At 47.0% G+C, this 72,089-nt stretch overlaps 1 protein-coding gene, 1 non-coding gene and 2 pseudogenes across 2 annotated transcripts; 3 read left to right on the top strand and 1 right to left on the bottom strand.

Annotated features, from left to right (window-relative positions):
• The first annotated feature begins 38,874 nt into the window (after nucleotides 1-38,874).
• LOC146171522 (uncharacterized) lies at nucleotides 38,875-40,783 on the top strand (annotated as a pseudogene).
• Nucleotides 40,784-42,958: 2,175 nt separating this feature from the next.
• TRNAL-CAA (transfer RNA leucine (anticodon CAA)) lies at nucleotides 42,959-43,031 on the top strand. The gene has a single exon. It is a non-coding gene; the product is annotated as a tRNA-Leu (tRNA).
• A 13,445-nt stretch (nucleotides 43,032-56,476) lies between these two features.
• LOC146171520 (uncharacterized) lies at nucleotides 56,477-59,109 on the top strand (annotated as a pseudogene).
• Nucleotides 58,991-59,933, bottom strand: LOC146171519 (uncharacterized). Its single transcript, XM_084586489.1, has 2 exons — nucleotides 59,118-59,933; nucleotides 58,991-59,020 (listed from the first exon to the last, which is right to left on the bottom strand). Exons 1-2 carry the CDS (start codon nucleotides 59,931-59,933, stop codon nucleotides 58,991-58,993), a joined length of 846 nt encoding a protein of 281 aa, XP_084442615.1.
• Nucleotides 59,934-72,089: the final 12,156 nt, after the last annotated feature.

Below are 72,089 nucleotides of genomic sequence, written 5' to 3'. Positions count from 1 at the left end.
AACACAACTTCGGTTCGCCAGAGTTCAGCAAGAGTAGGCACAGAGCGTCGAACCGACCCGGAAAGTCAACAGGCATCCACTGATATGTTTCGCTTTCTTCTCGGAAGCGACGGTGATGCGTAAAGGAACCAAACAAACTCGCGATCGTCTCTCATAGGCTTGCAAGTAAATAGTAAAGGCACGCAAACGAAATAAATTCTCCACATTTAAAACTTTAGATACTGTATCTGGATAGCGATGACGCTACGCGGATCAACGAAGCTTCCGTGTACGACTCGCAGAGCAGTTTGTAACTGCACTCAGCAGCCCGTCCGGTGGGCCCCGCCACGTCTCGGCTGTCAAAATGCGCATCGAGGCGGCGCTGACGAAAACCGCTAGGGACTGAGGAGAGGTCCCTGACCAGGTAGTGTCTTCTCTTGACATCGAAAGGTCGGTCCAAGCACAGCACATTAGATTAGAATGTGACAGCGCGAAGAGAATGGCGGGCACTGATGGGCGGACACGGAGCTGAAAGATGATGCGATCAAAATATGGCCGCCGGCGCGGGATCAGCGGGCCGCTCACGGTTGCCATACTTACTTTTGTAAACCCTCTATTGTCACGATATCGGCGCATATTGTTATTAGGCCGGCGCGGCGCGAAGGAAGCCTAGCGGCGTCCGCGTCGAACCCTTTCAAGCATCGGCATCATCCCCGCCTTCTCATTACTTGGCTGCGATGGTGACTCATCAGGCCGGAAAATGCCAGTCTTCTCAGAGAAGCTTCGGCCGCGCCTAACCAATGAAGACACGCGGCTCGGCGGGAGGAAAAGGAACCCTCAAAAGAGCGAAGTGTGTGTGGGTGCCGGCCTTAGCGCGTCGTAAGACAGACGCGGTGAGCCTGATTTATCAGGTCGCGTTGCTGTGCGAGTCAGCCGCTGTTTCAGCTAGCATTGCGGCAAGTCGCAATTGCCACTGCTCGGCTCCAGGGGCCAGCCCACTGCTCAGCAATCCCACAGATCTGCGAGGGAGTAGCACTCGTCTTGCATGGCGGCCACACCGTGACTCTCCAGACGTCGGTCGGTGACAGTGCCCGGTAAATAATTTGATGTTTGTTTCTTATACTCTCTCGTGTATTGTTCTCTGTTGTAAAGCCTCTATGCTATTAGATCCCATTTAGTTGCATTCTTATCCTGGGGTTTCGTGAACATGTCGTTTGTGCATTTTAAGGGTCAGTGTGAATATATCTGTATTGTCTCCTGCTGTGCATAAAGTTTGTTTTTGTTTGCTACTTCCGGCTCTGACCCTTACTCCGGATTGAACCGCCGAAAGCTGGCCATCAAACGCACCCCCCCCCCCTTCTACCACTACAAGGTAGTTGACTTCCGGAGTAGCTTTCCACGCCAGTCCAGGGCATCTCATTTGAGACAGGAACAGCTACCCCCACTCACTCTAAGGGTGTCGGGAGTGTGCGCACCATTAGTAGCGCATCGTTAATAACATAATTATTAACGACTGACACCAATAGAATACCGCACAGAACGCCAAGTAGCCATTTCAGAGGAGGAGCAGGCACTAAATATACTTTGGAATGGTCTTGTAGTGGAAAATACCTTGACAAATGTGCCCATATGGGCTTTAAAATCCGGCATCAAGGTTAACTACATACAGCCATGATGACCAAGGCGTTGAAAGCTTCTACAAAGATATACAATCGGCAATGCGGAAAGGAAAGACGCAGTACACTGTGTTAATGGGCGCTTTCAATGCAAAGATAAAGAAAAAGCAGGCAGGAGACTAGGCAGTGAGTGTCTATGGCGTTGGTTCTGGGAATGCCACTTGTTGAATGCGCAGAGCGCAGTAACTTAAGAATCAAGAATACTTTCTCCAGCAAACAGAAAAACCAGAATTTGACAAAGGAAAGTCCTGACGGGTAGACTAAAAATGTTATTGACTTCATACTATGTTCTCACCACGCTATTATGCAGGATATAGATGTAATCGGGAAAGTGCGATGCAGTGACAACAGGAAGGTAAGGTCTCGAATTAGTTTAAATCTAAAGAGGGAACGAAACAGGTTAGTAAAAAAGAAGTCCATCAACAAATTAGCGGTGAGAGGACGGAAGAAGAGTTCGGGATCTATAGACAATAACCTCTAACCGAGGATGACGACATTAGCCTAGAAGCAATGAACACGATTTCAGAGGGATTATTGCGCTGTAAAAGAAGTTGGTAGGATAGTAAAAGAAGATATTGGTAAGCTGTCCAAGGAGACGAAAGGTTTAGTTAAGAAACGTCAAAGTAATAAAGCTTCAATCCAACTGACGAGATAAAATTGGCAGAGATATCAAAGATAATCAATAATTCGAAAGTGGTCGATATAAGAAAGTATAAGGAGAAAATTCAACATACTGTAAACAACGGGGGAATCTTTAAAGCGGTGAAGAAGAAGTTGGACATAGGAAGAATCAGATGTATGCGCTAAGGGACAAAGCGAGTAACGTCATCACGAATATGGACACGATAGTCAAAGTAGCCGAGGAGTTCTATACTGATCTGTACCAAAGCCAAAGTAGTCAGGACAATAATGCATTCAAAGTAGGGAAAAGCAGACAGACGTCACGCCAGTGACAAAGGACAAGGTTAAGAAAGCGCTAAGAACAACGTAAAGGGAGAAAGCAGCTGAAGAGGATGAGGTAACTGTGGATTTGTTCAAGTACGGGGGGATAGCGGTTTACGAAAACTGGCCACCCTGTATAATGCCGCGAAACCTTCAAAACAACAAATGGTGTTTTGAAGGTTTCGCGGCAATATGCAGTGCCTTTTGTCATCGACGGTACGGGAACCACGGAAGAACGCAAACATTATCTCAATTTATAAGAAAGAGCACGCGAAGGACGTAAAAATTACAGACCAATCCGTTTATTGTCCTGTATGTATAAGGTACTTACAAAGGTAATCGCTAATAGAATCAGGACAACCTTAGACTGCAAACAAGCAAGAGATCAAGCAGGATTTCGGAGAGGGTACTGTACTATCTATAACATCCATACCATCAACCATGTCCCAGAAAAATTCTCGGAATATACCCAACCGTTATACATAGCATTCAGTGTGTAAGAATAAGCATTCTACTTAATAAAAACCTCGGCGGTCGTGAAGGCATTGTGATATCAAGGTGTAGAAGAGCCGTACGTGAATGTACTGGAAGATATATATATGTATATATATATATATATATATATATATATATATATATATATATATATATATATATATATATATATATATATATATATATTGTGAAGAGGAAGAAGTGCACAAGGAACATGCCAGTCAGTGGCATCGTGATCGCTGCGCGTGCTGGATCTGCCTATGTTCGCTGCCGCTGTGTTCGCCGCTGATTCACTCAGTCTTGCTGATCAAGTCCTGTTGATCTGCTGAATAAACCCCCCCTTCTTACATTTGGTGGAGCTGCCAGTCAAGATCTATCCTCTCGCCCTGGAACTCCGCAGCCACCTCCTGCGATGCCTGAGGACGTCAACCACCAAGCCGTACAAGTTGGCTCGGCCATCATCTGTCCCGGCTCCCTCCACCAGCGAGACCCCGCCATCTTCAGCGGCACTGACGACCACGATGTCGAGGACTGGCTCACATCCTATGAACGAGTTAGCGTATACAACAAATGGGACGCGGAAACAAAGTTAAGCAACGTCATTGTCTATCTCACCGGCGTAGCAAACCTATGGTTTCGAAACCATGAAGCGGACATTCCATCATGGTCCGCGTTTAAAGCCAGCTTCTCTGAAGTTTTCGGCCGACCAGCTGTGAGAAAACTCCGCGCTGAACAACGCTTGCGTACGCGGTCTCAGCAAGTTGGCGAAAATTTCACGAGCTATATCGAGGACGTCGTCGACCTGTGCAAGCGCGTTAACCCACACATGTCAGAGGCCGATAAGATCAAGCACATTCTGCAAGGCATCGATGACGATGCCTTTCAGATGCTGTCGGCTCGAGATATCCGCACCGTCGCGGAAGTGGTCACACTGTGTCAAAGTTATGATGAAGTGCGGAAACAAAGGGCCATAACTCGCACGAACACCATGCACTCTGAGTCCCTTGCTGGCCTGACAGATGCAGGCGAACATTCTGCGCACCTGCCACAAATTAAGAGCTTCATTCGGGAAGAAGTTGCTCGACAGTTCTCCCTTATATCCTGCCATCAAGAACCTTCCTCACACCTAGCTCCCAGTTTGCGCCACATTATTCAAGAACAGGTAGCTGAATCTCTTCCTCCAGCCCCTCAACCATGCCTGTTACAGCGCCGTTAACATATGCGGCTGTTGCGGCCCGACCGCCACCTACATATGCTCCACCGCCACCAGCCTACGTTCAGCCGCCTCTTGCGCCTGCGCGAGAACCTGCGCAGTTCATGCGACCGGCTCCAAGACCACGTATTCCCTGGCGCACGACGGATAACCGGCCAATCTGTTACACTTGCGGGCTTGCTGGACACATTTCTCGTTATTGCCGCAACCGTCTCCCGGTGTCGGCACCACCTACTCATGGTTCTGCATACTGGTCTCCGACGCCTCAGTATTCCGCGCCTACTGAGCCTCCAGCCCGCCCTCAGTTCTCCCCAGACCGCTCAGCCATGTCCGACCGCCGTTCACCGTCGCCGCGACGCCGCTCTATCTCTCCGATGCGACGTCGACAGAACGTTTCAGATGAGGAACACTAGAGGCCGCAGTTCCTGAGGCGAGAATTGCGACCTAGTCGAACTTCCCAAGTCTTCATCTGTCGCCGAAAAACCTAATTGAAGTTTTCGTCGAGGGTGTTGCTGTCATGGCTTTAATTGACACTGGTGCTGCGATTTCGGTAATGGACGCAAAACTATGTCGCACTTTAAAGAAAGTGAAGATGCCAATTGCGGGACTTTCGTTGCGAACGGCTAGCGCTCAGCATATCAAGCCTTTAGCAGCGTGCACCGCTCGAGTAGTTATCCAGAATTCCCTTTATACGATTGAGTTCGTCGTGCTGCCAAGTTGCTCGCACGCTGTTTTAGGCTGGGATTTCCTGTCGCGTCATGCTGCTATTATCGATTGTGCTCGAGCTGAAGTGGGGTTCTCGACTATGCCCGATGCCTTACCAGACGCTGATCAATCAAATTCCGGTGCTAAAGCCCTGGTCGCCGAAGATATCGACCTTCCTCCCTGCTCTTCAGTGCTTGTTCGTGTCGCTTGTGCATCTATTAGCGATGACACCGTTCTCTTCACACCAGCCTATACTTTCCTGCGCCGCAAGTGCGTTCCATTGCCCTACGCAGTGCTCGCTATTTCCGCTGGCTTTTCCATGTTATGGGTCTCTAACCCATTTAACTCCCCTACTGCTTTGCGCCATGGCGAATGCCTCGGAAGTATCCAGCCAATCGCATCTCTTCTGATCTCTGAGGAACCTGACGACGCGCCGCACTGTGCCGTGACTGCGCTCAGCCCCCCTTCACCTGCGCCCGCTCCCCCCTCTACAGACTTGTTCCTCCGTTCCATCGATGCCGATCTTCCTCCAGAGCAGCGTGCTCAGCTTTTGAACCTACTACATCACTTTCGCTCCTCCTTCGACTCTCAACAAAGTTCTTTGGGTCAAACTTCTACAGTCACTCATCGCATCGACACCGGCACCCACGCACCACTACGACAGCGCCCGTATCGTGTGTCTGCAACCGAACGCCAGGCTATAGAAGAGCAAGTCGACCTAATGATCCAGATTGGCGTGATTTAGCCCTCAAGTAGCCCTTGGGCCTCACCTGTTGTACTTGTAAAAAAGAAAGATGGTTCTATCCGCTTCTGTGTCGATTATCGCCGCCTTAATAAGATTACCCGAAAGGACGTCTATCCTCTCCCACGCATCGACGACGCTCTCGATTGTTTGCAAGGCGCCGAACTCTTTTCTTCCCTAGATTTACGTTGCCGGTACTGGCAAGTCCCCTTGGAAGAGGCTGATCGCCCCAAAACTGCCTTTGTGACTCGCGACGGCTTGTACGAATTCACAGTTATGCCGTTTGGCCTTTGTAATGCTCCGGCAACATTTGAGCGGATGATGGACACCATTTTGGGTTGCCTAAAGTGGAAGACATGCCTCTGCTACCTCGATGACATTGTCATCTTTTCTCGTGACTTTGACACACACCTCTACCGCCTGAAGCACGTTTTGACCTGCCTATCTGATGCCGGACTGCAGCTGAATTTGAAAAAATGTCATTTTGCCGCCCGCCAGCTCACCATTCTCGGCCACGTTGTTTCCAAAGAAGGTGTATCTCCAGACCCTGCCAAACTTCGTGCCGTAACAGCCTTTCCCAAACCGACTTCTGTCCGGCAGTTCCGACCATTCGTCGTGGTCACCAGCGTGCGACGATGCCTTCAATGCTTTACGACATATCCTCACGGCACCGCCTGTCCTACGTCACTTCGACCCCACAGCGCCTACTGAGATCCACACAGACGCCAGTGGTATTGATCTCGGCGCTGTGCTCGCTCAGCGCAAAGCAGGTTATACTGAATACGTGGTCGCCTATGCTAGCCGTACACTCACGAAGGCTGAATCCAATTACTCTGTCACTGAAAAAGAATGCTTAGCGATTATTTGGGCTCTTACTAAATTCCGCCCTTACCTCTATGGTCGCCCTTTTGACGTAGTGACGGACCACCATGCGCTTTGCTGGCTTTCCTCACTGAAAAACCCGTCCGGCAGACTGGCAAGATGGGCTCTTCGCCTTCAGGAATATGATGTCCGCGTTGTTTACCGCTCTGGCCGCAAACATCACGATGCCGATGCACTTTCCCGCTGCCCCCTTACAGCTGAGGTCGCGAGCCTTTCCCCTTCCGACGATTCCCCGCCATCCCGCGGGTGATTGTGAAGAGGAAGAAGTGCACAAGGAACATGCCAGTCAGTGGCATCGTGATCGCTGGGCGTGCTGGATCTGCCTGTGTTCGCTGCCGCTGTGTTCGCCGCTGATCTGCTCAGTCCTGCTGATCAAGTCCTGTTGATCTGCTGAATAAACCCCCCATTCTTACAATATATATATATATATATATATATATATATATATATATATATGTATATACAGTCGAACCTCGATATATCGAACACGGATATATCGAATTATTGATTATATCGAACACTTTCTATATCACGCGGAAAATCGCATGCATTTTTAATTTTTTATTTCGAACGGCGTTGGTTGCCAAATGGATAAATCGAACTCCGCCACCCCGAACCATGTGCACTCTCTTGACAGGAGGCGAGCTTTCCCTCAACGCCCTCGAAGATAGCGGCGGCGCGATGGGCGTTCCCGACTGCTGCGCACGATCGCTGCATACATCGGTCGCGCCGAGGGCGCCATTTGAACGTAGCGGCGTATGCACGCGGCGGCTTGGCCGGGCTAGGGTGGCTGCCTGATTTAGTTTGTCAACGACTAACCGCGTCTCGGCGCCGCCTCTTGTGCTGCGCCAGTCGTTGTTATCGTGTGTGGCCTAGGCAGCCTAGGTGGCCTAGGCCTGTCACTGCGTGGTCGGTGTTGTGATGGCTGCAAACGCGAAGAAGCGGACGACCCTGACATTTGCTGCGAAATTGGAAGTGATCCGCCGCGTTGAAAATGGTGAAATAAAGTCAAGCGTCGCCGAAGCTTTCAGCATACCGAGGAGCACTTTGAGCACTCTGCTGAAAAACAAGAGTGACATAAAGGCCAAGGCGGAACAAAAGCAGCACTCAGGCGCGCGGCGGGTGCGCAAAGCGCACAACGACGTCGAAGCTGCAACCATTGGACCAGGGCATTATTCGCGCTTTCAAATCCATTTATAAACGTCGGCTGATCGACATTTTGCTTCTCAAGCTGCGGATGGGCCAAGAGCTAAAGATAGACCTTTTGGGTGTCATTCAAATGCTGAAAGCCTCGTGGGACAGCGTCAAGCAGTCTACAGTAGTTCACTGCTTTCGGCATGCGAGCTTGTAAGCCGCATTGAAGAAGCTTCCGAGCAAGCAACTGAAGAATCAGCGTTGGACGACGGCACAGAGGAAGAATGCCAGCTCGAAGAAACCTGGAGCCAGTTGGAGCGCTTTGTCGGTGCTGAGCCACACAGCATGTGCATTGATGACTTCTTTGGATGTGATGACAGCACCGGAACAATGGCGGAGTTGACAGATGTAGAGATTGCGGCGGAAGTTACTGCTGAGCGGCCAAACGAAGACGCTGCCGAGGTTGATCCCGTAAGCGCTGCCCCGCTCCCGACTGCAACTGAGGCTGTAGCTGCTTTGGACCTTGTACGCCGCTACTGCGGCGCAGTAGAAGGCGCTGGACTATCGATTGTGGACCGTTTAGACTACGTTGAGAACGCCGTGGTTAAGCACGCGGTTGCCAATTTGAAGCAAACTACGCTGCTACAGTACTTTAAGCCAAAGGAATAAATACTTTGTTTGAAACTTCAAGTGAGTATTTATTGCGCCACTGTGCCACGATTGGTTCATTGATTGATTTGCACTAGTTTTTGACGCGTTTTCTACGTGAATTTGTATATCGAATTTCGGCTATATCGAACTATTTTGCAATCACCGCGCTGTTCGATATATTGAGGTTCGACTGTATATATATTTAAGAGGGGTTTATTGGGGGACTGGAAGGACTGGAGACGGCGACCGGTGAGGCAAGACGATCCTAGAGCGAAGCACAATCTCGTCAGAACAAGAAAGTCCGAGCTCTCAGTGCGCGCGCCAGCTGATCGCCGTCTGCATCGTCGCTAGTGTCGGTGCTGTATCATCTTCTCCCTTAAAATTGCCCCGGCGGAAAGAGGAAGCCATCCTGGCGACTTAAGGCGAGGGTATGACAAGGGGATCGTAATATGGCTTAAATCGACTGACGTGAACAACTTCTTGGCCGCGGCGACGATGGTTCGAAGAAGGCGTTGCCGGCTCCATGACGTAGTTAACTGATGATGTACGCTCTGATACACGATAAGGGCCATTATACTTTGCAGAGAATTTGGAATCAGCAGGAACACAGAGCCAAACGAGGGTGTGGATAGAAAAGTCAGCAGCGGGCTGGCCGTGATCGCTCTCATGTCGGCGAAGATCTTGAATGTCCGGCGTGAATGAACGAGCCAGCTGATGGCACTGCTCAGCATTACGGGCCACAGCAGAAAGAGAAGTGTACTCTGATTTGTCGGGGTGGTAAGGAAGTATGGTGTCCAGTAGACAGGAAGGCTCACGACTGTAGAGGAGAAAGAATGGGGAAAATCCAGTCGTTGCCTGAGACGCTGTGTTATAGGCATAGGTGACATACGGAAGCACCTGATCTTAATCAGACGCTTTTTTGGGGATAACAGCGCGGAACAAAGGACGGGAGCACAAGATTAGAGGACGACACAATCTTGTGCTCCCGTCCTGTGTTCCGCGCTGTTATCCTCAAGATGCGTAACCAACATGCCCAAGCTGCTATTCTAGTTAATCAGACGCGTCAGAAGAAACGTACATGGCGAGCATGTCACCAAGAGTTCGGTTAAACTTTCTGTGAGGCCATTGGTTTGAAGATGGTAAGCTGTGGTGGCTCGATGTATTATTTTGCAAGCTTCCAACAGCTCGTGGACCACTTGTGATAGGAAGATGCGGCCGCGGGCACAGAGAAGTCCACGAGGAGCCTCGTTACGTAGAACGAAGTGATGATAAAGGAGGCGACGTTACGAGCACTAGCCGTAGGCAGGGCTGCAGTCTCCGCGTAGCGAGTGAGGTGATCCACGGCTACTATTTCCCAGCGGTTGCCTGATGTCGAAGATGGAAGAGGGCCATATAGGCCGATTCCGACACCATCGAAGGGTCGTGCTGGACAAGGCAACAACGGCTGTAATGGGCCGGCGGAGGGGCGGGGAGTAGACTTCCGCTGCTGACAAGCAGTACAGGAGCGAATATAGCGGCGAACAAAGTTGTACATCCCCCGCCAGTAGTACCGCTGGCGGAGACGCTCGTATGTCTTCAACAAGCCAGCATGTGCACTTTGCGGGTCGGCATGATGATGGGCATACATTTCTGTGCTAAGATGGCGAGGAATGACAAAGAGCCATTTGCGACCATCCGGGCGATAGCTTTTGCGATACAGCAGACCACCTCAGATCATAAAATGCGAAGCTTGGCGAAGGAGGGCTCGCGGGAATGTAGATGTTGAGGACGAGGTGAGGACGTCTAGGAGTGAAGATTTTCAGGGATCCCGGCCTTGTTCAAAAGGAAGATTATAGGAATTAAGGGCTGCAACGCAATGTTCGGATATTGAGTCCGAGGGTGCAGGTGAAGGCAGCGGCGAGTGCGACAAGGCGTCAGCGTCGGAGTGTTTGCGTCCCGATCGGTATATCACGTCGAGGTCAAAATCTTGAAGGTGAACAGCCCAGTGGCCGAGGCGTCCTGAAGGGTCTTTCAGGGAAGCCAACCAGCAGAGGGCATGGTGGTCGGTGATAACGTTGAAGCGGCGGCTTATATGTTGGGGCGAAACTTTGTTAAGGCCCACACGATTGCAAGATACTCCTTTTCCGTGACGGTGTAGTTAGATTCAGCCTTCGTTAGCGCTCGGCTAGAGTAAGCAACTACATATTCAGAAAAGCCGGGTTTGCGTTGAGCGAGGACAGCACCGAGACCGATGCCGCTGGCGTCAGTGTGCACCTCTGTAGGAGCGGATGGGTCGTAATGGCGGAGAATGGACGGCGAAGTTAGTAGACGTCGGAGCGTAGTGAAAGCATCATCGCAGAGTGGGGTCCATGTAGACAAGTCGGCTGGACCATTTAGCAATTTTGTAAGCGGTGCAATGATGGTAGCAAAATTGCGGACAAAACGGCAAAAATATGAGGATAGGCCGACGAAGCTGCGCAGCTTTTTAACAGAAGTCGGTTTCAGGAATTCAGTGGCCGCACGTAGTTTGTCCGGATCGGGCAGGACAACATCTTTGGACACAACATCATCCAGTATTGTAAGCTTGCGGGCGCCAAAACGACACTTCTTAAGGTTAAGTTGAAGACCGGCGCCAGCGAGACAGCTCAGGATCCGATGCAAGCGCATAAGGTGCGTCGGAAAAACGGGAGAGAAAACGACGATATCATCCAAATAACAAAAGGTAAATGTTCCCATTGAGGCCGCGTAAGATGTTGTCCATCATTCGCTCAAACGTAGCAGGAGCGTTGCAAAGACCAAATGGCATCACAGTGAACTCATATAGTCCATAAGGGGTAACAAAGGCTGTCTTGGGGCGGTCACACTCAGCCATACTTACTTGCCAATAACCAGAGCGCAGGCCCAGGGACGAAAAGAATTCGGCTCCTTGTAAACAATCGATGGCGTCGTCAATGCGGGGTAGTAGGTATACGTCTTTACGTGTAATTTTCTTAAGACGGCGGTAGTCAACGCCAAATCTTATGGAGCCATCCTTTTTTTTGTCACAAGTACCACTGGAGACGACCACAGACTAGATGAAGGCTGATTTACGCCACGTTGTAGCATGTCGTCGACCTGCTCACCAATAACACGGCACTCTGTAGGCGAAACACGGTAAGGGCGCTGGCGAAGAAGGGCACGACTGCCGGTGTCGATGTGGTGAACAACCTCGGTCGCACGGCCCGAGGAAGTCGTCTGCACGTCAAACGAAGAACGGAACTGGTTGAGGAGAACAAGCAGTTGCTCACGGAGAGTCGGGTCGAGGTCACTGGCCACAGATGATTGAAAAAGGTCCCAACTCGGTATATCGGAAGACGCAGGAATCATCGTTAGGGAAGCTACGTGGGCACTCTGTGGTAAATACCCCTCAACATCAAACGGCGAGATGAGGTCAGCAACTTTGATATGGCCAAGGCATTCGTCACGAAGTAGCGGTACCACAGCGGTTGAGGCATTCGCAATAACAATGTCAGCGGCGCCGCGGTTAATATCGATGATAGCAAAGGGAAGGAGTTTACGGCGACAAGCGAACATGGGAGAATGCGCAAAAACAACAGTCGCGTTTAAGGAAAAGGGTACACAAACGGGAACAATCACAGCACAGTTGGGCGGAATGTCGGTGTTGTCGGCGGCAACAAGTTTGGCGCAAGAAAAAGACGGCGCATCGTCAAAAACCGCATCCCAGAGTGCAGAGAAGGCGACGTGGGCGCGGGTGCAGTCAATAACAGCATTGTGGCGGGACAGGAAATCCCAGCCAAGAATTAAGTCATGCGAGCATGACGCAAGCACTAAAAACTCAATGATGCATAAGACGTCCGCGATAACGACACGCGCTGTGCAAGCAGCCGACGGACAAACGGAATCGGCGCTGGCGGCGCAAAGAGAGAGTCCAGAAGGCGGGGTGGTGACTTTATGAAGCTAGCGACAAAAACTTTCGCTAAGGACGGAGAGAGTGGCCCTTGTATCGACGAGTGTAAGGGTACGAACACCATCAACAAAAGCTCCAAGGACGTTCGGCGGAGACAGACGAGGGCTTGTGGTAGGCGATATGTGCGCAGTTCGTGCCCCAGGAACTGGGGCGGCTAGTTTTCCGAGTCTTGTGTCTGCGACGCCGCATTGGAGACATGGACCGACGGCGAGGGGCGGCGAGCGGTGCAGTGGAATGTGCTGGCCGCCCGATTAGTTGTGCGGCTGCGCTGGAGCTGTGACCGAAGGTGGACGCAAGACGTCGTACTGATAATTGCAGTCATCTATAGTGCGTGCAGGGGCAGGGCGCAGAGTGCGACGGCATAGGCGGGCGACGCGGCCGGGAAACCGCAGGCATAGCGAATAGGCTGGTTGTCATTCGTGCGCCATGGATTGTAGGGAGGCGTCGTAGATCGGAACCATGGGGCGACAGTTGGTGGCGCCATAGTCGGCACGTAGGCAAATGACTGTGGCGGCGGTGGGCGGGCGGTAACTTGTGCATACGTGGGAGGCATCTGTACTTGCATAGGTAGAGGCGGCACGACAACAGGGGGACTGTAACTTAATGGTACAGCAAGAGGTGTGGGCTACAGAGGAACAGGGTAGGCATGAGGTGCGACAGGCGCTGGCTGGCCAAAACTGGGAATGGCATCAGAAACCTCCTGTGTGATGGTGTGTCGCATATAAGGGTTAAGCAGCTGGGCTGTATATGACGGTCGTGGGCCAGACGAAAGCCCAAGCTGTAGGGAGACATCCCGAACGAAGTCTTTGATGTCAGCCAAACGTTCGCTGCTCACAGCCAGGACAGAGATGGACGCAGCAGGTACGGGAGAGAGCGACGAGTGCAGAGGCGTTGCTTGAGAATTTTGTCGAAACTTCGGCAAAGGTTGTATACCGATGCCACTGTGGTTGGGCTCTTTGCCCACAGCATGTGAAATGCATCGGCATCAATACCCTTTATTATGTATTTTATCTTAGCAGACTCATCCATAGACGGGTCGACACGCCTACATAAATTAACGACGTCTTCAATGTAGCTTGTGAAGCTTTCCGCTTCATGCTGAACGCGTACGCGCAGGGCTTCTTCAGCGCGTCGTTTCCGAACTGTGGGACGACCGAAAACGTCGTCCCACAGTTGAAGTTGAAGTTGGCCCAAGTTGGCATGTCGGCCTCATGATTTTGATACCAGAGGTTAGCATCGTCACTCAGGTAGAACATAACGTTGTTGGTTTTCATGCGGTCATCCCAGTTGTTATGGCGACTTACCCGCTCGTACGAAGCCAACCAATCTTCAACGTCCTGGTCGCCCTGCCCGCTGAAAACTGCGGGGTCTCGCTGCCGAATGGCACCGGAGCATGAGATGGACTGCGAAGGGGCTGCCACCGGCTCTTGGCCTGCCTCGTTTGTCGCCATATGTATCGTACGGCTGCGGAGCTCCACGGTGATCGTGTAAGAGTCGTACCCCGGCATGTTCCACCAAATGAAGAGGGGTTTATTGGGGGTTATTCGAAGGACTGGAGACAGCGACCGGTGAGACAAGACGATCCTAGAGCGAAGCCAATCTCGTCCGAACAAGATAGTCCGAGCTATCCGTGCGCGAGCCAGCTGATCGGCATCTTCATCGTCGTTAGTGTCGGCGCTGTATAATCTTCTGCCTTACAATATATATATTGTTACCTGGAAACGCGGGACCAAAGTGATGTGCTCACTGACGAAGACGACGACCGAGGAACACGGGCAAGACAAAGCGTTGAGAAAGAGGACGACGCTGACAGAGTGGGCACTGCACGGCTACTGAAGTCTCAGCGTCGAGTTCAGCCCATCGCAGTGCTGTTACATTAAGTACATCCAAGTAACATCTTGGTGGAGGTGCGGGGTAGATGGAGCCGCGTCGGTTGTCATCGTCACGGTTCCGAGGTGACGGCCACTGCGGAGATCCAGCATCAGATTGTGTCGAACCCGCGCCCTCCACCATGATGTTACGGGGATGTACTATTGTACATCCCCGTACAATAGTACATCCCCGTAACATATATATATATATATATATATATATATATATATATATATATATATATATATATATATATATATATATATATATATATATACAAGGTCTTGAATATTTGGGGGCCGGGATTTAAAATTCCTATTCAAAATCTACTACCCCATTCGAGCTGAAGTAACGTTCACAAAGTAGCACAATATCATCATCATCAGCCTGATTATACCCATTGCAGGGCGAAGGCCTCTCCCATATTCCTTCACTTAACCCGGTTTTGTGCTAGCTGCATACACTTGACCCCTGCGAACTACTTAATCTCATCCGCCCACCTAACTTTCTGCCACCCCCTGCTACACTTTCCTTCCCTTGGAATCCAATTTGTTACCCTCAGCAACCATCGGTTATCCTCTCTTCGCACTACATGTCCTGCCCATGTCCATTTCTCCGCAGATCCGGACCATGAAAAGGAAATAACAAGAAGAATAAGATTGTGATGGAGCGCATTTGGCAAGCACTCGCAGATTATGACTAGCAGCACAATATAGTTCAGCTTGACCCTGACAAGATTCGTGCCGTCAAAGATTCTCCCACTCCGCGTTCATCCTACGATGTTCGAAGTTGCATTTTCCTATGTTCATATTTCCGACGATTTGTCCCACTTGCTCGTCCTCTGACCCACCTCCTCAAGAAAGGCGTTTCAATCTCTTGGGCGCCTGAACAAGTTGCAGCTTTCTCGAAGCTTATTGCTGCCCTCACTACTCCATCTGTCTTGGACCATTTCAACCCATCTACCAATATTGAACTCCGCACCGACGCAAGTTGTCATGGCATAGAAGCTATACTCGCTCAGCGATAACACGGCCGTGCAAGGGCGATTGCGTATGCCAGCCGCCTCCTCTCAACACCCGAACAAAATATTTTTATCCCAGAGCGAGAGTGCCTGGCGCTTGTCTGGACTATTAAAAAATTCCACCCTTATCTGTTTGGCCGCCATTTACTGTGATAACAGACCATCATGCCTTGTGCTGGCTTTCCTCTCTCAAAGATCCTACTGGCCGCTTGGGACGCTGGGCACTACGTTTACAAGAATATACATTTTTCGTCGTCTACAAGTCCGGCCGGCTTGACGAAGATGCAGACTGTTTGTCATGTCGTTCCGTCGACTCCCCTAGTCCTACAGACGCTGACGATGATGCATGTGTCATATCTGTCTTGGCATTTTTTAACATTGCCGACAAACAGCACTTAGATCCTTCTCTGCATTCCATTATCCTGCGTCTTACCTCCGACAGCCCTGATCCATCTATCGCCTTATTTGTGCTCCACAAGAAAACCCTATACCGACGTAACATGCGACCAGATGGCACAGACCTTTTGCTCGTCGCTCCCCAACCGCTGCGTTCGACAATCCTTGAACAGTTCCATGATGCTCCCACGGCTGGCCACCTGCGTGTCTCTCGTACATACGACAGCCTGCGCCGACGTTTCTACTGGCCGGGGCTCTAATGCTCTGTCCAGCTGTACATTGCCGCATGTGAACTGTGTCAGCGTCGGAAGAAGCCACAAATTTTGCCTTCAGGTCTGCAACCCATACCGGCTGACCCTTTTTCACGTATAGGCTTTGACCTCCTTGGCCCCTTTCCAGTTTCCGCCTCGGGGAACAAATGGATCGCTGTCGCCACCGATTACGCGACTCGGTACGGTATTACCCGAGCCACCTCGACCAGCTGCGCCACAGACGTCGCTGACTTGCTTCTAGAAATTTGATTTTTCATCATTGTGCTCCCCGTGAGCTTCTAACTGACCGTGGCCGCTGTTTTCTGTCGCGAGTGGTTGACGAAATTCTCTGTTCTTGCTCCGTCCGCCACAAATTCACCACCGCCTATCGCCCCCAGACCAACGGCCTCACGGAATGTCTGAACCGTACCCTCATAGACATGCTGGCCATGTATGTGTGTGACGACCATCGAGATTAGAGCGTTCATCTCCCCTTTGTGACATTCGCCTACAATTCATCTTTCCATTCTACCGCTGGATACTCCTATTTTATTTATTATTTGGCGACACCCGTTACTGCACTTCGATACTTCCCTACTTGCGGCAGACGCCACCAGTACTTACGCCAGTGATGCCGTCGCCCGCGCTCATGATGCCCGCCGGATAGCTTATGCCAGGTTCCCGGCATCTTAACACTTCCAGAGGTTCCGGTACGAGAGTCGCCACCGTGATGTTCGCTACACTCCTGGATCTCTCGTCTTGCTGTGGCTCCTGTGCAGTCCAGTCGGCTTGTGTTAAAAACGTATGCCCCGTTGCACAGGCCTTTACCGTGTTTTGCGCCCCGTGAGCGATGTCACCTATGAAGTTGAAACTGTGTTTCCGAAGTCCCCGTCCACAGCCCCAACCTCCGAAATCGTCCATGTGTCCCGTCTAAAGCCCTATTATCAACGTTCTAGTTCGCTAACATAGACCGCACCGGAACTGTGCTTTTCGCGCGGAGAGGTAGTGTTACTTAGTTGTATTCGCTATTCGTGATGAGGATGAAGTGCAACAGACTCCGAGAAGACGCCGACGCTGAGCGTTTTGAAATCGATGCCCTCGTGCCATTTTGTCTCTGGTCATCATCATCGTCATGAACGTTAGTTGTGCGGACAGCTTTCAGACTGTAGATCTTCCACGTGAAAAAAGAATATATATATATATATATATATATATATATATATATATATATATATATATATATAGCATAATTAAATAGATATGCTTGGTTGGTAGAGGTTATACGCAAGTAAAAAATTGCTTCATACTGTTTCCAACTTTATTTGGCGTCGAAGTTTCGGCAGGAGCCCTGCCTTTCTCAAGGCCGTCAAGAAAGGCAGGGCTCCTGCCGAAACGTCGACTCGAAATAAATTTAGTATGAAGCAATTTTTCACTTGTATATATATATTTATATCTTATTAATTATGTAATTTATATCTTATATTAGGACTCCGCAGTACTTAGGAAGATAGTGTTAGGAAGATAGTGAGAGACCGGAAAGCGTGGCGTGACATGGTCCATAGGGTCACGAAGAGTTGGACACGACTGAACGACTGAACTGAACTAAACTGTACTTTCACATAAGGCTCTTCTACACCCTGATATCGCAATGCTCAACTTAAGTAGAACTCTCTAGGCTAGCCTCCACGTATCACCCCCACAGGTGAGTGCAGGTAAGATGCAACTGTTGTATACTTTCCTCTTGAGCGATAACACTAATCTGCTAGTTATAATCAGCGAGTGCTTACCAAATGTGCTCCATCCCAATATTATTCTTCTAGTTATTTCCTTTTCATAGTCCGGATCAGCGGTTACTTCTTGTCCTAAGTAGACATATTCGCCTGCTTCTTCCAGTGATTCGCTACCTAACGTAAACTGCTGTTCCTTCCCGAGGCTGTTGAACATTACCGGAGTCCTCTGCATACCGATTTTTAAGCCTACCTTTCTACTTTTCTTGACTAGGTCGCAAATCATTCTTTGCAGTTCATCTCCTGAGTTACTTAGCTGGGCAATGTCATCCGCAAATCTCAGATTACTGAGGTATTCTTCATCTACCCTCATCCCTAACTGCTCCCATTCCAAGTCTATTGCCGCGAAACCTTCAAAACTGTATTTGTTGTTTTTTAACAGCCGCCGGCATGCGGGCTTATCACTCTGATTCTGGGCCGCGTATCAGTTCTGTAATCTTTCTTTGTTAATGCTCGATGTCGCGTGTCACACCTTTATCAGTTTTGTCGTAGCGCAAGATGCACTGAGATCTCTCTCGATGGTTCCGGCCACTCGGGTGTCTTTCCACAATGTTCCAGCTCGTGCTAGTAGCTGTTTGCGACGTTATCTAGTTTGTTCTGTGCAGCCTTTAAATTGAGCGTTGACGAGTGTGACGGGCATTCTTTGTTCGACGATCGACGAGCACGTTTGTTTCTATCGCCGCCGCCAAGTCGCTTAGTTCTTCTGCGGGCGCAAGTCAGCCCAAATAAAGAGTTTCTTTAGTGCAATCATCGACCCTTCATTTGTGTCGTCGACCTCGTCACCACTACGTGACATCTGGTGGAGGTGCTGCCTTTCATCCTTCAAGCGAAGACCCAAGCCGGGTTGTGTGTTTGTAAAACCTTTATTCGGAGGAAGCTTGAGGTAGCCGGAGCAACCTCACGCAGACAATAGGTGGGCTCCTCCTTACAGGAGCCCATTGGCGACCGCTGCGGCTCGGGCTCGGTGAACCAGGGCCTTCTGGCTTGCCAGATCGGAACAGCCGAGCAGGGCTGCCTCCCAGTCTTCCCGGGTGGGGTTCGGTTTGAGGGTGAGGTTCGGGGTTGACTGACATGCCCCCACCATATGGAAGATGTCCGAAGACTTCTCCGCAGAGTGCGGGCACTTTCCTGTACAGGCAGGATCAAAGTGTTTTAAAACTGCCGGGCACAGCAGCGTTTTGGTGTAAAGGCGGATGAGTGTGCGTTCCTCCACCTTTGTAAGGCCCTTACAAGGCTTACGATAAATTGCATGGCCGAATTGAAATAATTGAGTAATTTCTCGAATAGTGAGAGCCGGATTGGGTTCGAGATCCGTATCATAAGGGTCTGAAGGCGTTGCCCGGAGAGTGAGCGCGCGGGCGGCGGCGTCGGCCGTTTCATTGCCTTCGAGGCCCATGTGAGCTGGAGCCCATACAATCGTTCGAGACGCGGGGGCCCCGAGGTAGTCACTGTTTTGAAGGATGCGGTGCGCAAAGAGAGGAATGTACCCCTGTTTAATATTTCTGCAGGCCCCTCTCGAGTCGGTGATGATGACTCGTGAGTCTTTGTCTGCGGCGGCTAACGCGATGGCAACTTCTTCCGCATGTGTTATGTCTTGAGCTCGGAACGTTAGGCCATTCACCGCGATTTTGATGGACGACTGCAGCTGTGTACCACCCCCCATGGTGAGGGCCGGAGGCGTCCACGTAGAAAATTCCGTGTTTGTTCCCATAGTGACGGGCCAGTGCCTCCGGCCGCGCAAGGCGCCTGCCACTGTGGTCGTCACGTGTCATGTTGGCCGGAAGAGGGCGTACGTGCAGGGCGTATCTCCAGATTTCAGGAATGCGTACGCGCTCTTCCGTAAAAGTTGGGTGGTGGATGTGTAGTCGGGCTAATAGGCGGCGTCCCGACGGCGTTTTTGAAAGTCTTGTGTATTGATTAGTCAAGTGCGCCTCTCGGAGCTCCGCGAATGTGTTTAACATCCCCAGGCCCATAAGACGCTGGTTGGATGTGTTGATCGGCAGATCGAGAGCACGCTTGTACATCTTTCTGAGAATCACTTCGAGAGCGTTCTCATCAAATCTGCGCAGGTGGAGGTAAGGAGTCGAGTAGAGTACTCGACTGGTCACGAATGCATGCGCCAGCCGCAAAGCGTCTGTGCACCGTAACCCCCCGCGTTTGTTGGAAACCCGGCGCACCATCCGGCCCACCTGGTCCCCCACCTTGCGCAGTTTTGCTAGTGTTGTATCAGCCCGTCGATGTTTGTGGATAAGGAGACCAAGTACTCTAATCTCATCGTGTTCGGGTATCGGACCGCTGGCCAGGGATAGTTCCATTTTTGTGGTGCACTTAGGCGACGGGCGAATGTGCACAAATTCAGATTTGGACGGTGAGCATTGAAGGCCGCAGCGGCGGGCGTAAGCGTCTACGATCTGCGCCGCTTGCTGCAGGTTGGCCTCAATGTCTCCAACCGATCCATGTTTGGCCCAGATGGTTATGTCGTCGGCGTACAGCGTGTGCTGGATGCCTTCGACCGTCGCCAACTGAGCCGGGAGTTTCATCATGGCCAGATTGAAAAGTAATGGCGAGAGGACCGCGCCCTGTGGGGTGCCTCTCGTTCCCAGTTTATATGGGCCGTGTTCTTCGTCTTGTATTCGGATGAAAGATTGCCGATCTGAGAGAAATTGCTTGATGTACTGAAATGTGTTATGTCCACAGTTCGTCTGGGAGAGATGTTGCAGTATGATTTCGTGTGTGACATTGTCAAAAGCCCCCTTCAAGTCAAGGGCGAGTACTGCCTTATCGTTGAAGGGATATTCGACAGGGTTGAGAATTTCTCGGTCGAGTTGAAGCAGAACATCCTGAGCGGACCTTTGCGGGCGGAAACCGAACATGGTGTCTGCGAATGTATTTTTATTTTCCAGAAAACCAGACAGCCTGTCACGCACCATGGTCTATATCAGCTTTCCCGCACAAGATGTGAGGGAGATGGGGCAGAGGTTGTCTGTGTTTATGGCTTTGCCGGCTTTCGGAACGAAAGTTACCAGGGCGGTCTTCCATTCAATTGGTAGAGGTGCCTCACCAAGCCAGATCGAGTTGATGAAAGCGAGGAGGGTTTCGTAGGCGGGGTGGAGAAGATTGGCAAGCAGTTTCACAGTCATCTTGTCCCGGCCCGGTGCCGTTCCTCGTTTCATTTTAGCCAGGGCCGCCTTCAGATCATGCAACTGGAACGGTTGATCCAGATCCGCGTTTTCTGAACCTGCATACGAGTACGCGGGTCCTCCGGGGTCCTGCTTAGTGCAAAGATACTGGTCGCGCAGTTTGCATGGTAATTTTGAAGTATTTCCATCGAAGCTATGAATAGCTTGTTGCAGATGTTTTTGTGTCTCGGCGCGGGTTTGATTCGGGTCAATTAGGGCACGGAAAAGACGCCACGTGCTCCGGCTCGACATTTGTCTGGCCGCCGTGTTTCAGCGGTCTACCCAGTTTGAGTCGGCGAGTTGGGCCGCGTACTCTGCCGCTCGCTGAGTGAGCTCGGCGATACGAATTTTGAGCTTTCTGTTATGTTTTTGGCGGCGCCATCTGCGGATGAGGCTGTGCCGCGCTTCCCAAAGGTGCAGAATGTGGTTGTCCACCTCTGGAGTGGCCTCCGAGAGCTGAATTTGTGTTTCCACCGAACGAAGATGTGTAACCAATCCTTGTGCCCACGCGTGGTATCCTTGTTCGTGGATAGAGGCCGAATTGATGTAGCTTTGGCGAAACTTATTCCAGTCGGGTAGCCCAGCTTGTGCGTGGTGTCTTGCCAATGATTTAGTTCTTACAGTGGTATTGATAAGGCAGTGGTCACTACCGAGGGTTTCCTCGGTGTTGATCCATTCTGCGTGTAAAATGTTTTTGGTAAAGGTGAGATCCGGGCATGTATCCCGGGTCACTGAATTACCCATCCGCGTTGGATATGCAGGGTCAGTGTGAAGAGTCAGGCCCAGCGTGGACGCGAGTTCCGCTAGCTCGCATCCCCGCTTCTCTTCACGCACGTATCCCCAGAGTGTACTGTGGGCGTTGAAATCACAAACAATCACCAAGGAGTCCCTGCCCGCAGCCTTTAGAGCGCGGCTAAAGAGTGCTGCGAACGTTACATTTTTGAGTCTGGGGGAGCAGTAGATGTTGAGTACGTGGGGTGGCGCATCTTGTTTCTTGAGCGGAAGAAGTGTCACCATCACGTAGGAATATTCAGTGTCAAGTTCTAAGTGAACTAGAGTAGCCGTATAATTTTTATGCACACAGACGCAGGAAGAGGGGTCCTGCTGAAAGGTGATGTAATTTGTGAGGGTGACGCCCCTCCCTGGCTCCTGGAGGGCAACCACCGCGGGAAGAGAGTCGAAAGTTGAACGGTAAAGTCGGAGATCCACCCTCTTTGCGCAGGAACGGAAGCCCCGACAGTTCCATTGGACAATTTGGACGGGGGTGGCCGAATTGGTTCTTGGGGAGCGCCTGATCTTAGGGCTGCTCGCCATGGTCATTTAGGCTGAGGAGGGGTTGTATTGACGCTGCTCCGGAGCCAACACTCGCGGGAAGGGGGGCATCCTCCATACCGGAGAGCGAGCAGTTGTCGTCATCGTCTACCTCAGGGGTGCGTCTAGAAGTTTTGTTAGCACGGCCGGGTAAGGGACCGCCGGGCCTGCGCCCTGGAAGACCATGTCGCCCTGGAAACCAGCCTACAGGTCACCGAGCCAGCCGCCAACTTCAAGGCCTACAACCCGAACACGGTCTGCTTCCTGACCCAATTCGATTTCGGAAGGCATCGACGCTGACAATGGCCCAGCCTACAGCACCGGTTGTTTTCGTCCAACCCCGCTAGCCCCCATGCTTCCATGGACGACCGGATGAAGATGCGGGAGATTGGATGGACCTTTTCGACCGTGTGGCAGATTTCAACGGCTGGAGCGACGCTGCAAAACTCGGGCAGGTCTACTTTGTTCTTCAAGGAAATGCCCGAGTTTGGTTTGAAAATCACGAGACTTCTTTCAAGTATTGGGAGATATTCAAAGCACAGTTCTTGATGGCCTTTACAAGTTCTGTCCGAAAAGAAAGAGCTCAGGCCCTCCTCCAATCAAGAATTCAACTACCAAACGAGCCCGTCCTGGCCTACGTAGAGGAGATGAAACGCCTGTTTCGCCTCGCCGACCCTAACATGACCGAAGGTGAGAGAGTGAAATTCCTAATGCGAGGAGTTAGAGTCGCTTTTTGCGGGGCTTGTCCGGAACCCACCGAAAACTGTGGAAGAATTTGAAAGTGAAGCATCGACCATCGAGAAGACGTTGGACACCCGGATGCGCCACTACGAGCGACCACTTCAGCCAGACTGCTCAATCCACCGCCCCAGCGCATCTGCAAGCGGTGAAAACCTTCGAGACCTCATCCGGGAGATCGTGCGAGAGGAACTCCGCCGACTGATGCCATCATCGCAACAACCGCAAGTGGCGACGCTCGCGGACGTCCTCCGTGAAGAAGTCCAGCAGGCGCTGGGCGTTCCTCAAGCGACGGCTGCGGCTGTTCCAGCTCAAGAGGCAACAGCGATGAACTACGCTGGGGCATTACGTCGCCCTGCGCCCCGACGCGATGACTTTCCGAGCCCTCGCCGCTACCGTCCTGTTCCTGGAAACCGCCCCTTAGCCCCGCCCGCCAAACTTACCAACAGCCCCCAAGCCCCAGGAAGTGCGACGCCTGGAGGACAACAAACAACCGGCCATTATGTTTCCATTGTGGTGAGGCAGGACACATCCTCCGTCACTGCCCGTACAGGCGGATCGGCCTCCGTGGTTTTGCTGTCGACGCCCCACGACCCCGTCCTGGCGAGCGACCACAGGAAATCAACGACTTCCTGCGCAGTGGAGAGCACTCGTCGCCAAGGCGTCTGTCACGCTCCCCATCACCGTACAATGCCCGATTTGCGTCGCCGGGCTGCGGTTACGTGCAAGGACGGTCTACTAGCCCCCACAGGGGAAACTAAAGGCACCAACCTTTGGAGGTGAGGTTGCTCAGCGGCGAAAAGGCTAACATCCTCCGCCGTCGACGACCACTAACGACGACGCAGCCATTTCACCGCCGCTCCACATGACGACATCGACGACAACACGACTAGACCGACCCCGTTTAGGCTTGTGTACGGTAGGGAGCCCACGACGACGCTCGACGCAATGCTACCGCATGTAACCAATGAGGACAACCTCGACGTCGCCGCCTACCTGCAGCGTGCAGTGGAAGCCCGGCGAATCGCACGGCTGCGTAATAAAGACCAACAGCGCACCGACAGTCGACGATACAATTTACGACGACGCCACGCAGAGTACAATCCAGGAGACCAAGTGTGGACACCTATTCGCCGTCGCGGATTAAGTGAAAAGTTGTTGCGTCGATACTTTGGGCCATACAAAATCCTTCGCCGCGTCGGACCACTGGACTATGAAGTCATTCCCGAAGGAACGTCAGCATCACAACGGCGACGCGCACGCCCAGAAATTGTACATGTGCGACTGAAGCCATATTACGCGCGTTAAAGAATCTGTGGTGTTTAAACTTCGCAGTGTTTATGTTTAAGTTTCTTTGTTTTGGAACATCGAGGCGATGTTTTTGTTAAGGGGGGAGTAATGCCGCGAAACCTTCAAAACTGTATTTGTTGTTTTTTAACAGCCGCCGGCATGCGGGCTTATCACTCTGATTCTGGACCGCGTATCAGTTCTGTAATCTTTGTTTGTTAATAGTCGATGTCGCGAGTCACACCTTTATCAGTTTTGTCGTAGCACAAGATGCCCCGAGATCTGTCTCGAAGGTTCCGGCCACTCGGGTGTCTTTCCATAATGTTTCAGCCCGTGCTAGTAGCTGTTTGCGACGTTATCTAGATTGTTCTGTGCAGCCTTTAAATTGAGCGTTGACGAGTGTTACGGGCATTCTTTGTTCGACGATCGAGGAGCACGTTTGTTTCTATCGCCGCCGCCAAGTCGCTTAGTTCTTCTGCGGGCGCAGGTCAGCCCAAATAAAGAGTTTCTTTAGTGCAGTCATCGACCCTTCATTTGTGTCGTCGACCTCGTCACCACTACGTGACACTATGAATACTTCCTCAAAGCGAGCTGTGAACAGAACTGGGGAGATTGTGTCTCCTTGCCTAACACCTTTATTTATGGGAATTTTGTTACCTTTATGCAAAACTATGGTTGCTGTGCAGCCACTATATATATCGTCCAGCACTTTCACGTACGGCTTGTCTACCCCCTGATTTCGCGATGTCTGCATCACCGCCGAGGATTCTACTGAGTCAAATTCTTTTTCGTAATCAATGAATGCTGTTATAAGGCTGGTTATATTCCGAGCATTTTTATATCACCTGGTAGACGTTATGAATGTGATCGATAGTAGAGTACCATTTCCGAAAACTTGCTGGATCCTTGGCTTGATTGCAGTCTAAGGTTATCCTGATTCTATTAGCATTTACCTTAGTAAATACCATATACCTAACAGACAGTAAGCTGATTGGTCTCTAATTTGTAAGGTCTTTAGCATCCCCTTTCTTATGAATGAGGATAATGTTCGCGTTTTCCACGGTTCCGGTACCGTTGATGACTCCAAGCACTGCGTATGCAGGGTGGCCAGTTTTTCTAGCACGACATCCCCCGTGCTTCAACAAATCTGTGGTTATCTGATCCTGTCTAGCTGACTTCCGCCTTTTCATAGTTTCTAATCCTTTCTTTACCTCGTCCTTTGTCACTGGTGGAACATCTGACTGTTTTTACATACCGCCAATCTCATTATGGTCCTGACTACTTTGGCGGCAGTAGAGATCAGAATAGAAATCTTCAGCTACTTTGACTATCTTCTCTAAATCCGTGATGACGTTGCCCACCTTGTCCCTTAGCGCATACATCTGGTCTTTGGATATGCCCAATTTCTTCTTCACCGCTTTAAGGCTTCCCCCGTTCTTTACAGCATGTTCAATTTTCTCCATGTTATATTTCCTTATATCGGTCAGTTGCTCGTATTAATTAGCTTTGATATCTCTCCCAATTCAGTCGAGTTTGTCGAATTGGAAGCTCTCATATGCTAGCATTTGTAACCAAATCTTTCGTCTACTTAGACAGTTTACCGATATCGTATCTAACTATCCAACCGCCTATACTTCTACAGCGCACTCAATAATATTATGTATATTATATATTCTTTTTAAGGAGCCAACAGTCTACGTGTTCAAGGCAAACATTCCCACATAGCACAATCGACCAGTCCGATATTGGAAATTCATTGCCGTCGTCTAGTCCACCAGTGGCCCGGCGTTGCCAATGTGCTACCAACCGGTCTTGACGGCATTCAATCAAGGCTAGCCAAAGCTAACATAGATATCCTCTGCTCTTACCTTTGCCACTTGTACAATTGTTCCCTAGAAAATGATCACTATCCTGATACACTGAAAGTTGCTAAAATAGTTCCAATATATAAAGCCGGAGATTGCAAACAGCCAGGTAGTTACAGGCTGATATCTGTACTAAGTGTGATTAATACACTTTTCGAAAAACTAATAGCGAAACAAGTAAAAAATTTCTTGACAACAATAATATCATTACACCTCAGCAACATCGACTTGTCAAATATAGTTCCACCTTTCAAAGCAGTTTTAACTTTATCGCAAGCTATTAATTCTACCCTACATCAGAACAAAATAGCTGTTGTTTTTTTAGATATTCAAAAGGCATTTGACACGGTATGTCATCCTATATTGTTGCTGAAATTGCATAGTTATGGTTTTGTCAATAACTCGCTTAAATATTATCACAGCTACCTATCTAACCGTAAGCAGAGTATTTATTATTAATCTTCTATCAGATGTCAACGATGTACCCTGTGGTGTGCTACAGGGTTTTGTTTTGGGTCCTCTGTTGTTCTCACTTTATCAAAACAATCTCCCGCAAGTGCTACGCTTTTCTCAAGTACTATTGTACGCAGATGACACCGCTTTTGTAGTTACTGGGGAATCTCTTCAGCCAATTCAGACGATCATAATGAATGAGCTGACAATGCTGTCGTCCTGGTTCCTCAACAATCGCTTAATGCTGAACATTGCCAAAACTAATTATACAATTTTTTTGTTTAGACACAAGACTACTACAATACATATACACTTGCTCTAGGTAACTCATTAATAGACCCAGTTTCTTCTTTTAAATATTTAGGGGTTATTTTGATTGCCAATTATACTGGAAAGAACAAATTAACAATGTATGCAAAAAATTAGCCTTTGTGTGCCACACGCTCATTAAGGCGAGATACTATTTTACTTACGAGATACTACATTCCCTCTACTTCTCGCTTTCCCATTCACATATCAGTTATTGCTGTGAATCTTGGGGTCAAACATATAAAACATATTCGTCGCCTTTACATCGTCTTCAAAAGCGGACATTCAATGCAATAACAACTAGCAATTTTGATCAATCCAGCAGCAACATTTTTGATGCCAATAATATACTATCATACCTAACCTTGCGTAACTACAAAGTTACACTTGTGATCAATGATATAATCAGCACTAACTCCCTCCTTCCATTAAGACTATTTATCCAGCCTTCGCGTAATACTAGGCAGGCATGTAGCTGTAATTTGAACCTCCCCAAATGTAGAAATGTATATGGTGAGCGACTGATGGAGTTCTATGAAGTTTAAAATTTGGAATGAATTGCCGATCGAGGTAAAAGCCGCCAAAAATTTTAAATTGACATGTAAACTGTATTACCAGTGTAATCAAATTCTGCCGGAATTTCTCTCTTAGTGAAATTCACATATGTTGCCTAGTTGTTCAAACATGCTTTACGCTGCTATTTAATATTGCGTACATGCTATTAGGTGTGCGCAATAATTTTTGTGAGTGTATCGTGTGCTTCGCTTGCATTTTATTGCACTTTGTAACCATATTCTTTCTAATTCTTCCTTTTTATGGTAGTACTACTATACCTATTGATTTTTTTTGATACTCACAATTATGTGGGTATTTTATTTCACTTACACTTTGTTGTATTCTTGAATATGTATGCAACTCTAGCACTAATGTTCCGTTTATATCATTATTGTTACTTTCAATCTATGATCCTCTGATCCTGAACCAGAGAGTAATGTTTGTATTTAGACCGGCCACTAGCCTACTGAGCTATCAGTCCAAACAGTGTTTGTACATATTTTTTGGTTTGGTCAGTAAAGTTTCTTGAAAAAATAATGGTACGGCCATGTGATAATTTTTGACCGCTCTTGGACCACTGCTTTATAAGATCTCCCAATTATTGGCATTCATGGGCTATCAACAGGCAATGACGTTGTGTATAGAATTGCTTGCCAACATTCTGTACACAATGATATATGATGGGCAATATTACCCAGCCATCGGCAATATCTTGCCCATAATTCGCGAATCATGGCATACATTGGTAAATATTTTCCTGTCAGCGTATATGGCTGGTTTACATTGAGTGTAGCTTGGCATTCATTGGTCAATATCATTCGACCAGTCTTAGTGGCTTGCCAACATCGTACACATCTTCAGTTCCAGTGGCTGTTATTACCCAAACGAGTATTGGCCACTGACCGACATTGAACATACCAAGGCATGCAGTGGTAAATATTGTGCAACCAATATTTGCGGCTTAATAACCTCGAATAGATCTTGGCATACATTGGCGAAATTCATTTGCCAATCGTGATGGCTTCCCAACATTTTGTATATCTGCAGATAAAATGGTCGACGATGGCGTACAATGGTAAATATTCTGCTGCAAGTATAGCAGGCTTGTCGACATTTAATATATCTTGGCATATATTGTTTATTGTTATCCCACGGGTCTTAGTGACTTCCCAACAATGTATACTCGTTGGTTCTAGTGGGCCATATTGCCTAATGAGCTGTGACATATGATGGCCAATATTGCCCAGCCATCGGCAATGTCTTGCCCATAATTGTGGACACTGAATACAGCTTGGCATTCATTGGTGAATATCATCTCACCAGTCTTAGTGGCTTGCCAAGATTGTACGCATCTCCATTTCCGATGGCCGATATTGCCCAACAAGTGGTGGCCACTGGCCTACATTGAACATATAAAGGCATATATTGGTAAATATTGTCCAACCAGTATTGGCGGCTTGTCAACATCAAATATATCTTGGGATACAATGGTCAATATCTCCTGCCACTCATGACGGCTTCCCCACATTTTGTATATCTGCAGATCAAATGGTCGACCATGGTAAATATTGGCAAATATTGATACATGGTAAATATTGTCCTGCCAGTATAGCTGGCTTGTCGACATTTATTATATCTTGGAACATATTGGTTAACATTATCCCACCGGTCTTAATAGCTTCGCAACAATGTATACTTGTTTGTTCTAGTGGGCAATATTGCCCAATGAGCTGTGGCAACTGGCCAGCATTGCACCTACAATGGCATACAGTGCTCAATATTGAAATGTCAATATTGATTGCTCGTCAGCACAGAATGTATCTTGGCAAACATCGTTCAATATCCTCTGGCCAATCATCTTGGCTTCTCAGCATTGTATATCTGCAATTACAGTGGTCGATGTTGCCTGAAGAATTTTAATGGCTTGCCAAAATACCATACATCATTACAAAGGTTAATCAATATTTAAACCATATTTACACAATTACACAGGTGAATAATAATTTGTCATGTCCTGTAAAACGCCTAACTAAAGGGCTAAAGAGTAAATGGGGAAGCCGGGTTTCTTTTGGCGAAGGAGGCACAGTACATTCTTTCTAGCAGTGCTAGACAGGTGGCTATTCTCGACGCAGCGGCGCCAGCCTTCGCCGTGGCAGCGTATGCATTCTTTGTTTCCACGCCTCAGCAGCGTCTAGTCACCCCCGGCGGAATTTCAACTTGCGGTGTTATATGAAACCATGCGGGCAGCGCTGCCGCGCTCGCAGAACAGGCGCCGCACCCTTTCTCTCTTCGGTCTTGCTTCTTCTCTCTACAGCATAGGTGCGCGCCTCGCGGGTTGTCTGCTGCAGCTCCGCTCGCTCTTGGAGAATAAACAGTAGAACCATCACATGTCTGGTCCTGTGTCGCGGAACAATCTACAGCTCAGTGTGAGTACCACTGACCTTCTATTTAGGATAAATGTTCGTAACGGAGTAGGTTTTTGGGAGAATTTGCTGCTTTATTTGCCTCTCATGTTGTTATACTTCCCTGCAGGAGTGAAGACACGGGATGACTAGGACGACCCTTTGCGTGCCAATTTCCTCTTGGGCTGCTTTGGTTGACACTGCATGCACGGCTGTGCTGGACGACCAGTCAGATATCCATTTTTTATCAGTGTGGCGTATTAACTAAAAATTAATCATTTTGTTAGTCATTGGCTCCTGATAATCAAAATTAACAGAATGTGCTTATTGGCTGTTTATGTACGCCGAGAGTAAGAAAACCTTTTGATTCAATTTATTACACCAAAAAAATATGCACTCTTCATGAATTCTAATTTCAGCACACTGACTTGTACAAACTAATTTTGCAGCAGTGGCAAATTTTACTGCTCAACAGTTTGCAGAAGCTGTACTAAAAGAAACCAATTCTGCATAATATTTTCTCTTATTTTTGTTTTCGCTAGCAGATGTTTGTACGAATGGAAGATGGTGACATGCAAGCTGCTCGAGCATACATCGGCAAGGGCTGCTGAAAGCTGCTGTCCTTAACCGAGAGCAAAAGGCGCATGCTAGAGATACTGCCTTGGCAGACACCTGAAGCTGCCTTTAATGCGGCATCTTTCTACAACTTGGGATCTGCCGACACCTTGTCAATAGACCTAACCAGAGGTGGAGACATGGAAGTCTGACAGAATTCTGCCTATCATTTTTTTTCACTATGTACCACATGCGAACGTAATAAATTTTCATGAAACGAACAATTCATGCGTTTTTGTGTGAATGCACCTATACATTTAGGATGCTGTATATATGTTATTAGCGGCGTGTAAATACCTGCACAAACACAAACTCAATCCCGTATTTTGCGCATGATGGCCTTGACTTCCTCTGCGTCGTAACTTCCATCAAATCAAAAATAGTCACAAAACAATATTAAACGATACTGGGAGTGCCTGGATGCCAATGATGCAAAGCCAGTGGACAAGCTTGGATGGGCGATGTTCGGCAGCCGATGAGCCTAGCGGGATAGCAGTTATTAAAAGCCTGCGAGTACGTTTGGTTGTATTGGATAGCCAGTGAAAGTGGCTTGATGTACGTTATATAAGAGCTAGTTGTTATGCTTGGGTGGAAGATATTGGGTAGCCTTTGAGTGAGGCTGCATGCCAAAAAATAACCTAGTCTGCCTTTGGTGGCGATTGTAGGAAAGCCGGTCTTGTACAATGGGATAAATCATGGCACGGGTAACACCCCAATAACACACCATTATTGGCCCCATTATTGGGACCGGTTTCCGCCAATATTGGGCTGATGGCGGTCCGTTGACGGCATGCTACTTGGGTTATGGATATTTTTTCTGTCTTTTTATGTTTTGTTTTTGTTATTGACAAGAATAACTCTTAAGAGGATTTTAGAGATAAAAATAATAAATGCAAAGTGGAAGGTAAAAAAACATGACAATAGTGGGTGTTGAATCCACGACCTCCGAATAACGCTTGCAGTGCTCTTTCAACTGAGCTACATCGACAGCTGTCGAACAGTCCGCATCTTGTGTATTTATGTTGACTGTAACCGAAACCTTTGAGCATTCACCAGCACCATCCTCATCCCTAGCGATGGATGTAGAACATACTCATGAACCGCGAGCTTCACGAAGCACGTGATCATTGGGGAAGGCAACAGCTGTGCGAGAACCCCTTTAGGCTACTTTTTAGCCCTCAAGACTGCCAAAACCAAGACCCTCCCTCATTTCCCCTTCAATTCTCTGATATATATATATATATATATATATATATATATATATATATATATATATATATATATATATTATAGTGGCTTCACAGTAACCACAGTTCTGCATAAACAAAATACCCATAAGAAAGATATTAGGCGAGGAGACATGATCTCCGCAGCACTATTCACAGCTTGCTTAGAGGAAGTATCCAGACACTTGAAATGGGAGCAGTTAGGGATAAGGGTAGATTGAGAATAGCTCAGTAATCTACGATTTGCTGATAGAATTGCTTTGCTAAGTAACCCAGGGGATGAACTGCAAATAATGATTGATGACTTCAGAGAGGAAAAGTAGAAAGGTATGCTTGAAAATCAATATGCAGAAGACTAATGTAATGTTCCCCCCTCATGGATCACTGCCTTGTCGTGGCGGAGGGGATTGCGAAACTCGATGAAGTTGTGAGGTCTGTTGAGTAGGGCCACCCAAGACAGACAGGTCACGGCAGAGAGTTCTGACAAAATGTGATTCACTGGAGAAGGTAATAGCAACCCACTCCAGTATTTCCTGCCAAGAAAACCCTATGACCAGTCACAATAGCATTAATGATATGGCGCCGGAAGATGAGCCTCCCAGGTTGCAGGGCGTCCCACATGTTACTGGGGATGAACAAAGGGCGATTCCTAGTAGCTCCAGGACGAATGAAGCGGCTGGGATAAAGCCAAAATTACGCTCAGTTGTGGATGTGTTGGGAAGCGACCGGCACCGATCATCAGCTTCTTGTCGCCAAATTTAAGCTTCTATTGAGGAAAACGCATAAAACAAGAAGGCCTTTCAGGTATGATCTGGATCAAATTCGATCAGAATATGCTGTTGAAGTGAGAAATCATTTCAAAAATTAGTTCTAGAAGACAGAGAGTCTGAAGAGATGTGGACTGATGGGCGTGATATAATACAAGAAGTTGCTACTTCTTGTATTATATCACGCAAAAGAAATGCAAAAAGCAAGCTGGTTATCTGAAGAGGCTTTGCAAATAGCTTAGGAAAGGAGAATGGCAAAAGTTATGGGGGAAAAAGAAAGATACAAGGCTCTCAATGCGGATTATCAGAAAATCGCAAGAAGAGATAAGAATGCCTTCCTGAACATACAGTACCAAGCAGTTGAGGACAACATCCAATTGAGCAACTCAAGAGCTCTGTATACGACAATCAAAGATATCAAAGGTAGCTTCTGTGCTAAGCTGGGCATGATAAAGGACAAACGAGGCAGGGACCTCACGGAAGCCTCAGAGATAAAGAAGAGGTGGTAGGAATACACAGAACTGTACAAGAAGGACCCAGATGTGCAAACCCAACTTAAGACGGCTGTGATTACTGATCTCGAGCCGGGCATCCTGAAGAGAGAAGTTGAATGGGCCTTAGCCAGCCTTGCTAAGAACAAAGCTAGCGGAATTGATGGCCTTCCAGCTGAGTTGCTTCAAAACCTCAACCATGACGACACTGTGAACGTTCTGTATACATTATGTCAGCAAATTTGGACAACCCTGCAGTGGCCACAGGATTGGAGGAGGTCAGTTTACATCCCTATTCCAAAGAAAGGCAGTGCCAAAGATTTTTTTTATTTATGTTTTTTGGTGCGCTACCAACTGCCGCACGATCGCGCTTATTTCGCATGCTAGCAATATGATGTTGAAAATCCTCCTAGGCAGGCTGCAGCAGTATGTGGATCGGGAGCTTCCGGACATGCAAGCTGGGTTTCGCAACAGCAGAGGAACTAGAGACCAGATTGCCAACTTTCGCTGGATTATGGAAAAAGCAAGAGAGTTCCAGAGACCCATCTACTCCTGCTTTATTGATTATGCGAAAACGTTTGAGTGCGTAGATCACCGCAGATTGTGGCAAGCTCTCCATGAGATGGGAGTTCCAAATCACCTCATCTATCTCCTCAATCAGGAACTGGTATGAAGGGCAAAATGCCACAGTCAGAACTGGGCATGGTCTTACTGATTGGTTTCCGATTGATAAAAGAGTGAGACAAGGCTGTATGCTGTCGCCCTGCCTATTTATCTATATGCTGAGTGCATCATGACGAAGGCCGATCTGGACGAGTCTTCAGCTTCAGTGAAGATTGCTGGGAAACGTATCAACAACCTTAGATATGCGGATGATTGCACTTTAAAGGCAGAAGGTGAAGTGGAACTCAAGAGACTTGTGATGCGCGTACAAGAAGAGAGTGAGGAGTTTGGGCTTAAACTGAACATTAAAAAGACAGAGATCAAGGCGTCTTGCCCCATCAAGTCCTGAGCATCAAGGGGCAAGAAGCGGAAGCTGTGACAAATTTTCTCTTCTTGGGCTTCAAGATAACCCCGGAAGGAGACTGCAGCCATGAAATTAGGAGATACCTACTTCTGGGAAAGAGAGCCATGGCTAGCCTTGACCGCCTAGTAAAGAGCAGAAACATTAGTCTGCCAACCAAGATCCGTATAACTCCTGCTATGGTATTTTCAGTTGTTATGTATGGATGCGAGAGTTGGACTGTGAAGAAGGCTGACCACCGCAGAATTGACGCGTTTGAATTGTGGTGCTGGCGGAGACTCTTGAGAGTTCCTGTAACGGCCAGAAGATCAAGTCAGTCAATATTGTCGACCATAAACCCTGACTGCTCATTGGAGGGTCAAATTCTAAAGTTAAAGCTCAGCTACTTTGGTCATCTGATGAGAAGAGAGGAGTCGCTGGAGAAAGATTTGATGTTGGGAAAGGTTGAGGGTCACCGGAGAAGGGGTAGACAGCGAACGCGATGGTTAGATGGCATGCTCGAGGCGCTGCAGACGAAGTTATGTGATGTTAGGAAGATAGTGAGAGACCGGAAAGCGTGGCGTGATATGGCCCATAGGGTCACGAAGAGTCGGACACGACTGAACTGAACTGAATGCAATGTTCAACAGCCTCGGGACGAAACCGCAGTTTACGTTATGTAGCGAAGGACTGGGAATAGTAGGAAAATATGTATACTTAGAGTAGGTAGTAACGTCAGATCAAAACCTTGAAAGGGAAATAAGAAGGAGAATTAGATTGGGACGGAGCGCATTTGGCAAACACTCTCACAGTATGATAAGAAGCTTAACGGTATCGCTCAAGAGGAAAGTATACAACTGTTGCATCTTACCTGCTCTCACCAATGGGGCTAGAAGATGAAGGCTAACGAAGAGGGTTCTACCTAAATTAAGAACGCAGAGGGCTATGGAACGAAAAATGGTAGAGGTAATGTTAAGGGATAGGAACTGTGTAGAGTGGGTAAAAGAAACAACTTAAGTTACTAATATTCTAGGGGAATATATAAAGAAGAATGAGGGGACCCGTGCAGCACATGTAGTGTGAAGAGCATATAACTACTGGTCGCTTAAGATAACAAACTGGATGCCAAGAGAAGGAAAGCATAGCAGGAGGCAGCACAATGTTAGGTGCGTGTATAAGGTTAACAAGATCGCAGAGGTCACGTGGATGCAGCTAGCCAGGACCACGTTAATTGGAGAAATACTGGAGAGGCCTTCACCCTAGGGTATAGTCAGGCTTTTGATGATGATTATGATGATGATGATCAAGGGTAACTATTAGAAGTGGACAATTCTATTGCATTCATTGGTGTTGACCGGTTCGAAAAACATTCAAACTGGATTTACTGAAAAGAGAATTTGAAAGAAAAACTGCAATGGAAGCATTTGGAAATCCATCGACGTAACTTGCGACTCAAGCGGCCTCACACAATTTATCATTCTCTGTTTGGCATTCAAAAACCGAAATATGTACTTGCATCTCATAAAATTTCTGACCATGTAGACAGTAGCTGTAAAGTACAAGTTATTGCCTCAACAACTGTTGTGGTTCGAGTTTATTTTTTCCCAAAACAATAAGCTGTTGCAACAATCTGCCTTCTACACCACTTGTATTATGTCCAGTGGTGGTTTTCTTTCTGTATTATCATTTCAGTTTTATGGAGCTGTGAAATTTGTTCCCTCTTTTATTTTGTCTTCGTTTTACTGATAATTCGACTTGTTTCTGTGAATCACATGGCCTATGTTATATTTTTTTATACACTTTCCCGACTGTAGTGTCTCTTGGCGCTGTGAGTGCATAAACATATTGTTACGCACTCAGTACGTAACGGGGGTGTTCTTTCGAAATGTCTGCCACAAGGCATAGGTTGAGAAAGGGGGAATTGGATGCAGGAGATAGAAAGTTAAAAGAAGGAGAGAAGTCCAGTTGCACTTAGATATTCGAAGAGGTTGGTGGTGTCGTGATTTCTATTGTCCACTTCTCGTAATACTAATCACGGTTCCACCTCAGGCCAACCTTCATGAGTAGCCGTTTTCTACCTGGAGACGTTGCTGGACACGTCCACAAGAAGTAACGCACATCACAGATCTCAGGTGCAGTGTCACAGTGAGGGCAGCTGTCAGTCACTGGCAGATCTTTATCACTCCAACGATGACGTAAAGATGGGGTCAGAGCCTCCCCTTCCCGAATACGGCTCACTGATACCTCCTCCTGCCGAGTAAGATTAAGGGGCAGTGGATGCCAACACGAAGGAATGAGAGCGCGTGTTCGCTGGAGCAGAACTTGAGAATTGGAAACGGGGTACAGGAACGGATCTGGGGGATGAGGGGAAGGTGGCGGATCGCTTGATGTGTTTGTGTGCGTCATAGCATACGCTTCAATATTTATATTTATATTTATTGAATATTTATGTGGATCGCGAGCATGGCCGCCAATCCAGTGTATGAGCACAGGACATAGGTACTTTAAACAGAGCAAATCAATAGACAGTTTTATTTGGAATGTGCGTCGAACGGCCTTAAGCTGTTTAAGGGCGGTGAGAGAGTCGGTGTAAAGATGAACTGCATTGAATATAGGAACGGGCAGAAGGGAATAAATGGCACTGTAATTTGCTTGAAGTCTATTGCCAGAGGGTTGCACGTATCCGCGGTATATGCACGTGAAAGTTCAGATGCGGATGAGAGGGACTATACACAGAAGTAAACTCCTCGCTCTGCAGTGTGTGATGCAATGGTATATAAAATGCATCTTTCAGGCAGATGTGGGGAAGATACCGACGGAGAAGCAGTGGGGCGATTGTCCGTAAGCAGGCAGTACGACCATGGAGAAAGTGTCTTTAAACGATGGAGTTGTAAAAACTTTGCGAGCTCTATTTGCCATCTGCTTATCAATGAGCTCACTGAGTGTATTTAGCTGGCTGTACTCCTGAAGTATTGGTATGGGTGTTAGACGAGGGAGACACAATATTGCACACATAGCCTCACGATTGATTGCCTCAAGGGAGTCCCACTGTCTATGGGTGAGACGTTGAAACTGTGCCTGGTAGATTATACGTGGCTAGAGGACAGAGCAAACAAGCTGGCGGGCCGTGTCAGCACGCGCGCCGCCAAACCGCATCGCTATGCGACGAATGAGACCTAGAGTAGCGCGAACGGACTTACGGATGGCTATCAGCCACGGTGTGCCAGTCCCAGAGGAATGAAGAATACCAAGAATGCGAAGGGTTTGTGCCTGAGGAATCGGAGTATCATCTATCATAAAATTTATAGTGGGAGCTTTCCCTAAGCCAGCTTTACTTCCAATGCGAATGAAACAGGATTTTGTATGCGAGAGAGTTAGCCCCAGAAGAGGGAGGCGAATTGTCAAGACATCCAGCGAATGCTGGAGGGCCGCCTGATGGACAGACGTATCTGGGTGACAGCACCATAAGGTTATATCATCGGTGTACGCAAGCACGCGTATAGAAGGAATGGTCTCTAGGGTTCAAACAAGTGGAATGAAGGCCACATTAAACAATTTAGGTGCGTGTACGGAGCCCTGGGGCACTCTTCTATTTGACGGGAAGTGACCAAAGGGCTTTCCATGGACACGCACACTGAACATTCTATTTGTAAGAAAGGTGTAAATGGAGAGAAGAAACCTTTGAGGGTGACCAAGAGTTTGTAGGGAGGCAAGAATGGCTGAGTGAAGGATGTTATCATATGCCTTTGTTATATCTGCAGCGATCACGGTTCTAACAAGATGACTGTGCGGAGAGTGGTGGAGCACGTCAGCAGCCAAAGTAGCAAGGCCGTCCTCCGTTCCCATTTGCGGGTGGAAGTCGATTTGGGATTCTGTATACCAATCATAGGATTCAAGCCACCACAATAAGTGAGTGGCGAAAATATTTTCGTAAAGCTTGCAAATTGCTGGCGTCAGGCAAATCGGACGAAGTGCTGGGAGAGATACTGGAGGATGACCTGACCTGACTTTGGTATTGGAACAACAATAGAAGGCTTTCACTCGTCCGACATGACACCAGAATGCCACACGTCACTGAATGCCTCAACAGGGCCTGCAAAGCATTCTCTTCAAGTTGCGGAATGAGGAGTTAGGTATGTCGTCGTACCCGGGAGCAGAGTTAGATTCGAGGCATTCAATGGAGGCCAGCAGCTCTGCCATGGTTAGGTCAGAAGTAATCTCCTAGGGGGTTCAGTAACCGGTAAGCAAGGTCGAGAAGTCGAGGTGGAATCATAGTGTGGAAAAAACTGTCTAACCGCCTGTTTTGCAAATGTGTCCTCATCCACATTCATCGCAAGGCGAATGCTCTTTGTGTAATCAGAAACTTGAAAAGAGCGTTGCATGGCGGAAACACTCGCCAAAGTTGTCGATTACCCTGCTTGGAGGACAGGCGATCATACCACGCAGCCCAACGTTGCCTTCCTAGACGCTTTTCATATCGCTGCGCACGTACGGTAGCCCGGTGAAGAGCGGGGATAGCCGATGGGTCATCGGGGTAACGAGCAGCATAATGATCCGCCTGGCGACGCAAAGCCCAAAGATTCAGGAGGTGGATGTCCGGTTTTGGCTCGTCTTCATTTACAGTGCTGGTAATCATGTGGAACGCAAGAACAGCAGAGAGAGTATAGACAAGCGTCATGCTTGTAAACAAAGGTGGCGCTGTGGTCGGCAGCGACCGGGGTGTAGGCAAAAAGAGCAGACAGCCCATACTGCCTACACAGGCTACGACAACCAGCGACGCTGTAGTTCGAAGGAAATCGCGCTCGGGAACGTTATAGCTTGTTTTGTGAATGTGTCGCGGCATTTTTATATATCCGAGGCGCTTAAGCACTTACTTAAGAAGTAGTGTTGTGTTTTTAACCTATCCGTCGGGCAGCTGCAAGTGAGCTGGCAGATTCGTTTTGCGGTCCTTGTCAGCAGCACGTGTGAACTGCGCATTACGATGGGCGATTATATCGATAGATTGAGTGACATAGAAAAAGCAAGGTACGTACAAAAACTGGTCGTCTACGGTTCTCAACTGCCCGATCCATACAGCATACCGGAGCGCCAGTGGAAGAAAGGCGACGATGGAAAACGGCTTTGCCCGCCCTTTCAAATGACTAACCTTATGGTGTGCCTCCTGTAATCGCCAAGCCAGTTCACCCTAGAAAACATTGAGAACTGCAAGACACTTGAGGCCTACAATTATTTTGAGTCAGGTAAGTCTAATCACTATTTTTGTCATTTTTCTGAAACGAGACAAGGTTTCGCTCCGCTGTTAACGCGGGTCCATAAAGAGGCATCCACCTTTTTCCTTTGCCCTACACTAACATGTAGAAGTTTTTAGGGCTTCAAATAAACTTTTAGCTGTGATGTAATAATGTGTTTATTTTTTAATTACGATTTCAGCCACTTTCTTGCGCTTGATCGGAGTGCATTTTGAGATGGCATTTGCTTTTTATCTATGCGAAGTTTTGTCTCAACACATGTTAGTGCTGTGCATTCGTGCATCGGTGATGTTTGTTTTCGCAATTTTCCATAATTTTCGTAATTGATCACTTATTTAAGTAGCTCTGCACAAGTGTCAAGCATTATTTTTCTTTTGTTGCTGTGCATGAGACACGGCATCTGCGTGCAGACCTTCATTGCTTGCGTGCGTCGAGATAACTGTGCATGCTAGGCATCAACACAATTTACTTTTCGCAACATTGCTAGGCTGATGAAAATAATCAAGTATTCAAGAATGCCGCTGACATGCCTCTACATGCATTTCGCACTTCGATGTCTCTTTTTAACCATCTTACGAATCTTAAAGTAACATACCAGCAGCGAAGTTGCAGTAAGAGACATCTGCCAAGTACTAGGATTTTTTGTTAGTTGACTGTATTCTGGCTAGCCCAACATCTGCTCGGCAGATTTCGCATTGTTCACAGCACCGTACAGCGTGCAAAATATACAAATCAGTCTTTTAAGAAACCTTGCAGCAAAATAAGATATTATAAAAGGTTTGCCACGTTCTTTTCCCCGGAGCACTTCATTTCAGTGTTGAAGTAGCAGCTTCAGTTAAACAGTGCAGTTGCCCACTATTACTTGAGCTAACTGTTTTGTCTCATTTCATAGAATAAATGCAAATAAACAGCAGTTGTTGTCTCTGCGATTTATCGCATGCGAATTCCATCAGATACCAATTTTGAGTACCTTTGTGCCCATGGATAAATATTTCAGGATTCGTTAGAAAGGGCCGCTTCTGGGCACCAAGCACAGGAAACGTTTGCCTGATTCGAGCTGAAGGGATGCCATCGCAAACCCAAGCTGGTAAAGGCCATGATGTCTGGGTTTGCATAGACTGTATGTCCGGGCACGTCTTGGCAGCGCATTGTCAATACAAGACGGGTAAGTGTGAGAAAAACACTGACAGCTAATTGGTTGTGCCCTGTATAACTGATGTTCAATGTATAGAGTACAATTTTTGGGTCTGTTTTTCAGGCTAAGTGAAGTTTGTAGCCACGTAGCTGCCACCTTGTTTGCCCTTGAAGCAACTGCTCGCTCCGAAGCCGGCGAGTCCTGCACATCTCGGCCATGTGCATGGAGCTCTCCAACTTCAAAAAAGGTTACCATATCAATCATTAGCCTAGAAAACCATTATTATCAGAGTCCCAAGCATGAAAATAATACTGACAAAATTCTGTTTGCTTTGCATGCAGATCACAATGGTTGCAATGGATCAAGTTGAGCTCGGCAGACCAGGAAAAACGTTAAAGAGGCTTAAGCCACAACCTGGTCACACGGCAGAAACTTACAACAGCAGGGACAGAGGATTATTTCAGGCACTTAAGCGCTGTTGTCTGTTGTCTGTATACGAACCTTGAGGGTGTTCAGCAGCGCCACTTTCAACCATAGCGGCGGACGTGGAACGTCCTGTGTTACCGCCAGCGTCACGCAGAACGTGATCAAGAACGAGGGCGAAAGATGTGCTAGAACCCGTCATTTCCCCTTCAGTTATCTGCTTGTAGCTTACGGGGGTCTCGGTTCCGGTAGTCTTGAAGCCATAGGCTTCCAAAGCACCGTCGAGCGGCGCTGCTGCTCCTGACAGGGAGCGCCATCTCTGACAGAAAAATAGAAATTGGGGATACACGCGGTGGTACCACCTACGCATCCCGTTCAAGTTTTCTCCTTTCGCTCGCTCGCTTCCGCGCACGTGCAGACGTCTCGCGCGGCTTTGTCGCGCGGACAGAAAAGCACACACTGGATGCCACCGGCTCAGCTCGCTGCTTTCCCGGCCTGCGCTGTGCGCTTTCTCTCGCATGAGCACGCGCCTTGACGTGTCCCCGCAGGCGCCCTGCGACATGCCACCTGCATTCCGTCGTGACTGGGCAACCTGACGCGTATTTCCATGAAGGATACGTAATTATAGGCAGGAAACTTTTCATTCACGTCTACACTGTAGAGAAGAGAACAGACGGGGATGAGCAAATATTGATTCTGAATGCGTCCCACGCTACCAAAAACGTAGGAAGTGCATCTCGAGGTAAGTCCGCTATATAATTATATTGTCATATATAATATGTTTAGGAACTGTTAAAGTATCATCAGTACTGTGAAATAAAGTGGCGCGCTCATTCACCATCATTTTGGCGTGTAGCATGCGATCTATATACGGATTTGTTTTTATTACGACGTTACCAAAGAAAATCTTGCAGTAGAAGAATAAGTATATAGTCCGAAGGAGGTGTTTCTTCAAAGACAAGAACGCTAGCCATCTGATAAGCACATGCGTGCTCCGTGCGCTGCACGCGACATAAACGGCTCCTGACTCGGAAGGCAGGTGAAATCCAAGCTTGTACTACACTGTTTTATTTCGGTTCTTATTAAATGGTTGTGCTTCATTTATGATAATATTTGGTTTGCACTCACGAACCCTGTGACGCGAATGGGGTGCTCCGTGCGAGTAGTTTCAGTCGAGCCATAGCTAGGATCACTTTTGTACTGCACTTCCGACATATCTTCGTTAGTAATGATAACAGAATATAATAATAATAATAATAATAATAATAATAATAATATTAATAATAATAATAATAATAATAATAATAATAATAATAATAATAATTTGTTCACTTTTTGGCCAATTTGAGAAAATTTGTAAAAGCGTCTTAGCAAGGCATGTTTTCCAACGCCGCCCCAACCCCCCGAAAAAAAAAGGCCTCGCTCCTAGATATTTTCTTGGTCAATCTCAAAATGAAAAGGCAGCTGTGGACCCTTAGGGCACATTCACACATCAGTGTCGATCGCAGACGTCGCATCGGTTGATTTGGTTGCTTTCAGAGAACTCACAAAGCAGGAAGAGAGCCCAAAAAATCGGCAAAACTAGACTTGCGGGGAGGGAAGAGCAGGATAATCTTCCCTCCTTTCACTTTTTATCCATGGTGTTAAACCACTGTACCTATTTGATGCCGCTCCAAGCCGTCTTTGTCAGCTCTCAACATTTCTGAGTTTACGAAGAAAGGGGAAATGGGTTTTTTTCGTTTCCACAAAGAACGCGAGACTTCTCAGAACGCTGTCATGCGCTTAAAAAACAGGAATTGGGAACACGCTTGCAAAGGAATCTGCAAAGTTTCACATGTGAGCCTCGTCTTTTGGCGTTTCGCCTACTATTGTGGCTTCCCATGTCACAATGCTACTTAGTACATCCGTTTTGCATCAGCGGAAGCGTTTTTGTATCGCCAAATAACCGCCAGGCGCAACGCGATCGCCGCGCGTACACAGGAACCTAGCGGAGCGTCTGCTCCGGCGAAGCCCCATGCATCGTTTCACATTTCGCCACCACGCCAGGAATGTGGCGCTGCCGTCGGGCGGCGAAACTTGAGCTGGAGAGGGTTCTAGCACAGCTTTCGCCCTCGCTCTTTATCACGTTCTGCGTGACGCTGGCGGTAACACAGGACGTTCCACGTCGGCCACTATGGTTGAGGGTGGCGCTGGTGAACACTCTCAAGGTTCGTATAAAGACAACATTAATACCCAACAAAGTAGCAGGGGGGACAACGGCCGATGTAGCTCAGTTGGAAGAGCACCGGACTCAATATTCGGAGGTCGTGGGTTCGGTTCCCATCATCGGTACGTTGTTTTTTCTTCTACTTTGCGTTTAATTATCTTTCCCCTGAACAGATTACATTACTAATTTATGTGATTATCGAAGTAAAAATGAAAAAAAAAAATATCGACAAAGTACAATCTCCAATGCTGTCCTTGGCCTCGCTGATTGTTGGCTTCTTTCCTTCCTCCTGAGTAATTTTCAGATTTGCTCGGCTTCGATAATTGACCAAAGTTTGCGTTTCTCAAGCTACGTATCAATTCGTATAGTCTCGGGATGGGGTTTTTGGCATGTATCGCAGAGAGGAAGAATTCAATGCCATCATGGCCTAACCTGATCTGGAACACATATTGAAAGTCGTAGGTTGTGAGAAGGATGTCTTGTATTTCTGGCGCTGTTATTGTCACTCGTATTATGCCCTATTGTACAAGCTTCAGGACAGCATTTTTCCCACGTTTAGGTTAAATTTCACAGAACAGCTTGATTATCATCAGCAAAAATGCTACACTACAGTGATATTCTTCTTGAACCGCTTGGTTAAAAGTTAGCTTGAATTCTCAAATTCAGAGAACGAGAACTGAGATAGACGACGAGTCCTGTCATTTCTAGGCAAAGGTTCCTGATTTTTTAATAATAGGGGTGCGGAAATTCGTGTTTCGGTTTGGAAATGAGTTGTGACCCTATATGGAACATAATACAATCGGGGTTCCGTCAGGCCAAATTTAGGGTCTCACCCACATACATTTGGAGGCCACCATTGAATCAGCTACACTCAAATCACGTACGACGTCAATTTCAGTTAAATGTAGGAGGGCTCGAATTACCAAGGTCCAGTAGGCAAAATTTCTGGATCGGCCCACTTAAACTTGCAAAGTCACACATCAGCTAGCGCTACTCAAATTACACTGGATACCAATTCTGGCCGAATTAAGACGAAGTCAAATTTTGGAGGACCGGGCCGAATCTTTGGGTGGGGCCCACCTAAATCGGGAGTTACCTTTGAGTTTACCATACTCAAATTAGGTTGGATACTAATTTCGGTCAAATTTGGACCAAGTCAAATTTCGGTACTCCGGTGGAGCGAATTTCCGGGTTGCCCACTTAATGCTAGAGGTCACCAATGAGTTCATGGCACTGAAATTAAGTTTGACACCAATTTCGGTAAAAGTTGGACAATGTAAAATTTTAGTAGTCCTGGGGACCAAATTTTGAGGGTGGCGCATTTAAATTTGGGGGTCACCACTGAGATGATTATGCTAAAACTAGATTGGACACCAATTTTGTTAAAATTCGGATGAGATATACTGAGTGTCATCTCCAGATGAGATGACACATTTTGTGCATAATTTCTGCACAGGCCTTTTCTATTATGATCCTATAAATGAAAGTGTATAATTGGAAACCTAAGCTCAAGTTTCGCTGCGCGACAGCAGCTCCGAATTCCCCGTGTGGTGGCGAAATGTGAAACACCGGGACATCGCCGGGGCAGATGCTCCGATAGCTTTCTACGCACGCCTGGCGATCGAGTTGCGCTACCGTATACTTGGCAATACAGAAACAAATTTTGTAGTCGGCAGCCACAACCGCAGGCGAAGAAAACTATGTAGATGCCTTTGGAAGCGTTTCTGCAAGTCCTGTTTTGCAACGGCATTGCCTCGTCCTGAGACGTCTCGCATTCTATGTCGATATGAAAAGATCGAATTTCCCCCATCTCCGAAAACTCGGAAATGTCGCCAGTTTACAAGATAAGGCTTGGAGAGCTAGCGAAAGAATACGATGGTTTACTACCACGCCTAGGAAGGAAATGAAGAGGGCGGAGGATTCACCTGCGTCTTGTTCTCTGCGTGTGACTTATTTTGCCGATTTTTTGTGCTCGTTCCCTTCTTTGTAGTAGTGCTCAATCAACCAAACTAACAGGTATCCAGTGTGTGACGTCCTCGATCAAGACTCGCAGGCGTGAATGCGCCCTTGAGTTCTAAAACGACCGGGAAAACGACATGAAACAATGTCTTTTTATTGGAAAGCACGCGTTGCTGAGAAGCTTTTACAGATTTCCGCAAAACGGCAAATAACCAAAAAATGTCGAAAGCGCAATACAAAAGCGCACCTATGGCTCGATTTGTTTCATGTGCAATTTGACCTTTATAGAACAAATCGATTATCATTAGAAAAATACTACTCTACAGTGATATTTAAAGGCATTTAAGGGCAAATATTTGTGGTTTCTGCATAATTGGGATGCAAAAACTGAGATTCGGGTTTAAAATTAGTTTGGCCTTATTCGAAAGAAACAAAAATTAGTGGTCCGGCAAGCACGATCGCGCCTATTTCGCATGCTAGCAAGGTGATGTTGAAAATCCTCCAAGGTATGCTGCAGCAGTATGCGGATCGGGAGCTTCCGGACGTGCAAGCTGGGTTTCGCAAGGGCAGAGAAACTACAGACCAGATTGCCAACCTTCGCTGGATCATGGAAAAAGCAAGAGAGTTCCAGAATTCTATCTACTTCTGCTTTATTTATTATGCGAAAGTGTTTCACTGCGTAGACCACAGCAGATTGTGGCAAGCTTTCCAAGAGATGGGAGTTCCAATTCACATCATCTGTCTCCTCAGGAACCTGTATGAAGGGCAAGAGGCCACAGTCAGAACTGGGCATGGTCTCACTGATTGGTTTCCGATTGATAAAAGAGTGAGACAAGGCTGCATACTGTCGCCCTGCCTATTTATTTATATGCTGAGTGCATCATGAGGCAGGCCGGTCTGGACGACTCTTCAGCTGGAGTGAAGATTGCTGGGAAACGTATCAGCAACCTTAGATATGCTGATGATACCACTTTAATGGCAGAGAGTGAAGTGGAACTTAAGAGACTTCTGATGCGCGTACAAGAAGAGAGTGAGAAGTTTGGGCTTAAACTAAACATTAAAAAGACAAAGATCATGGCGTCTTACTCTATCAAGTCCTGGAGTATCAAGGGACAAGAAGTGGGAGCTGTGAGAGATTTTCTCTTCTTGGGCTCCAAGATTACCCCGGAAGGAGACCGCAGCCATGACATTAGGAGACGCCTGTTTCTGTGAAAGAGAGCCATGGCTAGCTTTTACCGCCTAATAAAGAGCAGACATGACACTGACAACCAAGATCCGTATAACTCGTGCTCTGGTATTTTCAGTTGTGATGTAGGGATGCGAGAGTTCTGTGAAAAAGGCTGACCGCCGAAGAATTGACGCGTTTGAATTGTGGTGCTGGCGGAGACTCTTGAGAGGTCCTTGGATGGCCAGAAGATCAAATCAGTTGATATTGTCGACCATAAACACTGACTGCTCATTGGAGGGTTAAATTCTAAACTTAAAGCTAAGCAACTTTGGTCATCTGATGAGAAGAGAGGAGTCGCTGGAGAAAGATTTGATGTTAGGAAAGGTTGGGGGTCACCAGAGAAGGGGTAGGCAGCGAACGCGATGGTTAGATGGCATCCTCGAGGCGCTGCAGATGAAGTTATGTGATGTTCGGAAGATAGTGAGAGACCGGAAAGCGTGGCGTGATATGGCCCATAGGGTCACGAAGAGTCGGACACGACTGAACGACTGAACTGAACTGAAGCCGAATTTCAGATGCCATGAGTCTGAAATCAGAGGCCGTCATTGACTCGGCCGCACTAAATATTACGTACGACTCCAAATTAAGAAAGTCAAATTCAGAAGGTGTCGGTTAACGGAGGTTCGATGGGCCTAATTTCTGGAGCGACAGGCCTAAACTTGCACACAATCATTGAGCTGGCCATACTCAAATACACATCGGAACCGATTCTGGCCGATTCAGGTCGAAGTCAAATTTCGGAGGTATAGGACCAAATTGGTGGGTATGGCCCCCATACATTTGGGGACCACCGTTGACTTGGCCCTAATCAAATTAGGATTGGCACCATGTTTGGGCAAATGTGGACGAAGTCGAGTTATGTTGGTCTTGTGCGCCAAATTTCGGGGGTGGCCCACTGACACCGCTTAATATATAATTTAATACCGATGCGCTGCTACTGATGCGTACACTCCCAGACACCCTTAGAGGGGGGGGGGGGGGCGTAGCATTTATGATATGAAAAGAGATGCCCTCGACTCGCATGGCAAACTCAGCCGCAAGTTAATTACCGGTAGTGACCGAAAGGCATGGCCGTTTGGGGCCCATCATTCGCCAGTTCATGCCAGAGTGAGCATTGGAGTCATAGCAAATAAAACAAACTTTATGCAGCAAGAGACGATACAGAAGGATTCACAGTGACATTTAAACACTCAGCACGAGGTTTACAAAAATCAAAGCAGAGAATGCACCCACAGATGCTCTAATAACAAGCAGACTTCAAATCATTAAAGAATACAGCGAGTCAGTGTAAATAAATACCAAATTGTTCAGCGTACATAGTCAGACCGATGTCAGAGAGTCACGATGTGGCCTCCATGTAGACATGCGCCGCTCCCTCGCAAAACAGTGGGCTTGCCGAACAGCGGGTTGACCCTGGGAGCCAAGAAGTAACACTGCAACATGCCTCTAACACTGGCTGCCTTTCCCAAGCGACGAGACCTGAATAAATGTGGCGCGCTGCGTCTTTGATACAACGCAATAAGGCAGGCATGCACATACACGTAACTTTTACTCTTTAAGCGTCGTCTGCTCATCCCACTGAAAAGCGAGTATCGTTGGTAAGCTTCAGCCAAACCTTCTGGAGATGTCCAGTTTTTTGTTCAGCCGGATGAGTCATGGGCATCGCCAAATTATGATTGGGGGATGACACCAATGCACACAAGGCTACGCGTTGTACTGGCACGGAAAATGAGTCAATTTTGCTATATCCTGGTACCCCGTCTGCGACGTCACGCGTGTTTCCTTCCCGCTGGGTTGGTTCGACTACGTTCGCTGATTTTATGACATCCACCTTAATATGGGGGTCAGTACTAAGTTGCCCATGCTCAAATTAGGTGGGACACCGATTCTGCTTGAATTCGGATGAGATATACTTAGACATCACCAGAAGATATGACACATTTATTCAGACTCTCTTCGGACACCTTTTCTATCATGATCCTGTAAAGGCAACTGCATATTAAACAGCGGTTTCAGGCTGTTAATTAGAGCTGGTGCGTTTAAACATGTGCATCTACCCGCACAACCTCCACAGTAGAAGCAGACTCTGCAGTGCTAGCTACTGACCAGTAGACCAAATGCGAGTCAAGTAATAACAAGAAAAATATTAGACGTAGAGCGTCAGCCGTGCTATATTAGTTACAAAGAATAAGGAGGAACATGAAGATCTGAATGAAGCATCAGAATGATGCACTACAATGAGAGAGGCGCTTTACCTCGTACTCAACCTTGCTGCTTGCTGGTACGAAGGTTTTTCGCCGGAAATAATGAAGCCATTGCTTCGTCCAGAAGCGATCCCGCTTTCCGTGTGGTAGCAACAAGCTGCATAGTCATCCTCAGCCCAGTTAGAATAGCTAAATGCACAACACCGTGGCTTTTGTGTGTTGTTGTTGGGGCTGTAGGAAGAAGGAAAAGAAAATGCACGGGCCTGTTACTAGCTCTGTAGTTGAGCCACCTCCGCTGCCTCGTGCGTACAGAAGAGAGAAAGTAGAGAAGGAAAGAAAAAGAGGTAGAGAAAGACGCGCGTCGCAACACCATCGTCCACCATCTAAGTGGTTGCGAGTGCAATGACGGCGTACAACCGATAAAAATTTGGTGGCAGGAATAGCCACCGCCGCAAGCGGCGTTGAGTCCCAGCCCCGTAGGGCCAGGGACAGCCACCCTTCCGTGTGTGACATTTGGCGAACGCGCCACAACGAGGAACATCGTGCGGATGCCTCCTTGAATAGACCGATCCCACCAACTGATCTGCGCATGCGCCAGTTTTCCGGATGATCTCCGCCGCCATGTTAGTTGTAGTCGGCCGGTCAGCGCGCGCACTTATGCCACTGCATTCCTGGAACCACCGCTCCGCGCAAACTAATCGCACATTTCTCAGACTTTGCTGCCGAGAAAAAATTGTGAAGTCATTATTTTAGAAAATTGCGCTGAGTGTTACATGCAAGGAAAACGTTCTGACCATCCGTTTGTTCTTTTAAGCAATGACATATACTCTTCGTTCGTTCGAAAAGCCGCCGGCACCGCACGTGCGAAGTCATCGGGGCCTGAGTGAAAAATATCATATCAAGACAATTTGTGGTTCTAGTGATTGATAACTGATTGATGCGTGGTAGGCGATGAGTAGTAAAGAATTAATTGTAATTAACAGATTATTTGACAAATTACGGAAATGAGAAACGAAGAAAGGAATTTCTGAAAAGGGGCCTCACAGGTGTCAAAATTATCAGAATGAAAAGCCAATGTTTTGTGTAGCTCATTAGGAAATTTCAGAGTATGTAATTAATAAATAATTCAACTAATTGAAAAATTAAAAATTTGAGAAAGGGGTTTCAGAGGTGTGAAACTGCTCCGAATGGTGACTGGCTGACGGAAAAGCTTTATTGAGAGATAAGGGAGCGCGGTGTGGTTAGAATGAAAAGGCAATGCTTGATTATTCTAATTAGGAAAATATAGAGCCTGCAATTGATCTATTATTACTTGAAAGAATTGATAAAAAAAAATGGAGAAAGGGCTTCGAAGGCTTTAAAATGCTGAGAATGAGAAGCCAATGCTTTATGATGCTAGTAAAGGAAATTTAGAGTGCGTAATTGATCAATTAGCTGAAATAGTTGGAAAAATGAAATATTCCAAAAAACGGGCTTCAAAGAGTTCAGATTGCTCACAATGAAAAGCCAATGCTTGTTGATACTAATTTAAAAAATTAGAGCGTGTAATTGATGAATCAATTAATCGAAATAATAAAAATAGAGAAGAATTGCTGAAAAGTGTCAGAATTCTCAGAATCAAAAGCCAATGATTTATTATGCTAATTAAGGGAAGTCACTATGTGTAATTGATCAATTAATGAATTAAACGAGTTGAAAATGTGAAAAGAGGAATCAAAGGTTTAAAAATGATGCGAATGAAAAGTCAATGTGCCAAGAGGCTAGCGAAGAAAACTCACTGTATGTTATCAATTTATTGTTTCCAATCATTCAAAAAAAAGGAAAAATGCTGTCAATTATCATACCGCTCAGAATGAGAAACCAATGTTTTTCTGATGCTGAGCAATACGTATAAAAAGAAATAGAAATAAAAATAAAATAAAAAATAGAAAGCGAGAAACAACCGTGAGGTGAAACGCGCGCTATCAATTCATAACCAGCGGCGAAGCTGAAGTGATCCCTTTATTTTGTTTCTGTTGTTACCGAGTGATTACTCGGGGATGGCCTATATTTGAGACATGTACGAATACTTTGATACAGAACGATTTTTTGAGGTTTTATTTTAGCACGCGCGTTTTCAGTGCGTGTTATGTTATTTTAGCTTAATTCCGGACGCCGTGGGGATTTAATGGAGGGTGGAGAAAATTTTTAATTGTGGCATCCCACCTCCGTGTCTTAATTGTCATCTGGATTTTGGCACAAAGCCGATATTTCATAACAGACTTCGGCAACTGTGATATCAACTGATTTCTAGTAGATGAGGTAATGTGTTTTATTTGTGTTCGTCTGAAAACAGTGAGGTTGCAAAATACCACTGATCCTGAGGATTTGTGAGTTTACCTTATCTTAGACCAAAACGTCCTGGGTAAGTTGTTGCAAAGTGTGCCGTGGAGCACATTACATCGATAAAAAATTAAGGTCTTGATGTGCCATCATAATAATAAAGTTAATTTTTTATCAACTTTAAGCTCCAAATATTCTTAATTAACGTCATCAAGCATTGGCTTTTTTATTCCTAGCAGTTTTACACCTATGAAGACCCTTTTCCGTATTTTTAATTTTTTTCGTTTATTTAAATTAACTAATTGTCACGATAATAAATTTATTATTTGATCAATAAGGTGCTCCAAATTTTCTTAATTAGCGTCATTATGCACTGGCTTTTTATTCTAGGCATTTTGCACCTACAAAGCACCATTTCATATTTTCATTTTTCTTTTATTTCAATACCCTGATTGATCATTTATACTTTTTAAATATTTTAGATTGCATCAGCAAGCATTGACTTCTCATCCTGCGCATGTTCACACCTTTGAACCCCCTTTTTCCAATTTTTCTATCCCTAATTAACCAATTAAACAAAATGATTTTATTAACTCGTCATTATCTATTACACACCGATCAGTGATCAAACACTATAACTAAAAATCGCCATGATTCAATTTTTTGAGCAGCCCCCGAATATTTTCGATGCGCGCCGTCGACTACAGCTATACTCTACGACGACGACGGCACCTAAAGCTTTTCGTCCGAACCAGCTGAATAGGCTAGACCTAAACCGGAGTCGCTTTTCCGTTCTGCTATTGTTATGGCATGCAGGAATGTAACAGGTGAATTTTCCCAATACACTCGGGCATACACACGGAAACCATTCGGAAACGCGGCGCGCGGGCACTCCAGGCGAGCGGATATAGTGCTCTAGAATATTGGGCAGTGTGACGACCGCGCGCGAAATGCATGGGAGCAGGGGGCCGCTTTTGCGATGACGGAGGCGCCGCAGCGCAGAGGGCGCCACCAGCAACTGGTGTGTCAGCCGTCCGAGCGCCCGCGTATGCGCGCTGCGCGGCGGGGCGGATCAGTACGTTCTAAAGCCCCTTGACTTTAGTACGTTCTTTTTCGCTTGTGCCTCGTCTCGATCTGCTAGTGTCAACATTTTACAAATATGCCGACTAACGCTCGTCTAATATATTTTCCATTTTGGCCGTCGGCAACACCTCGGGGAAGCAACATGACAGTAGTTGGGCTATAGTGCTCTTGGGCTCCGAAGAAAACAGCTTGGAGAGGGGCGCGCGCACGAATTCAGACTCGCACAGCACGCGGTTCATTCGCCGTACAGCTTGAGTTAGCATTCCTAAAGCACTTAATTCGCGTTTTGGAGTATAGTCGTTTTGAAAAGGGCGGTGTGGAGCCAGGATGTATGAAGAAGTCAAAACGTGCAAAACATGCGTTCGAGCGCTGAATAAATACAGCTGGTCATCAGTAAACAATTATTAAGTCCAAAATGGTATATTCCGTTGATTGACATGCAAACCATGCCGACTACATTGCGTCACCTGAAAACACTAGAAAAGTCGGCATTGCAGATCGATTGAATTAAATATAGAGTATCCCGCTGAAGGTATACATGATAGCAAGGAGATAAAAAACGAACGACAAGCAGGTAAACAGGCTATTGAATTACAGAACACAGTGGGTCTGGAAACGTGGAAGAAGTAGGAGGTAAAGACTGCAAAAAAAAAAAAAAAATTGTCGCCTAACAGGGAGAGAGAAAGGGGTGTGTGGGAGGCATGCGGCATCGTGAATAGAGTGACCGTGAAGGTGAAGAAAGGGTTGAAATTTTTGTGCGGCACGGCAAACGTACGACTCAGAAAGCGGACAATTAAAAATAGAGACATATGAAAGGCAATAAAGAAAAACGGAAACGGCCGAGCTTAAAAACCAATTGAAGCCATGGGAAGACGAAAGCAGTGCACAAACAATTAAGCTACAATTCGGGCGTGCAATCGAACGCGTGTAGAGGTATGACTGTCGATATTTAGGAGTCAAAGTGTACGTTAATCTAAGGACAAACCTTTTTTTTTTTTTTTTCAATAAACTAGAATTTCTTGTAAAGGATGGCTTTAAATATCCGGAGATGCGTGTTTACTTAAGACGTTTAATCTCAATGCGTTATAGCTTGACGGTAACTCAATTGTCCCAGAAAATGTTTTCATTCTAAGTAGTTTGTTTTATTCTGCGTGCTCAAGCAACAGGCAATATGCAAGTGATTCTTACCCCCAGAAAATCGCTCTAGGGATGTTGTGGTGCACATACAAAATGAAAAAGAAAAATAATAGCTTTGAAAAAAAAAAAAATCGACGCATAGAGGACGCAGATGCTATAGTATGCGCGTAATTCGCTGCCGCTAGACCATTATTATAACGTGAAAACGTTTAGTTTACTATATGGAGGGATTTTCGATCAGCTTTTAACACGCTGCGAAAGAGAGGTTGTAAGACCGGCACTCGGTTTCTCACCATGAACAAAAGCTGCGCAATAGGCTCGAAGCTAGGTCACAGTTTGCCCAACAATTTGACTCGAGTGGTCTTTCTGGACTCCTGCGCAATTCATATTTTGCAACATTCCTGTAGAGTGTTGAAGCTGAAACATTTTATCTGCTTGGAACAGAAAGCTTACACTTGAAGTAATGAAATTTCATGTGCTTTTGCGGCTTCGCTTTTTCCGAAGTCAAAGAAACGCGACAACAGTTCCCAAAGGAAAATATAATTAAATTTCCTTGGAAGTATTTCACGTGTAATATCAACCTTGTTATAATTTTCTTAGGGAAACAATTATAGCCTGATTAGTTCTGTAAAGAGTAGTCGCCAAGTCGCCCCATTATAGTCATTTAACTAGTACATTCGATTACTCATATTTCGTACCACACACTCGAAAATAAACACGCATTAGTGTTCGAAATTGAATTTAACCTTACATTAATTACTTGCTTATTGGGTGCTCCTCATTTGTTTCGCATTTTTTCGTTTTCTTTCGGTGCGCGACAAGAACCGCAGTACTTGCCAAGGTGACACGCAATTATTAGTGTTTTTTTTATTTGCTCTGTACATCTACCATTGATATACTATTAAACGTCCACACTCAAGTGCCCACTATAACCGCATTCCTTCGTTAGTGACTGGTTTAATTTTTCGTATTTTATTTCAAGAATTGCCCTAGCTGTACTTGACTTTTTTTTTTCATCTGTACAACTGTTTCACCCTTTCGTGAGCGGCACGTAAACAATTGTCCGTGACATATGTATTTGTTAATCGCTAGCAAAAAATAAATCCTTGAGTGGCGTATATGTTCATTTATTTTCGCCGGTACCCAGTGCAATGCTTCAATTGATATGGTTAAGAATAAATATATTTTGCTCGCGCACTGTAATTTGTGTAAGCGGTGATTAAGGTGCAGAAAGAACACCAATTAAGGAGATAAATTACAAATTGCTGATGATTTAAGATAAACGTTCAGTCATATATTGATAAGCGCAAGCTGCAAAATATAAGCAGGTGTTCGTAAAAGATTCGCAAAGAGCCCTCATAAAGCTCAATTAAGCATTGATTCTCAGGTATACTGTTTTCCTCCGCGTATAATACCGCTCCTTACGGGAAGAACGAATACAAAAGTCCACGATTCGTTGGAAACAATGCTTACAAATATCTCATCTGACGATTTGTGGCTGTCCGCAGGAGTAAAAAACGTTGAAAGAGATTCAAATAGCGATTCAAACATCGCACGCAGCTCTGAAGGAATACCAAAGCGTGCAAGGCGTCTCCACAGAGATGTAAAGGAATTGCATGGATCAGTTTAAGCCCCTGGAATAAGTAGTCTCTTTATTAAATACTGCACCAATGGCGTAGCGTTGGAAAATAGCTCCAAACAGAACCGCACTGCTCATCTGTACCTCCGCTGTCCCCGCAGCGGCTACGCGCCGAGCGCCGAACGTGGCACCCCTGTTGCAGGTCGCGCCCTCTCGCGGAAGTCGGTTCTTGTCATCGCAAAAGCGGCCCGCTCTCCGGCGCCGGTCGTCACACTGCCCAATATTCTAGAGCACTATAGAGCGGAGCGGCTGAATGGCTACATCTACCAGCATGCACCGCGGCAGCGGCGGCGTCGTGAAACCGAATGGTGCGAGAAAAATAAAACTTGTAGAGAAAACAATATAGCGCGCGCGTAACCATGGACGACACGGCAACAGCCAGAGAGACCAATCAGCGCGAAGCGTATCCCGCTAGGCGGAGTCGCGCAGCTAGTGCCAGAATCGTTGAGCACAGAAGCCAAGCAGGTGGAGAGCACATAAGGAGGGGGTGACGCGGTGGTGGCGGCAAACTATGCCGCGGTACTTTCTTTTCATGGAGTCATTTTGCTTAGAGCAATAGGCTAGCGCCATCGCCCGGTCTTTCAGCGAAAAAGACCGGCGATCTCGATATGAAGATGAGCGCGACGCTGCCCGCACTCCTCTCCAGGAGGCACTGAGTTTACTGACTTTACAATCGAGAAGCGTTAGGTTTACCTCGTTTCGCGCCATTCGTCTTTGTGGTTCGCTTGGTAGAAACATTGTTTCTGTGAATTATGGGCGACGACATTATAAGTGTGTTCTTTGAGGGACTGATACCTGTCGGAGAAACAAGACAAACGAGAAATTCTACGGACGAGGCTGGCAGCTCGGCGCTAAACGAACAGAGGACGCCTCAGTGGACAACTAAGAAGGAAGCAAAACTCATTGAGCTTTACTGCGACGCCAGGTGCTTGTGGGACCCACAACACCCCGACTATGAAGATGAACATCGACGCCGCCAGGCACTGGATAAAATAGCCGATTCAATGGAAAGCGAATTTGAAGGTAAAGCAGTGGACGCGGTGTCCCTTTCACTATTTTTTACTTGTCTGGCGCTTAAGTAGGGCATACTGTTTTTGAGCGATGTGTCAGAAAACGTCGTCACTGTTTCAATACGTCACACTGTGACTAAGTATAAACTTTTCTGCCTTATCCACGCCTCACCTAAATGGTTGTTTTTGCTATAAGGAGTGGGCTCGGTAACTGTCTTAAATCTCAGGTGTGCACCTTACCGCGGTGGTTTACTGAGGTGTGCAGTTGGAGGTATTACACGAGGGACAGAAAAAAAAAAGTAAAAAAAAAAACCGCGGAAGAGCGCAGCTTCGCCGCGTTCCGCTCAAATTAACGGCGAAGGCCACTTTTATGCGCGTTCTGCGGCATTACGTTTTTCTCTCTTTTTTTCTTTTTTTTTTTTTACGGAGGAGCATAAGAGCTCGAACGAAACAAAAAGCCTGTGGTGTCGCACTTTTGCCTTCTGCTATCTTGCTCGCTTGAGTGGTTGAGTAGGAAAAAGGGGGGGGGGGGGGGGGCACGGGCCGGTTGACTGCCGGAGTGCAGATTGTGTGACAGCTATCTGGTGATGTATTGCCTGGTGGCGCATAACCTCCTAGAATTTCAGTACCTGCAAACTCGCACCGGTGAGACGCGGTGATCTCTCTCCCATCTTCCTCGATATAGTTTACGCCAGAGCTACCTCCAAGGTGCGCTCGCATCCCAGAATGCCATATGTGCTTGGATACGGTATGCTTTTGTGTTTTGCTAGCATTCGCGGTCGCCTTCTGCGAGCATTCCCCGCAGAAATTATCGAGTGCATGTGCTCGCAGGCTCATTATACATGGCTTGCACGTGACGTCACGTCGTCTGCTTTTTCAGCCGGCGGCCATGTTTGCGACCCGATCGCATGCCCGGTGGTCATTTGCTCGTGTATGTCGGATTTTATGGCATTGTTCTCGGCGGTTTGTTGGATGACATTCATGTAAAATGGCTGCAAATGAACCGTTAAATGCGAGCTATTATTCGGACCTCATCGGGAGCACTCGCCTCCGCTACGACGAAAAAATCAAACTTTGCGATAACATCGATCCGTACATGTTGCGGCCCGGAACGGATTGCAGTGCCGATGTAAGCTTGTTCCCTGAGGTGACACACGGTGACATCGTCACGTACTTGGTTTTTTCCGCGAGCTTTGTTACACTGGAGCACATGAAAGCATTCAAGTCTTTGGAAACGCATAATTACTTCACCAGCGGTTGGGTGAAACACCTTTCTGCCAAGCCACTGCAAGATGACAAAGTGCTCCTGCTTGGCGAGGTAAGCCCAATGATTTATGACTTTTGACAACATTTGTGAACATGTTGTGGTGATGCACGATTTTTATGAGCTGTACCCAGCTTTTCGAGGTGTACGGTGCATTTGAAGATGGCTTGTTCGATTGTGTGCGCGCGACAGCGGCTAAGCACGAGAAAAACGAGCCTGCACTGAATGGACCTCACGGTCGCCTTTTTTTTTTGCACAGTCTCGGGTGTCTCGTTCACGAAGTGAATCAAACCACTCAGCATTGCATGCACTGAACTCTGAGCTGCGCGGTCTGTTCAGCGCATCTGAGGCACGACGTTAGATGGTGCACGCGACCGCGCATCGAGCGCTTGAAAAGCAAGCCAGCAGTGTCCCCGAGGCCGCCAGTTTTTAATCTGCGTTGTTTGGATGGTGCTACTAGCGAACTGATCAGATAATGCGTGCTGCATTACATTACTGTTTTTTAAGCCATTGTCTCCGGGCCCAAAGCGTTACTAAAACTAAAGCAGTTTTAAAACGATTGGCCACTAACATTTGTTCTTGATAATTTATTTATGCAGGTGAATCATTCACAGAGACTGGGCAACCGACCTCTTCAAGCGTGGCTGCTATGCAGAAAGAATGGGACTGTGATTACTGCTCACGGCACTTGTATGGCAGGAGCAGGTGAAGCGTGCTCACACATTGCAGCTTGCTTGTTTGCAGTGGAGACCGGAGTGAAAATAAGGCAGTCTACAAGCTGCACACAGAAGGAAAATGTGTGGCTGCCGGCATATGTAGAAAAAATTAAATTCAAAAGGTTGAAAGATATCAACTTTACGTCGTCAAGTGGCAAGAAGAGGATGCTTGAGACAACCGACCCCTCAAAGGAAGCAAGAGTGGTCAAGCCACGGGCACATGTCCCACCACTTTCTGCGCTGGAGCAGGAAGCATTATACAAGTCAATCCAGAATGCCAATATTGTACCAGCAGTGTTTTCTGTGCTGCCTAGCTACAATGGTCCTTTCAAAAACCCAATGAAAAAGCAAGATGCAAACCTTCGATCATTGTATTCAGAGTAGATGCTATCAGATGACCTGGATACACTTGTAGAAAAGGCCAATGACATCCTCCCAAGCCTTCAAATAAATGAGGAGACTGCAAAAGAGGTTGAGGCCTCTACAAGACAACAAAGCAGTTCACTGGCCTGGCATTCTTACCGAGCAGGAAGGGTGACTGCATCTGTTATGAAGCGTGTCTGCCACACTACCACAGAAAGACCAAGCATATCACTTTTAAAATTAATATGCTACCCAGAGAAGCATTCTTTACATACGCTCGCCACCACATGGGGTATCAAGAATGAGCCCCAGGCCTTAAAGGCATATCAAGAGAGCGAAGCTCAAAAGCACGATTCTTTCCAGTGCTCCAAGTCAGGGCTTCACATAAGCACAACGTATCCTTTTGTTGGAGCCACGCCCGACTCTCTTGTTACCTGTACATGTTGCGGAAAAGGAGTCGTGGAAGTGAAGTGCCCCTATTCACTTAGGGAAGTGAAAAATCCTACAGAAATGGCCACCCCAAGTTCATGCCTGGAATTTTTCGATGGTGTCCTGAAATTACGACGACAACATGCTTATTTCTATCAGGCCCAGACACAGATGGCCGTGTGTGATGTTGAGTGGTGTGACTTTGTTGTGTGGGCACCCAACGCACTGCATGTGGAGCGAATTGGCAAGCAAAAGCAGTTTTGCGAAGACATGCTGGTTTCTGCAAAGAAATTCTTCATCCATGCAATTCTACCCGAACTGTTTAGCAAGTACTTTACAAGGCAGCACACAGGCCCAGGAACAAACTCTTCGAAAGAGGATGCCTATTGCTTCTGCCATGGGCCGGAAACTGGAAAAATGGTTGCTTGCGACAACGAAACATGCCACTACAAATGGTTCCATTTTTCTTGTGTTGGGCTCAATAGAGCACCAAAAACTGTCCAATGGTTTTGTCCAGATTGCAAAGGGCCAGAAGGCTAAGTTTCCAGTTCAGCAGCCAAGCACAAAACAATCATAATCAATACACAGAGCAGATGCAAAGTACAGTGCTTTATTGAAATGCACTGAAACAAGATTTCCCATCACTCACTGGGGACGTGCTCTTCTGCATTGTCTTTCTGAGCTGCAACAATTGATGAGCACAGATTTGATAATACGCAACAAACAGTTACTATTTTGTCGAGAGGAGTGGTCTTGTCTCCTGGCCGACACACAACAAAATCGATGGGTATGACAGACTTCAAAATAATAAACTTATTTCTTATCAGCCCAATTACTCTCTCAACGTGTATGCGCACATTTCCCAGCTTTCTTGTGCTTTGCACTTCTTCTGCTGATGGCTGCTTCTTCCCTTTGGTGTAGGCTGGCACATGGAGTCTGGCACAATAAAAACCAATGCTCTCACTCACGTTGAACCCTCGGTCCGCAAGAACTACATCTCCAGGCACCAGATGGTCCAAAAATCCACAGTGTTCAGTAATGTGTTTGTCACTTGTTCTGCCCCCCCAACCTTCAGATATAAAGGTAACAACACCCTGCGGAGCAATCCCAATTAAGTACTTCGCCGTATTGCTACCTTTATACTGAGACCACGTTTCACACCTTGGAAGGTATGAAGATGGTCTTTCTATTTTTATTTCGAAGCAGTCAATAATGACTGCCACATTGCTACCGAATGAATCATAGAATGCCTGTGGCATAGTCTGCTGCAAGGCGTTTCGTGTTGGCCAGACAATTTCATCCTTAAGCCTGCAATATGCCACATGCAACCATTTGTTAAAGATACGAGATACTGTTGCCTCTGAAACGTTAAAGCGAAAGCTAAGATCAGCATTTTGAAGGTTTAGTTTCAGCTTCATCATGAAGACAATGTATTCCTGAAACTTGGAGAGGCTGTTGTTATCATTGTGTGAAACAAAGCTTGTGAGAGCTTGGAATACAGCAAACAAAACTGTAAAGTTTGCCATTCCACTGTAAAGCCGCACTTTTGCATCAGAACTTTTCAGCGCGGCTTCGGACATCTCAAGTTGCTCTTTTTCTTTCTGCAGCGCATAAAGTTGTTCGTTGACAGTCACAGAATGCAGCTCCAGAGCCTTTATGTCTTCCATTGTCATTTCGGTCTGAATGGAGATCCCTAGAGGAAAAAAGAATTTTTGCACATTCATCACCAGTAGCTGCACAGAGAAAGGTATGAATGGCTAGGCATCATCCCCTACATAGACAGAACTGCAATCCAAGGGCTTTTAAACAAAGACTAGAACTGCAATCCAAGGGCTTTTAAACGAAGACTAGAACGAGTACTTGTGCCCCCCCCCCCTTAATTTTCTTCCCGCAAAAAAAAAAAAAAAAAAAAAAAAGCCGAACCTGTTTCACGTTCGTCAGTATCGACTTGCTCCTCTTGCGATGGCTGTGGCGAATCTGGAGCGGCGCCCGACGATTCATCTGAAGTTACTGCATCAGCATCAGTCAGCCGCTTTTGTGCATATCGCTTCTCTCTGCGATCGTGCCGCGCAGAATCAGCATGCTTGGTTCCGTAGCCGAGGTTGAGAGACGGGGCCCAATCAGGATTTGTTTCGTCGAACAGTTTCGATGGTTCGCCTGCGGATACAAGTTTACAAGTTTTCCATGTTTCTGTAGAATGTCTTCGTTTTAAAGTCGGCGTACATGAGTAGAAATGAGGCATAGCATAGCTAGTCTTAACTAAAACAGCGTAAGGGGCAAAAAATTACACGGACACGCACAACTCTGAAAATGGACGCACTCGGAACTGGTGTCTGCGCGTTCGCTTTGCGTTGTTTTTAAAGAGATTGTAATGTAAGAGTTGACTCACCTGTTATGAAATGGATGCCGCATACTCGCACATTACGACCTTCGTGATTGAACTGAGTGCATTTGATGCGCGCTAACCACAAGTTGCGACGCTTCTCGCTCGAGGTTCTGGTCTTCTCGCATTGGTTTTCTATGACTTTTGGCAGAGAAAAGAACCTCATACTGGTCGGCTGTTTCTTTCTCCCTTTGACGTCGCTGCGATTGGAGCAGCCAACAATAGCGCAATTAACCATGCTTACACAAGAGAGTTCACAAACGCACGAAAAACAACGCGGGCTTACTCGAAAGTGACTGCGCGCACCACGGCCGTGCCGCCACTGGGTAATGGTGGGTCAACTGGGTCGCTAACATGGCCGACGGGTTCCCCCAGTGACGTATGATGACGTGAGTGCAAGCCATGTATAGGTGCGTTATATATGTTTCCTGTACGAGGTCGCATTCGCACAAACGTTATTTAGGTCACTCGCTCCCGCCTTTTGCCAGCTTCTTTGCTCTCTCAAGATACTTGGCCACCTAGATATTTCCTCGCCTTGCTGTTTTCGCCCGCACATTCTATGTGCAGCCAGCCCTAATTGCGTGTGGCCTGCATAGTCATCCAGACACTTTGCGCGCCACGGTTGACAACTGCTCGTGTTGAATAATGTTCGATGCAATGTTCTACGCTTAACTGATAAAAGCTACGCATTTATAAGTTAAGCAGGTAGGCCTCTTTTCAATTAGCGCTGGGGGTAAATATAAATTGTTTTCGGAGATGCGCGTAGCAGTATTTGCTGACAGTTGTCTCTTCAATTTAAAGAATAACAAAATTTTTAATCATATTTAATTCGCAGGAAGGGAAAGGCGCAGTATCAGCCACACTTGTGCTTTGGAACACCTGACCGCACCGTATGGAAAGGGAGGAATGAGGAGGGAAAGGAGAAAGAGAGAAAGGTTGGCTGGTCGTGGAGTGCTATGAAGTAATTTCGAACAGGTTCCGCCTGGGCCCGACTACTCTACCGGAGTACACGTGTTCGAAGCCCACCGCCCGCGGCTGCGTTCAGAAAGAGGCGAAACGGAGAGGCGTCCATGTGATTATGAAAGTAAAGTTGGTGTTTTTTTATTATTGTATTAAATTTACATCTAAATGAGATGTCAGTTCTCATGGTATATTTAAACTTTTTCGGCGGTTTAGTGTTGGATCCTTGTTTACCGGAAATTAGGATGCGATAATCAACAGTCCTTTTGATATCCGCGTTTTTTTTTCATGCACAGCTTCAGTGATGGGCTTATATTAGGCAAGAGTACAGGGGAAATCTTTTATATCCATCTCGCGTGTCTTCTGCAGGCTGTGCACTGCTGGAAAAATTAAAATGAGGTGTCCTTAGAAAAGCGAGATAGAAAAAACTTATTCAAGAAGTCTTAATGACGGAGCATAATTGCTGAGAGGACATAACGTGCTAATTTGTTCTGTGCCGAGAACCCCCAAATGAGGATTGACCTACGGCTGACAAAGTTATTCGGCCGGTTTTCACTCATTTCGCTAAGCAAAAAAGGACAAAAAGGAGCACGTGCAGGATTTATTAGTTCGTTAAAAGGAAATATTTCGCAAAATGCGTTCGGCTATCATGCCATCCGTTACTACTCTGGGAACATGGAAAATTTGTGTCGAGAGCGCAAACTAGACGCGGTGGCCGCGGCTCTTTATTTTAGGTAGAATTGAGCAGGCATGAAAAATCTAGGAGGTTATGAATAATTGTGAGTGGCGCTGCATTGCATATTTCACATAGGTGCGGTCGTGGATAACAGTTCACTATAAGGTTCTTATGTAATCGCACTGCCACGCCAAATGGTATTGAGATATCATCCTAGGTACAACTCAAAGCAACTACTGTAAACACTGCTATGTTATACAGCACTTTATAAAGTATATCAAATACGGGCCTGGTTTGCTACTTCTTCACCTTCAGTACTTCTTGCGGGCATGGCACAGCCTCTGTGTGGCAAAGCTGACTTTCACGGAGTTAAGAGCCCCGGCGGGCTAGACCGTCGTGGTAGGCTATGGAAAAAACTTCAGCTTGTCCTCTGACTCCTCTCCTTAGCTCTACTTCAGGCGTCGGCTAGTGTCTGGCCTCGCTAATAGTCGGGCTATTTCCAGATGCATCGTAGTGACATCTAGTTATCGCCCCCAAAAAGGAACAGAAGAGCAAAGGATGATGGTATGAATATTATTGATCCCCATATAAAAGGCGAGAGGGGAAATAGCGATAATTGGTTCCCTTATTGGGCGCAGTCGTATGTCCCAGGCCTCAGCAGATGACGCAGTCTGTCACATCGCTCGATGAGGCATTGCTGCTTGCCCGAGTCGGAGCTGTACAGCGCAGCTTCCCCGAGAAACATGAAAGGTAGATGTGGGTCCCATTCCCAGGCGTGTTCAAACTCTCCCAGATGGAATGCTGGAGGGTGTTATTTGTAGTGCCGCACGCAATACGTCTTCCATGCTATTGGGTTAGGAAGAAGCGGGATAATAGTAACACAAAGAGAACGGAGGATTATCTCTCTTTACGTAGTTATTTGAGGACGAGCTGTCACCAGTCTTAGAGAAGGTAATATGCTTTTGTCCCTGGCTTCGTTTGCTGCCAGCTTCCTCGTCCTCTGGTCGTGTCTGGTTATATATTTTTGAGGTATTTTGACTTTGAATTAGGTGTATGGCACTTCAAAATAATGTGCTAGTTCTCTAGGAGTGTGATAGGACGTGCAAGTTGGATTTTGGGGTAAACCCTGAATATAATGGCTACAGTCTTGCGTCATCACTCTCTGTGTGCCTGGCCTGACAAGCGGCGCTGGTCTCTTCCCCTGTGGTGTGTTCGGGTGTGCAGAGGGCTCTGCAGTGTTTCGGTTGTTCGAGTACTCGCCTACAATCTTCGTGCAGTCAGAAAGGAAAACGTTCTTGGGATAAAGGATACAGTATGTAAACGTTTAGGGCTACGGCCACACTATGCCATCTGCATTTTAGGCATTTTGTGTTGTTCAGGATTTTTGTTTGTGTAGTGTAGTAGTTGTTTATGACGGTCATATACGGGTAGGTGAGTGGTTGTATGGGTAGAATTCACGAAGACGGCTTCCTTTCATCTTTTAATGTGTGAGCATTGAGTGTCTTTAGCGAAAAAGCCGTCTGGTTCTGGGGTGAAGTCTACCACAACTATTAAAACAAAATAAAACACTTTGCGACCGCGTGCGGGTTTCGATCCCGGTAAGGCTCGAACAGATCCGCTTCGCTGGCCACTACATTACCCAAATGCGCCATCGCTGCACTTTCTTTTATTGCGTGGATGCACAACAGCCTTCCTTTACAGACCGCATCGCGCAAATTTGCCATATACAGTCAAACAAGTGTCCTGCTACCCCTGCGCCCGCATATAAATATTTCGGAGCGAACATAGACACATCGTATAAAGCTGCCAAGCTCCCTTTTTCGAATAGATACATCGGTTAACGTAACTTTAAATAACCACGCTACATTTCCACTATGCTTCAATGACCAAGACAAACGGATAAATATGTAAGACCAAATCGCCTGAAAATATCAAATAATAGAGAATAAAGTATAAAATAATATTGTCCCATTCTATGAATGCCTTGTACAACGGAAATGCAAGAGATTTGCGAAGTGAGAAATTTTATGCTGGGCAAGGACTGCTCGAATTCGGACATATTAAAGTGTAATGTTTGGAGCGAGACCTGCAGTTACAATCAAGCGGATCCATACTTCTCGCTCCCTAGGTATTCCAACTGTAATCGAAGATAACAGCAAGAGAGAGGAAGGTGTTTTCCGCCATAAGCAGATATCGTGCAGGTATAGAAATGTTTCGCCGAGTGATATGATGGTATAGGGCAAACTCAGAGCGATTTCTCCAGAAAGGGCTCTTCCTCGCGCTCTGCGCCATTACTGTTTTTTTTTATGAACATGTCAGCGCAGCGTATTTCATTGTGGTATATACGCCACTGCATTCAAACAATAGGTGACCGAATCCGTAGAGCATATGATAAAGAACTATGTATATGCCCCCCGGCGCACTCGGATATAACCACAACTCCACCCTTCTCGCAGTACCGAGCTTGGTGCAGAAAATGGAAGAGCTGCGTAAACAGTACGCAGTGGAAATCGAAACGAAGAAACGCAGATATTACAAGGGTTACATATACACCTGGGTCCACCTGGAACGCATGCAGTTCCTCAGGAACATCGTCAGTGCAGCCGAGGAGCACGTGACGGACCAAGCGCCTTTACGTCGCAGGTGAGTCGTGTGAGGCACCTTAACTGTTTGTTTATATGATTGCAAGAGAGACTGAGTACGGAAAAAAAACGCATGCAAGCTTGTAATTATTAATATTGTTAAATTCTATTTTTCCTTTTCATCCACCTCCTGTTTGGTCGATTCGGGCCTGCAGTATATCGAGAATAAATCGAAATAAATTAACGTTCAGTTGACTATACCCTACTTGTGGAGAGAGGTATCCAAGGAGCAGAGAAAGAGCACTCTAGTTCCTTCTGAAAAAGGAACGTCCCCACGCTCCTGGTGCTCTTATGGCTAGGGCACCTCGGAAATAGGGATTCGAACCGATGGCAGGAAATATGTACCTCCATGTAAAAACCTTACACCTCACAATAGCACGCAGCGGCTGTCGTTGGAGAAGGAGGATGAGTAAAGAGGGCGCCATCTGAGAAGCAGAAAGAGAACATGTGGCATCACGATGCGATTGCACGGCGGCGCGTGCCACAGGAAGAAACGCGGGAATCGAGCGTGACGGCAGCGCAAAGCAATGATGGGATTGTTCATTTGTACACGTTGGCGGTGCTGTCGGGGCTGAATATATTGTTTCCTCTCTGCTTTAGAAAGCGAGAAATGTTGATTACTCTCCTGTCTCAGAACTGTGCGATCTCACTGGCGTCTTCGTAAAAAAACCCGAAAAACATTTTTGCTGCGCGTGAAGCGCGAATACGGTGTAGCTTGCGCGCCCTCATCTAAAAGGTATCTCTTCCCTTCTTCTGATACGCGTGTTCAACATTATTTTTTGTTGTTGCAGAGGAAATGAAGGCGGTGTCATCATTAAAAAGCGCGAATATAAAACTCTAAATAACCGGGCTTTCCTGTTTTGGAAACAGAAAATCGGCACTGGGTTGGCCATAACGTGACCACAAAAACACTTTTTCCCGCCGGTGCTGCTATCTAGGCACCCTATGCTAGCGCGCAACGATGCACTCTGGTTACCTTCCCTATAGTGTGAAACTCAGGAAAGGTGGTAAATGTGTTTCAAATACGGCTTTCCAGCCAATGTCTAGCAAATGTCCTAACGTGGGGCTAAATCCGTTATTCTATGACCAATCACATTGCACCTGCCACTCCTTACGGCGTCACGCCAAAGGGCGTGAAAAGGTTGCGGTGCTTGTCATTGGTTGGAGCGGCTTCTTTAAGCACTTTTCGCCGCTTCGTTTAGTTTTATTTGACTGCAGCGAGTTTCTGCTATCTTGTTCGCTGTGCCAGACATCTCGCATACGTCGGCGGAAGAGACGAAAAGACATGATTTGAATCACTCATTATTTTGAAGCATACGGGAGGCTCACGGACACAATATATCTTATATATTCGATGCTGCAAACTTCTAATAACACCAGATGTCTTACAAGATTTCAAAGCTTCAATTTGAGGTTTTAGTCAATCAGCTTAGCTGTCAACATTATTAGTTCCCTTTTTAACACACGCCAACCCTTAATATTCTGCCCAAGAATTCGCATTTACGCCCCATGAAATACATTTTGATGCATTAGTAGCAGATTTCCTTAATACAGCTAGTATATACCAAGCGTCTCAATGGAGCCTCGTACTCGGTTTTAAAAATACCTTTATCAAGATATAAAGATCTTTTCAGAAAAAGAGATACCAGTTCTGAGGACTTCACCCCACACCCACCGTCAGTAACCAGACTACACCCTCCGCAGGGCAGGTGCCTCTCTCATATCCCTACACTCTACCTGGTACTAAGTTAGCTGCATCCGTTTTACTCCTGCAAAGGTATTTTCTTTTACCCACCTAGTTTCTGCCACTCGCTACCACGCTTTCCTGCCCTTGGAATCCAATTTATTAGCCTTAGTGATCATATGTTACCCTCCCTTCGCACAAGTCCTGCCCAAGCCCATTTGTTTATTTCAACAAGGATGTCATTAACATGTGTTTATTTCTGACCTACTGTTCATGCTTGCTATCTCTAAAACGTTACTCACTTCTAACATTTATCATTCTATAGGTCTCTGTATTGTGTTCAATTTAACAAGCAGCGTACTTTTCATCAGCCTACACGTTTCCGGCCTATAAGTGTGTACTGTAAAGTACAGCTCTTATAATCCTTTCAGCTGAGGAATATTGGACGTGGGCACACGTCGGACGAGAGGTACATCACTACGCCAGTATGCTGTTAGGTAAATTTGATTATTTAAGTTTTAATATATTTCTTATGGGCACCAGGTTGCAATTAGTGATTAGTAACCAATCATTGGTTAAATTCACTTCTCTTTTTAATGTCGAAAAATGCAAGGGACAGTTAAGGTCTGCCCTATGGGTATGACGCAATAGCGGCCTGAGACCCTCTCTGATTACGCTCAATATATTCTCACAGGGCCCTAATATATCACTTTGTGTTTAGCAACGTCTGTTTCTGGGCTAGTTGCAATTAGCTCATGTTTTTAAAGTGGAACACCTTTCAGTGCAGCACAAAAGACTGGTGCTGTGTCGCCTATTATATATTTTGCTAAAGGAGATTCCACATTGAAAAGCACTTCACGAAAAGGCCACATGACATACATATTAGCTACCGCTTCTTCCCCAGCCGTACGAGGCAACTTTGGATTGCCTAGTCACCGCAGTCCATACTTCGCAAAACAATTATTTCTTGTGTGGCGGGTGAAAACTATTTTTTATTTCGTTACGACTTCTGTCGTGACGCTGGGACTAAGTCGACCCGGCCTTCACTTGGTAGCGTGCAGAGACTCCGGGTTGATGAAGTATTCAATCTTCGAAGTTGTTAAAATACATACAAGCAGGTTTATTGGCACTTTGAGAAAACTTATTTACATGAAAAAAAAGGGTATAGCAGCAAAATGGCCAGCGTTAAGAGTTCATAGCGAGAAGCGTCTGGATGAGCCGTTTACCCAAGGCTCAGAGCGTCATTTCGTGCTCTGCAACGTCCTTAAATCCCCTATGTCCCGCCCCTTTCTGAAGATGCTGACCAATCATTCCAGGGCACACCCCTCAGATACCGGCAACCAATCGAACACATCACTGCACTGATGGTCTGATGCACTGACTGGCTCAATATTGTTTCGTCGGGCGTGGTCACTTGTTGTTGGGTAGCGCTTGGGAACGGCGAGGGGGTAAATTTCGATTCTTCTGCAAAGTTCCGCTATGTTGGTTCCGGCAAGTGGATTTCCTTCTCAGAAACCCAAGGGTACGTGAGCGCCACGAATACTGCTCCCAGCATTGTCCCTTTCCGGTAATTGCAACCCTGCATTCACGGGAAATCCTCTAATGGCTGTAATCCTCATGCTCCTTTCTTCTCCTGTACGTCAGCGGACGTGTCACTCCGATCGTTTCCTTTGGACAATAGGCATTCCTCACTTGACAATAGCGCCTCTCGACGGAAAGGGTGACCAGTTGAACAAAGTACTTCCGGCTTTTTCTCACAGGGCGACGTTTCTTTGTATTTTTCTTGACGTTCTCTTAACAGGGCCAACTTGGCAGTTCTAGGGTCACGACAAAGCAAAGCATGCTCACAAAAAAGATTCATGTGAACACGCTCACTTAGAGCCCTTGCAATGCACAAACAGCACATATCAATACCATGCCCACAGGCGCACAATAGTGCGCGCAGGCGCGGACCATGCACGGTCACAACAGCCTCCTCCCCCGCAAGAAGAGTCACGGAGGATAGCAGTCGCAGCTGCTGCATGAAGAGACGACTTAATGGCCTGCATGTGAACGCTTGAAGCTCGCTGTCACTTGTCGTGTTATCTTGATTGTCGTAGGTCAAATTGCTTGAGCTGTCTCTGAAACTCAACCACATCTCTAAGCAAGCACTCGGCTCCCGTCTGAAGAGACCAGGTCAAAAGAAAACTGCCATCGTCGTCCGAGAAAAGCCCACACTCAAGACGCTCAGGACCCACGTATGCCTAGAAAACCAAACGTGCTGCTTTACATAGTCACATATATACAAGCCGAAAAAAGAAGAACCTGAGTATCAATTTGGATACATGGTGAGGAGCACCTCGGATCGCTTAGAAACAGCGGCTAAGCGCGTCCGCATTCCTATCTAACTTCCTCTTTTTGTATCTTATTTCAAAATTGTACTGCTATAAAATCAAGCTCCACCTCAGAAGGCGACTGTTCTTCGATGTCGAAGTTTGCAGCCAAGCCAGGGGACAATGGTCCGTCTCTACTGTGAATTTGGCCCCTCCAGATAGCACTGCAATTTTTGAATGGCCCATACAATACAAGCGCACTCTTTACGCCTACTGGGGATTTTCACTGCGTAGTTAGTGTTAGAAAGCTTTGCAACGAATTCAGCATGTCCTTCCCACTGTACTTCGAGCTTATTCTGCCTTCAACCTCTCAGCAACATCACCTGGTCCCCGATACGAAACGTCCTTTGACGAGCTGACTTATCATAGTACACTTTGGAACGAGCCTGGGCTGACTTAATGTTTGCCTCAACGAGTTCCTTTGTGTTACGTAAGCGATTCAGAAGGTTCAGAATGAATTCTACTACTGTTGAGTCTTCTCCGCGCCCCTCCCAGGCTTCGCGCACCATTCGCAAAGGTGAGCGCAGTGACCTAGCGTACACCAACTCGGCTGGGCTAAAACCAGCGGATTCGAGCGGCACTGACCGCCAAGCGAATAGTGCTGCAGGCAGGAAGGTATCCCATTCGCGCTTGTTTTAATTGCACAGTCCCCTCAGGACGCGTTTGAAAACAAAATGTCATCTTTCTGCGCTGTTGCTCTGCGGATGGTGGATCAAGCTGTGCACTACCTTAATGCCGCATCGCTCGAGAAATGAGGTGGTGAGGACACTTGTGAAAACGCTACTTTGATCGGTTCGGACCTCGGAAGGGAATCCAACTCGTGCAAACACTGACAGCAGCGAATCCACTACACTATCGGACGTCACCTCGCGTAGCGGAACAGCCTCTGGAAACTTTGTGGCTGGGCATAACATAGTGAGGATATAACGGTACCCTGACTCTGTCACAGGAAGTGGCCCAACTACATCTATTACTAACCGGCGAAACGGCTCGGTAATGATTGGTACTAACACCATCGGAGCTTTCCACTTATCTTGCGCCTTTCCAACCCGCTGGCACGTGTCGCATGACCGTACAAAATTTTCCGTGCCCTTAAAACATCCAGGCCAATAGTTTCCTTATTCCAAGGTGACATGACCACGAGCTGCCATGGGAATGTCGCAGTAAGTCTTAGCGGTACTTTTGGGGAACGACTAATTGGTCCCGCTCTACTCCGCGCTTATCCTTCAATAAGCGATACAGCACTCCCTTTCTCATCTCGAAAGAAATATTCTTTGCTGTCTTAGTGGCGCGGTGGCGCTCCCTTATCTCCTGTATCTTGGGATCATTGGCTTGCTGCATAGCTAAGTCCTCTCGGGTTCCACTTAGTAGTCTCGTGAGATTACTAGACACTGGCGGCAAGAGGTTACTCTCAAGAACGTCCTCATTCCATGTCTCATCAAGCTCACTTTCAAGTTGACTTATCTGAGATGCCTCGCTCTCAAAGTTTTCTGACCCGCTATCTTCCGCATCGACCACTGTTTTAACTGCCGTTTCCTCCGCTGTGGAATTTTCTGGAATGAGCAGTGCAGCTAGTTCTCGCGCCTTTGAACGTGTTAAGGCTTGCACAACTCTGTCTCCGAAAAGAATGCCCCTCTTTCGCAGCAGCGTGTCCGATTTGTTGAAAACAAATACGGATAGCACTTAGGAAGCTTTCCTGAAACAGCAGCCTGGGTTCTTAACTCGCCGAAAGGGCCCTCGATGACCACGTTCGCGATTGGCAAGCACACACTCTGTTCCTCCGCTACCTGGCGGATCCATGCACACTGTCCTGTATAGACGGAAGACGACACATACGCCGGATGGACAACATCCATCGTTGCGGCCGAATCGCGCAGTACTTTGCAAGGCTTCCCGTCGACTACTAGGTCATGCATGTAGGGTTCCAAAAGCTTCATGTTTTCATCGCAGTCACTGACATAGAGAAAGCAATCTTTTCTTTCCGGCAGTTGACGGCAATGTGACCCTGCTCATTACACCTAAAGCATGTGAGCGGCTTCCTAGCCTCAAGCTTGTTCTTTGTGGTCTGCGCGTTGGTCACTTTCCCACTTTTCTCACTGCCGTCCTTTATAGGGAGTTTGCCTGAAGAAGCCTTCCTTTCTTTGTTTGCAACTCTAGCATAGTGGCTTTCCTAACGGTTATTCACACTCAACTTGGGGTTGCGGGGCCTATCCACTGCTGGGTTGCTGAATTGTCGGCGCGAAGCGTACTCCTCAATGAGCTCGGCAGCTTCAGTTGCCGACTTAATGTCGCCTCGGTCCTGTAACCAATTTCTTTTTTTTCTTGGAGCCAGTTATAAAACTGCTCCAAAAGAATTCGCTCGACTACAGCGTCCCTATCACTGTAGGAATCAGTGCTCTTTAGCCACTCGCCCAAATTGACTCTTAAATTGTACAGGAATTCAGGGTAACTCTCCTCCCTGGACTTAGTAGCGTTCCGAAAACGTTGTCTGAACGCTTCGGCGCTAAGCCTATACTTTCTCAGAAGGCAAGCCTTGACCTTCTCGTAGTTGTCCGCGTCCTCCTTGCTTAGCCGCGCGACAACCTCCGCTGCCTCGCAGGGCAGAACTGTCAATTTTATCTGAGACCAAGTGTCTCGCTGGAAGGACAGTTTTTCGCACGCTCGCTCAAAGTTAGCCAGATACAGACTGATATCCCCTGATATCACATATGGCTGTATGTACTTTGACATCATGAAATCTGCCTCCTTGTTGAGAAGAGGTACCGCTAGCTGGGGACAATTGGCCGACCTCTTGCTCAACTCTACTTCTAATTTCTGGAGCTCAATATCTTTCTCCAGCCTTTTTGCAACTCTCTCAATTTCACACTCACGCCTATTTTCCTCTTTTTCCCGCTCTTTCTGCTGTCTGAGCTGCTCCTCCTCCTTTTTTTTGTCCGATGAGGTTCCATGCTTCACTGAGCTCCTCATCATCGGTTCCCAAATCAGTGATTGCCTCAAATCAAGGGTTTTCGTGCGAAACCACTTGTATCAATTCCCAATTCCTCACACAATAGCAGCAGTTACGGTTTCTGCAGCTTTTGTAGGTCCATGATCGCTCCGAGTGTCGGCTACT

The sequence above is a fragment of the Amblyomma maculatum genome, unplaced genomic scaffold, assembly GCF_055883805.1.
Source record: "Amblyomma maculatum isolate TAMU_Amacu unplaced genomic scaffold, ASM5588380v1 scaffold_20, whole genome shotgun sequence".
In the NCBI taxonomy this organism is placed as follows: domain Eukaryota; kingdom Metazoa; phylum Arthropoda; class Arachnida; order Ixodida; family Ixodidae; genus Amblyomma; species Amblyomma maculatum.
The sequence above is the reverse complement of the archived record's forward strand: the minus strand, read 5'-3'. Positions and strand labels throughout refer to the sequence as shown.

Bases quoted from the DNA above. Each gene is read 5' to 3' on its own strand.
- LOC146171519 (XM_084586489.1), bottom strand. From the start codon at position 59,933: ATGACAATGGAAGACATAAAGGCTCTGGAGCTGCATTCTGTGACTGTC. The intron at 59,021-59,117 runs GTGCGCATACAC...TGTGTCGGCCAG, and splicing joins GCACAAGAAAGCTGGGAAAT to GAGACAAGACCACTCCTCTC.